At 33.0% G+C, this 72,089-nt stretch overlaps 1 protein-coding gene across 1 annotated transcript; it reads left to right on the forward strand.

Annotated features, from left to right (window-relative positions):
* Window positions 1–13,289: 13,289 nt before the first annotated feature.
* Window positions 13,290–55,942, forward strand: LOC148253316 (uncharacterized). Its single transcript, XM_088223325.1, has 6 exons — window positions 13,290–13,651; window positions 13,745–13,853; window positions 14,039–14,244; window positions 15,120–15,195; window positions 15,307–15,703; window positions 55,545–55,942. The coding sequence occupies exons 1-6, from the start codon at window positions 13,290–13,292 to the stop codon at window positions 55,940–55,942; spliced, it is 1,548 nt and encodes a 515-aa protein (XP_088079451.1).
* Window positions 55,943–72,089: the final 16,147 nt, after the last annotated feature.

The following is a 72,089-nucleotide window of genomic DNA, read 5'->3' on the forward strand; positions in this document are numbered from 1 at the left end:
CCATATAAGTAGAGGGATAAATGGGCTATTTGAGTGAGAGAGTGATGACAAAGAGTAAAGAGACTATTGGGACAAGTTAGGGAAGTGCATAACTAGCTATTTGTACCTATGAGTTTTAGGGAAAATCTAAGATATCTAGAATTTTCCTTTAAAGGGAAAAAGGGAACTGTCTGGAGTGAGAGAGAAAGTTGAGGGCGACTCCACTTTAGGAATTTTATTGATTTCAATACATTATTTAAATTTAAATATGACTTCATGGGCATGGGTAGGCTCATTTCTATTTATTACAGATGGAGTGAAGCAGGAATCAAGATAAGATTCACCACTAGTGGAATCAAATACATAAGGGATACAAGAAGAGAATAAACGAGATTTACACCATTATACTCATATGAACATAATAGCTAAAATTAACACACATATATAAGAATATTTTTTGTCATTCACTGTGGTATAGCGTATGTTGATAGGAAGCTAAGGAACATTTTGACTGTGTTGAATTAGATGATGAATTTGAGAAGTATGTATTACTGGTAATTTAAAATAGGATGCCTCAACTATTATAGGTTGTGGGGCATTATAGGATAAGAGAAAATTATAGGTAAGTGATTTGAGTTTAGGATAACACCCACCAGGGTGAATGAGTTACAGCACTGTAATGCAGATTCTGATTGCTTGAGGTGCTGATCTGGGTTTACTGAGAGATTTATGATCATCCTGTTATTTAATGTTGTTTTTCCAAATCAAATAAAATAGGAGGGTGGTCCCGATACAGTCAACCTAGTTCTTGAAGCATGGAAGAAATAAGAAAAGGGAAAACTCAAGCTATATAGGAGTGAGATTAAATAGAGGTTCATACAGCAAATAGGAATACAAGAACAATGCTTATGAAAAAAAGAAGAAAAAAAAATAACAAGAGGCAGTTGGATAGATAAAGAAAATTTATACATTCAGTTGGTAGGATTTTGGAACTATATGAATGTATGAACACATATTTTATCTGATATATATTTTCTTGATATGGAAGTTTATGAGCACTTGTATATGGGTTTTCGGGCTGGGTCATTACATTGTGCGAAGTGATGCATGATTTTAAAATATCGTTTTATTTTTAAATTTGTGTAAATTTAAATTCACAAAATTATATATTAGTTAATAATAAAAAGAAGTTATAAAAAAATAATAAAAAGATATAGTGAAATTAGTTATTTCAGAAATTATTTTGTTTTGAAAAATATTTTGCTTTTTATGAAAAAGAAAATTATTTTTTTTGACTTTGTTTATTTCATAATATATAAACTTTATAATAGAAACATGTATATACATCAATACATTTGCTTATTTCATAAATATATAAGTTTTATAAGAGAAACACGAATACACATCAATACATTTTATAAATAAAAATTATAAAATTGGTTTTTTGTTTGCTATTTGATTAGGTTACTAGAAAGATATTGGTGGTCTTTCTATTTGGTAACATCCTAGATATTAAAATTCTAAAGAATATCAAAATATTTATTAAATTGAATAATATAATATTTTGACGAATTAACTAATTATTAACAAAGATTAATTAGTTTTTTTATTATTAAAAAATAAAATAATACTTAACAACTTATTATTAAAAATCAGCAACAAGAAGCAAAAAAATTAAGTTGTACAGAAAAATAATAATATGCAGAAAATTGAAGAAGACAAAAAAAAAGAAATAAAACAAGTTTGTAATTGTAAGAGGAGCGCTTGCCTAGTTGCACTTTCGAATGCAGTAAAAGAAAAGAACAAGAAGAATAAGAAGAACAAGAACAAGAAGAATGAGTGGTAGTAGTTTGAGTAGTAGTAGCAGCAGCAGTAGTAGCAATATTTGTAATAGTTGCACTAATAGCAGCAGCAGCAATATTAATAGTAGTAGCAATAATAGTAGTAGGAGTTGTAACAGTAGTAGCAGTTGTAGTAGTTGTACCAGTAGTAACAATAACAACAGTAGTAGCAGAGTAACAGTAACAGTAATAGTCTCAGTAGTAGCAACAATATAAGTAACAATAGTAGCAATAGTAATAATATTAATAATAGTAGTAGTATTAGTAGTAGTAGTAGAAGGAGTAATAGTAACTATAAATACCCATGTACTTGATGGCTTTTAGCATCCACCATAAATGAAAACTTGTGTTTCTCAGTTAGTATATCTTACTTTTTTCTCTTATATCTCAACAAATTATTATATTCTGCTAGCCTATCTATTCATTTTTTTTCTAACAAATTGATCATTTTGTCATTTGTAGGTTGATTTGTACATTAAAATTCTTCTTTGATTAAATTAACATGACAAAAAAAAAAATTTCTTATTTAAATTAATTGATTAATTCAAGTAAGAAAATATGAAAAAATGTTGAATAGTTAATAATACTATTAAAATAAACTAGATTTGTTATGATATTACATATAATATAGTAGAACAGTGCTAGCAGTAGTAGTAGCAGTAGTATAAATAGTAACAGTAGCAGCAATAGAAGTAGTGGCGGCTGTAGGTATAGTATCTGTTGTAGGAGTAGTAGCAACAATTGAAGTAACATTAGTAGTAGTATCAGCAGTATTAGTAGTAGTAGCATTGCTAGTAGTCGTAGTAGTAGTAGTAGTACTAGTACCTATAAATACCCATGTACTTGAAAGCTTTTAGTATCAATCACAAATCAAAATTTGAGTGTCTTAATTAGTCTTTCTTATTTCTTCCTCTCATACTTCAACAAACTATTATATTTAGCTAGTCTATCTCTTCGTTTTTTCTAACAAAAACAAATCATACCTAATTGATAATTTTGCCATTTGTAGGTTGATTTATACATTCAAATTCTTCTTCAATTAAATTAATATGGCAACAAATTTTTTTTTTCATTTAAATTAATTGTAGATTGATTTATACATTCAAATTTTTCTTCAATTGAATTAATATGGCAACAAATTTTTTTTTTTCATTTAAGTAAATTAATTAGTTCATGTAACGACCCCGAAAATTTAAAAGGAAAATGTATATAAAGAATATAAGTGCGGAAGCTAAATAAAAGGTTCTGTTTCATATCCCTTACACAATAACTTAAACGTACTAACAATATCAAAAATAAGCCCTCTAAAGGAAAATATTGCAAATGAAAGACTATAAAAGAAATTTATAAACATCTAGGTAACTACTCGCTGTCTTCCTGTAGATCGGGCTCGGGAACCAAGTCCTCCGGATCTGAAATGGTTAAGTAAGGACTGAGCTACACTAGCCCAGTAAAGACATCACACTATATCACTGTCAGGGAAATAAAGGTTGGTAGAAAACCAAAAACATCCAATGGAGCACAAGTTTCAAGTAAATTTATTTATCAATAATCAAACCATTTACCGTCCACTTACCTCAGTGGGATTTATAAAAATGACATATGGAAACAATAACATCATAGATATCATAAGTTCATACATAATCTGTAACATAGTACATGTCATACTTTTATATTTCAATCATCAAACAATAGTTATCCTTTTTTATCAACCTACTAATATCCATGGGGATCCATAGGGGTCCCCACTACCCGTGAACTATTCCCTTAACAAACTTAATTTCTAGGGCCGTCCCCATACCCCGTCCGGTATGGGCGCCAAACAATAAACTTCAATACCCTGTCCGGTATGAGGGTGAAGTGGGCTGTCCCCATACCCCGTCCGGTATGAGCGCCAAAACATTTAAATTCTCCATACTCAGTCCGGTATGAGACAACATTTCCGATAGGGTTCCCTATGGACCTGGTCCGTCCACCATCTCCCAGGATATCTAGTGAGGCTATCAACTTATCCATTTATCAATTCACATACCTTTTCTATTTTTTTCTTAGTTTTCTGTTTCCCACATAAACATGAATACTTAAACAATTAACGAGCACCCAACAAGGCAAGAATATTATTAGATTCATGAAATCAGGCAGAAATAAAGTAAGTAGTGATTCATATATTCAAAACCCTAGAATGAATAAAGCAGATACCATACTGCATTTAAATCTGTAAAATAAACCAAATAGGAACTGACAGAGAAATACGTCCGGTTCGGCCTCCATTAGCAACCGTAATAAATTACGTGTATCTATATAATTCATATTAGACTTTAATCCCGCGATAGAAAATAGGGTGAGGGATCCTTACTTGATTCGAAGTCTAAAACCAGTTTTTCACTGCGCTTACGGGCAGTCCCTAGATTCCCTGAATTTTTTTTTGGGAAATAAAACACACTTACGGTACCTGCACATGTCCCCAAATAACTCAAAATAAGACTGAGGGCTTACTCGGCCAATTTTGAAATTCCAGCACGGCGGCTCTGCCGTGTTCCGGCGACGGCATCGCCGCTTGCGGCAGTGATCCATCTCGGGTTGGCCGTTTTAGCCAAACTTACATTGGTTCCTGTGATAAAACACCCCTAGGGCCATCGGTGGGCTGAAAAAACACCGAAAATCAAAACTTATCAGCCGCGGGGCTCTCCGGTGTGGCGACTCCTTCAGCTCGAGTCGCGATTTGGTGTTTTGCTCTGGTCAACCTGTAGAGGAAGGAACGGTGGTCACAGTGGCGTAAAAATTACATCAAACGGGAATCGAGAAGGGCCGCATCGGAGGCAAAAACTAAGAAAACCCGCAGCGGCGTCGCTGGGCTTTGACAGTATTTTTCGACCAATTGCCAGTGTTTTGGCTCCATTTTGGCCACAAGTGCGTTTAGAATCGAAATCCGAGCCAAGGAGAGAATTTTTACCTCCTTTGGCGGCTGAAAAGTGCTCCGTTGCGGTGGCGGGTTGCGGCGGTCAGTTCTCCAGTGGCTGGGCTGTCTTCTCCGGTGAGGGCTCTAGCGGCTAGGGTTAGGGTTTGGGTGTGGATGAGATTATTTATAACCTTCTGCTTTTAATCTGAGCCGTCCATCGCGATTTAATCTGGACTGTCTGATCGCGATTAAATAAGAAATGAATCTGGGTCGTTTATCGTGATGCAATCTGGGCCGTCCGTACGCATGCAATCTGGACCGTCCGTACGCACTTTTGATCTGGGTCGTCCGTGCGCACGGGAATGGATCTCAACCATTCGATCACGTGCACACGGATAGCCTATGTGGCTCCCTTCCGCGTGGCCTCCCGCGTTAGCGTCTCTGCCACGCGACGTGTCCTAGTTGGCCGGGGCTGCTGACTGGGCTGCTGAAGTGGCGCAATTTTTTTAAATTATATTTTGACCCCCAGTTTTCGATTTTCTTTTCAAAAACACCCTCAGAACCCAAATTTTCACTGTTTTTTCTCAAAATTGTTTTCAATTAAATCCCAAAAATAATTTTATCCCTTTTTATTATTATTATTATTTTTATTTCTATTTAATTAAATCAAACTAATTTAAAAACATATATTATTACATAATAAATTACAATAAAATTTAAAATACAATAAAATAATATATAAAATAATAATAATAATTTTGGGTATTACAACTAAGTAAGAAAATCTGAAAAAAAATAATAGATACTTAATAATACAAATAAAATAAACTAGATTTTTTGTGGTGTTATATATAATGCAATAGTAATAGCAATAGTAGTAGCAGCAGTAAAAGCAGTAGTAGTAGTAACAACAACAGTATTGCCAATAGTAGTAGTAACAGTGGTAGTAACAGTAGTAAAAATAGTAATAGTAGTAGCAATAGTAGTTGCAGTAGCAGTAATAGCAGTAGTAGTAGAAGTATCAATAACAGTATTAGAAGTAGTTGTAGTAACAGTGGTAGTAGTAGTAGCAGTAGCAGTACCAATAACAGTATTAGCAGCAGCAACAGTAGAAATAATAGCAGTAGCAGTAGTACCTACTGTAGTAGTAATAGCAGTGATAACAATAGTAAAAGTAATAGTAGTAATAACAGTAGTAGTAGTATTCATAGTAGTAGTAGCATTAATAATATTAGTAGTAGTACTAGTACTTATAAATACTCGTGTACTTGAAGGCTTTTAGCATCAACCACCAATCAAAACTTGAGTTTGTTAATTAGTCTCTCTTACTTCTTCTTATAATATTTCATCAAATTATTATATTAACCTAGCATATCTCTTCATTTTTTCTAACAAAAATAAATGAAGATTAATTGATCATTTTTCTATTTATAGGTTAATTTATACATTCAAAATCTTCTTCAATTGAATTAATGTGACAACAAAATTTTTGTTTTACCCATTTAAATTAATTAATTAATTGAAGTAAAAAAATCTGAAAAAAAAAATGCTGGATAGTTAATAATACTATTAAATTAAACTAGATTTTTTTATAGTGTGACATATAATATAGTAGTAGTGACACTAGTAGTAGCAACAGCAGTAGCAGTATCAGTATTAACTGCAGTAGTAGTAGCAGTAATATAAATAGTAGAAATAGTAACAATAGTAGCACTAGGAGCAGTAGTGGCTGTATCAGAAGCAACTGCTGTAGCAGTAGTAGCAACAATAGAAGTAACAGTATTAGCAGTAGTAGTAGTATTAGTAGTAGTAGTAGTATTAGTATTAGTAGTATTAATAGAAGGAGTACTAGTACCTATAAATACCCATGTACTTGAAGACTTTTAGTATCTACCACAAATCAAAACTTGAGTTTATCAATTAGTCTCTCTTACTTCTTCCTCTCATATTTCAGCAAATTATTATATTCAGTTAGCCTATCTCTTGATTTTTTCTAACAAAAACAAATTAAGCCTAATTGATCATTTTGCCATTTATTGGTTGATTTATACATTTAAAATCTTTTTCAATTGAATTAATATGATAACAAAACTTTTTTCCTCGTTTAAATTAATTAATTTATTCAAGTAAATTTAAAAACAATGTTGGATAGTTAATAATGCTATTAAAATAAAATATATTTTTTATGTTATTACACATAATGCAGTAGTAGTAACAGTAGTAGTAGCAATAGTAATAGCGGTAGTAACAGCAATAGAAGTAACAGTAGTAGTAGTACAAGTAGTATTAGTAGTAGAAATAGCATTTGTAGTAGTAGTAGTACCTATAAATACCCATGTACTTGAAGACTTTTAGTATCAACCACAAATCAAAACTTAAGTTTCTCAATTAGTCTGTCTTACTTCTTGCTCTCATATTTCAACAAATTATTTTATTTAGCTAACTTATCTCTTTATTTTTTCTAATAAAAATAAATCAAACCTAATTGATAATTTTACTATTTGTAGGTTGATTTTTACATTCAAATTCTTCTTCAATTGAATTAATATGACAATAAAACTTTTTTTTCTTCATTTAAATTAATTAATTATACCTAGCATATTAATTCATTTTTTCTAACAAAAACCAATGAAGATTAATTGATCAAGTTTCTATTTATAGGTTAATTTATACATTTAAAATCTTCTTCAATTGAATTAATGTGACAACAAAACTTTTTTTTCCTTATTTAAATTAATTAATTAATTAAAGTAAGAAAATCTGGAAAAAAATGCCGGATAGTTAATAATACTATTAAAATAAACTAATTTTTTTATGTTATTACATATAATGCAGTGGTAATGACAGTAATAGTAGTAGGAGTAGCAGCAGTAGTAATAATAATATTAGCAGCAGCAGTAGCAACAATAGTAGTAGCAGTAGTAGTAGCAGAAATAGCAGAAGTGGTGGCTGTAGCAGTAGAACCTAATGTAGTAGTAGTAACAGTAGTAGTTACAATAGAAGTAACAGTAGCAGCAGTAGCAGAAATAGTAACAGTAATAGCAATAGCAGCAGTGGTAGCTATAGCAATAGTATATGTTGTAGAAATAGTAGCAATAGTAGCTGCAATAGAAGTAATAGTAGTATCAGTAGTAGAAATAGTAATAGTAGTAGCAATAGCAGCAGTGGCAGCTATAGCAGTAGTACCTGTTGTAGCAGTAGTAGCAGTAGTAGTAGTATTAGGAATAATACTAGTAATAGTAGTACTACCTCTAAATACCCATGTACTTCAAAGTTTTTAGCATCAGTGACAAATCAAAACTTGAGTTTTTCAATTAGTCTCTCTTATTTCTTACTCTCATATTTAATCAAATTATTATATTCAACTAGCCTATCTCTTCATTTTTTCTAACAAAAATAAATGAATCCTAATTGATCATTTTTCTATTTGTAGGTTGATTAATACATTCAAAATCTTCTTCAATTGAATTAATGTGACAACGAACCTTTTTTTTCCTTACTTAAATTAATTAATTCAAGTAAGAAAATCTAAAAAAAAAATGTTGGATATTTAATAATGCTATTAAAATAAACTTGATTTTTTGTGTTATTACATATAATGCAGTAGTAATAACAGTAGAATTAGTAGCAATAGCTGTAGCAGTATTAGTAGTAGTAGTAGTAGTAGTGGTAATAGTAGTACTAACAGTATTAGCAGCAGTAGTAGTAATGACTTTAACAGTAGTAGCAGTAGTAGCAACAATAGAAACAACAGTAGCAGTAGAAGTAGCAGAAGTATTACTAGTAGTAGTACCATTAGTAGTAGTAGTAGTAGTATTAATAATAGTAGTAGTAGTAGTAGTAGTAGTAGTAGTACCTATAGATACCCATGTACTTGAAGGCTTTTAGTATCAACCACAAATCAAAACTTGAGTCTTTCAATTCGTCTTTCAATTCGTCTCTCTTACTTCTTCCTCTCATATTAACAAATTATTATATTCAGCTCGCCAATTTATTCATTTTTTTAATAAAAATAAATAAATTCTAATTGATCATTTTGCCATTTGTAGGTTAATTTGTAATTCAAATTCTTCTTCAATTGAATTAATATGGTAATGAAACTTTTTTCTCATTTAAATTAATTAATTAATTTCAAGTAAAGAGATCTAAAAAAAAGAAAGAAAGAAAGAGGGGGGGAAACGACGCTGTTTTGAAGAGGGGAAAAAGATGTTTTTTTGAAGAGGGGAAAAACGACGTCGTTTTGAAAGGGGAAAAACGACGTCGTTTTGAGGAAACTGGTGGGATATAAATAGGGGACGGGGAAGGAAAGAAAAAGGAAAGAAAAGAAAAAAAATAAAAGAGAAAAAAAAAATAAAGAAAGAAAAGAGCGAGAAGGAGAAAGAAGAAAGGAAGGAAGGTTCCAGAAAGAGAGAGAAGCGAGACGGGAGAGAAAAGGAGACCGCAGACGGTGATAGCGTGATCGGCAGGAGGAAGGATGATGGAAATGGGAGGTACGGTAAAAATTCAATTTCCTGTGTAGATTTAGGATTTAAAATGTGGATGAGAAATTTGGAGGTGTGGTGTGGATTGGTGTATGCTCATGGAGGTGGCGGTGTATGGAGGAGGCCGTGTAGGGTGTGTGTGTGCGTTGAGTGAGGTAGGTGGAAGGAAGTTAGCCACGTGAGTACCGCAGGATGAGAGAGAAGGAGGATGGTGGTGTGAGTGAGGTCCGAGAGAGAGGTAGGGGTGCAGAGTGAGTGGAGGCCGGGAGAGAGAAGGATTTGTGGTGTTAGTGAGATGTGTGAGAGGGAGCTGGCCTGCGTGAGCATTGCGGGAGGAGAGAGAAAGAGTAGTGGTGTGAGTGAGGCATGAGAGGGAGCTGGCCTGCGTGAGCATCGCGGGAAAAGAGAGAAAGATTTGATAGTGGTGAGAGTGAAGTTCGAGAGAGAGGTAGGGAGGCAGAGTGAGTGAAGGTCGGGAGAGAAAAGGATTCGCGGCGTGAGTGAGGTCTATGAGGGAGTGGAGTGTGATTGCTGGAGCCTTGGGAGAGAGTAGGACCGGGTGAGCAGCAAGGGGGAAAGAGAGGAGGAGTAGGCAGCATGAGTGGAGTTTGTGACGGAGGGGGAAGGCGGTGTGAGTGGGAACACTTAGAGTATGCCACAGATAGAGGGGGAAACGAGGAACAGTGGGAGGTTGGGATTAATGCAAGCATAGGAAAGGAAAACGGGGTTGGGAGTAGAGTTATGCTGGGACATTTGAGAGTAGGAAAGGGAGACTTGTGGAGCGTGCATGGTGGAAAATTACACGTAGGTGGCCGTGCCTTGATGGTTGGCAACAGGAATTTGCGGTTGTGCGCAGGTTAAGTATTACTGGATACACTATAGAGGGAAACACCGACCTTGGTGGTTACGAGTAGAGAGAGTAGGTTGGCCACCGATGATGGTATTAGTCGGGAGATTCCGATGGACAGGGGGCTAGGTCGCCAATATTGGTGATGGGAAAGAATGGTAACTGTGTGCGTGTATGGCCCATTAGTGGTCGAGAGCTGGCTAAGGGTCACCGATGTTGGTGACATTAGAGAATGATAACTGTGTGCGTGTGTGGCCCATTAGTGATCGAGATGTGGCTAATGGTCGCCGATGTTGGTGACGGGAGAAAATGATAACTGTGTGCGTGTATGGCCCATTAGTGGTCGAGAGGTGGTTAATGGTTGTCGATGTTGGTGATGGGAGAGAATGATCAATGTGTGTCTGTGTGGCCCGATAGGGGTCGGTAGGTGGATGATGGTCACCGATGTTGGTGACGAGAGTGAATGATAATGGTGTGCGTGCGTGGCCTAGTAGGGGTCGAGAGGCGAACGGTGGTGGACAATTTTTGGTGGTGGGTGACGATGCTGGCACGCCTAGGGTGGCGTTGGGGGACGGTAACCCTAGATAGGTATGATCGTTGGGATACAGGGGTGAGCTTTAGCCCTGAGTAGCCTCATAGTGATAGTAAGGGGGGGCTTGGGTTAAGTAATGAAATATTAGTAGAAGTATGGGGTTTTATATTGTTGCATCTCACATGTAATTTGATTTTTACTGTACTGAGTTATATGGACTCACTCTTTACTCTTTACAGATGATGAAGGAACGGAGTCTGGATCGAAGTTGCTGACGTCCAAACCTAGTGTATAGAGCAACAGGATAAAGATTTTCTTTTCTTTTGACAGTGTGTGTAAAAGTGATGGTAGTGTAGATAGCGAGTATGGTTGTATTGTATGCGATGTCTCATGCATGATTGTAGGTTTATCTTGACCATTGAATATTAGATCGTGATAGCGTTTCTATGTGCATGACTGATTTGATTATGGAATTGGTTGTTTTTAATTACGCCCTAGACGTGAGAAGAGGAAAAAGGAAAAAAGAAAAAAACGGGCCATTATAGTTGGTATTAGAGCAAATTAAGAATACTACTAATGGGTGCCACTATCTTACAGGTGAGTCGAGGGAGGTGACGAAGAAGGGAAGGGGCAGACCCCGTCGTGAGTCTACTCCAGGGGCCCCACGACGAGCACCGGGGTTTCACAATGTAGCACTTGCTGCATTTCAAGGGTCGTCCCCGTGCCACGCTGTACCCCCTCCCGCGCAGCCAAGACACGCTACCAGCCCATCGGCAACCCATGTAGAGTAGTCCGGCGTGCAACAAAAGGACTTTAATCGGCTGTGCAGAGTGGTTGAGAGCCTAGCTACCATGATCAGGGATAGAGAAATGAAGTCGGAGGTAGCATCGGTGCCACAACAAGGGGTTCACATAGGGGTAGTGGATACAAGCATAATTGAGAAATACCGAAGGCTGAACCCTCCTGCCTTTAATGGGGGTTCTAACCCATTGGTGGCGGAGGATTGGATAAAAAAAATAGAAAAATTATTGGAAGTGATGACTGTGACCACGGAACAGAGGGTACAGCTGGCTACATTCATGTTAAGAGGGTCCACCGAGTGTTGATGGAAATTGAAAGGAGGAGCTCTGGTCTCCCCAATCACTTGGGAGGTGTTCCTAGAAGCTTTCAATGCAGAGTACTTTCCAGATTTTCTGAGACAGCGAAAGGAAAGAGAGTTTACCGAACTTAGACAAGGGAGATTGTCTGTGGTGGAATATGCCGAGAAATATATAGATTTGGGCCGGTTTGGGCTCGAGGTCATGATGAATGAAACCAATAAGGCCAAAAGATTCGAGAAGGGGTTGCGATTGGAATTGTATCATCAGGTGGCTATGTTTGCATTACCTACATATCAGATGGTATTGGAAAAGGCACAGTTAATAGAGGCATTGTATAAGGAACATGCTGATAATAATAAAGGACCTTCCAGTTATAGACGACCACCACCATCATCCGGTCAAACAGAGAAGAGGTAGAGAATGGTTCAAGAGGCAGCCCCGGGACATCAGATGGCCCTGAGCAACTCGATGTGCCCACGGTGTGGTAAAAACCATGGAGATCAGCCATGTATGAGTGGCGGTCGAGGCGGCTATCGGTGTGGGAGCACACAACACTTCATACGGGATTGTCCACTGCCGAGAGAGTCTGGTCGACCGTTGGTTCAAGGGTGGGTATTTGTCATGACCGTTCCGGAGGCGACCGCTACTTTAGGAGTAATACAAGGTATACTTTACATTTCAAATATTCCTGCTAAAGTACTAATTTACCCTGGTGCCACACATTCATTTGTATCGCCTAGGTTTACATCTAGAATAGGGATAGAACCTCGGGTGTTAGATCGGGTATTAGTAATATCTACGCCAACTAATGGCGCTTTATGTACTGATGCAATGTTTGACGCCTATAGGGTAGAGATAGAGGGGAGAAAGTTAAAGATAGATTTAATTTTACTAGACATAAAAGATTTTGATGTAATACTAGGAATGGATTGGCTTGCTGCCCAACACGCCCATGTAGACTGTTTCTGCAAGAGGGTAGTGTTTAAATTGCCTAATGAAGAACCTTTTTCTGTATGGAGAAAATCAATGAATAAATGAATTTTACGTTGAAATAATGTATTAGCATAAATATATGCACGAATTACAGTTTATCTATGTCCTTGATAGGGAACGAGGGAAAGAGACTTACACTCCAGGAGATACTAGTGGTAAGGGATTTCCCAGACATATTTTCGGACGACCTTCCTGGACTGCCACCCAATAGAGAGGTCGAATTCATGATAGAACTTCAGCCCGGCACCCAGCCCATCTTCAAGGTTCCCTATAGGATGGCGAGGTCAGAACTAATAGAGTTAAGTAAACAGTTACAAGAGTTACTGGATAAGAAATTTATTCGGCCTAGCGTGTCACCGTGGGGAGCCTCGGTATTGTTTGTTAAGAAAAAGGATGGGACTATGAGAATGTGCATTGATTATAGAGAACTAAACCAAGTGACAATAAAGAATAAGTATATGTTACCCAGGATCGAAGATTTATTTGATTAGTTACAAGGGGCACAAGTATTTTCAAAAATAGATCTGTGTTTGGGGTATCATCAGCTATGGGTAAGAGCCGAAGACATTGCTAAGACGGCATTCCGCACTAGGTATGGACATTATGAATTTCTGGTGATGCCTTTTGGACTAACAAATGCTCCTGCGGTGTTTATGGATCTTATGAATCGGGTGTTTAGACCCCTACTGGATTGCTATGTCATTGTCTTTATAGATGACATATTGATTTATTCGAAGGATTCGGGAGAACAGGCGAAACATCTAACAACTATGCTAGGGATGCTCCAGAAAGCTAAACTGTATGCAAAGTTTAGTAAATGTGAGTTCTGGTTGGATCATATAGCATTCTTGGGCCATATCGTGTTAAGAGATGAGTTATCAGTGGACCCAGTGAAAATAGAAGCAGTGGTGAAGTGGGAAAGGCCAAAGACTGTGACAGAGATCAGAAGTTTTTTGGGGTTGGCGGGAAATTACTATCGGTTTGTGTGAGGGTTATCGAGTATTTCGCCACCTCTTACCAAGTTAACAAAAAAGAATGTGAAGTTTGAATGGGATGAGAAGTGTGAGAGCAGTTTTCAAGAGTTGAGACACAGATTGACTACTACCCCAATATTGGCCATTCCGTCGGAAGAAGGTGATTTTACAGCGTATAGCAATGCATCTCATGTGGGGTTGGGTTGTGTATTAATGTAAAGGGGGAAGGTTATGGCATATGGGTCCCGACAGTTAAGGACACACAAAAAGAATTATCCAACACATGATTTAGAGTTGGCTGCAGTAGTCTATGCTTTAAAACTGTGGCGACATTACTTATATGGGAAAACATTTGAAATTTATATAGATCATAAAAATTTATGTTCATGCAGTGGGAATTGAATATGCTACAGAGGAGATGGATGGATTTGTTGAAAGATTTCGATTGTAGGGTCAAGTATCACCCCGGATGGGGAAATGTGGTGGCGAATGCTCTTACTTGTAAGAGTACCGGGGTGCTAGCCCATTTGATGGTGTATGAGTGGTGTTTGCGGGAAGCCATGCAACACCTATGTATTCAAGATGGGGACAATGGAAGGTATGTGGCTAGTTTGAGGGCACAACCAACCTTGGTTCAGAAAATAAGAGAGGGACAATTGGTGGACACCGAGATACAGAGGATCCGAAAGGGGGTAGAACAGGGGATAGTAAGAGATTTTGGAGTGAAGGATGATGGAATACTCAGATTTTAAACCAGAATGTGCATTCCCAAAGATCGTGCGATACGAGAAGAGATACTCAGTGAGGCATATGACACCAAGTTTTCCATACACCCGGGAAGTACTAAGATGTATAAAACCTACAGAAAAGTTTCTGGTGAAGGGGCATGAAGAGAGATGTGGTCGAGTATGTGTCAAGGTGCTTGATATGCTAGCAAGTGAAGGCAGAGCATAAGAGGCCTAGGGGTTTGTTACAGCCATTACCCATACCCGAGTGGAAGTGGGAACATGTATCTATGGATTTTATGACCGAGTTGCCAAGTAATCGTAAGAGACATGATAGTATTTGGGTAGTGGTTGATCGTCTAACTAAATCTTCTCATTTTTTAGCAATGAAAGTGACTGATTCAGTGGAGCAGTTGGCCAAACTGTATGTTATAGAGGTGGTAAGGTTACACGACATTCCTATATCGATTGTTTCCGATCGGGATTTTCGATTCACCTCCAAATTTTGGAGAGGGTTGCAATAGGCTTTGGGTACTAAATTGAGTTTTAGCACAGCTTTTCACCCACAAACGGATGGGGAGATGGAGAGAACGATACAAGTATTGGAAGATATGTTGAGAGCCTGTGTTATTAATGTGGGGGGAGATTGGGAGGACATGTTACCCTTAATAGAATTTACATACAATAATAGTTATCATGCCAGCATCGGAATGACTCCTTATGAAGCTCTGTATGGTCGACCCTGTAGGTCACCGGTGTGTTGGAGTGAAGTGGGAGAAAGACAGTTGTTGGGACCAAAAATGGTAGAGGAAACTACAGCTAAGGTGCTGGTGATACGATAGAATTTACAAGCGGCTCAGAGTAGACAGAAGGGTTACACAGACAATCGCAGGAGAGATTTGAGCTTTGAAGTAGGGGATCATGTATTCCTAAAGGTATCTCCCGTGAAGGTTTTATTGAGGTTTGGGAAGAAAGGGAAGTTAAGTCCCTGTTTCATAGGGCCATTTGAGATTTTGGAGAAGGTGGGGGTGGTTGCGTACAGGGTAGCGCTCCTTCCTCAGTATAGTGGGGTTCACAAAGTGTTTCACATATCCCTACTACGAAAATATCACCCGAATCCGAATCATATTTTAAGGTGGGAATCGTTACCATTGGAGAGTGACTGGTCTTATGAAGAGGAGCCAATCCGGGTTCTCAAACGACAAGAAAGGAAGTTGAGAAGCAGGGTGATACTTATGGTGAAGATACAATGGAGGCATCATGCGACGGAGGAGGAGGCAACATGGGAACAGGAGGACGAGATGAGACAAAATTATCCAAGATTGTTCGGAGGTAAGATAACAAAATTTGAGGGACCAAAATTTTTTTTAAGGGGGAGTATATGTAATAACTGGAAAAAAAAGAAAGAAAAGAAAGAAAGAAAGAGGGGGGAAACGACGCCGTTTTGAAAAGGAAAAAACAACGTCATTTTGAAGAGGGGAAAAACGATGTCATTTTGAGGAAACTGGTGGGATATAAATAGGGGATAAGGAAGAAAGAAAAAGGAAAGAAAAAAAAAGAAAAGAGAAAAAAAATAGAGAAAGAAAAGAGCAGGAAGGAGAAAGAAGAGAGGAATGAAGGTTCTAGAAAGAGAGAGAAGGGAAGCAGAGCAGAGAGGAGCGAGACGGGAGAGAAAAGGAGACTGCGGATGGTGATAGTGCGATCGACAGGAGGAAGGAAGATGGAAATGGGAGGTATGGTAAAAATTCAATTTCATGTGTAGATTTAGGATTTGAAATGCGGATGAAAAATTTGGAGGTGTGGTGTGGATTGGTGTATGCTCATGGAGGTGGCGGTGTACGGAGGAGGCCGTGTAGGGTGTGTGTGTGTGGTGAGTGAGGTTGAATGTGCCTACCTGGAATCCCTTCTCCAACTCTTGGTCACTACCTATCTTTTCCTCAACGACTCTTGTGTACTTCCAGAATTTTCTTTTCCTCTTATTTTTTCTTCTTTTTTTCCTTTCCTGAACCATTACTTGATGAAATTAACCTCATTATCTTAGCCATATCTAACCAGATTTATGCATGAAATACTTGAACCACCAACACATGTGAGTCCTCTTTTTCAAACACTAAATGCCCATATTTAACATTTATTTCAAAAATAAGGAAACACACATGTATGTACGCCCATTTGTAAATTCATATGACGCTATACCTTACTCTGTTTTCCATATTTCCATTCTAAATTTTCCTCATGCAATTTAATAAACTAACATGCACTTTAAACTCAAATTTGAATTGAAAAGTGCTGAATCTTACCTCTTGCTCCCAACAACAATGTTGATCTGGTAGTTATTTCCCTCGTTCGTTCTTCTTTCTCTTTGCCTTCCTCGCCATCCGTCGACAACCTCACTCTTTCTCTTACATCCTGTTTGGATAAATTTTAGTGATGGTTAATTAATGTCAGTGATTGGATGCCACTGACAGAGGATGAGAATGATAAAAAAAATTTATGTTAGGATGATTGTATATTAATGTATGTAACACCCAACATTTAATTTTTTATTTTTTTTATATATATAATTATTTATTAATTGAATTGAATTTAATTTAATTTAATGAAAATAATAATAATAATAATAATAATAAAAAGGGTGAAAAAAATTAGTTAAGGATTAAATTGAAAATAATTTTGGAAAAAATGGGTGAAAATTTGGGTTCTGGAGAAATTTTTGAAAGAAAAATCAGAAACTAGGGATTAAAATGCAATTTAAAAAAATTGCACCATGTCAGATGCTCAGTCAGCAGCCCTGACCAACCAGGATGCGCCTGGTGGCAGAGGTGCTGACGCGGGAGGCCACGCGGGGGGGAGCCACGTGGGCGATCCACGTGTGCACAATCAAATGGCTGATGTCCGTTCCTGCGTGCACGGACGACCCATATTTAATCGTGCACGAATGGCCAAGATTGAATCGCGCATGGACGACCCAGATTGAATTGCGATGAACGGCCCAGATTCACTCCCTATTTAATCGCGATAGGACGGTCCAGATTAAAAGTGATGGACGACCCATATCAAAAGTGGATGGGTATAAATAACCCCATCCCCACCCAAACGCTAACCCTAGCCACCAGAACCGCTCGTCGGAGAAGATAGTCTAGCCACCAGGGAGCCGACCGCCGCCACCCACCGCCGCACCAGAACTTTTTCTGACCGCTAAAAGAGGTAAAAATTTCTCCTCTCGTATGAAATTCAATTTTAAACCCACCCATGGCCAAATCAAAGTGAAAGAATCGGTCAATTGGCCGGAAAACACCGCCGAAGCCCGGTTGCGCCGCCACAGAAAATTTCACAAACCACCTCCGATGAGGCTCTCCCCGATTCCCGTTTTCGTTCCCTGGGACTGATTTTGGTTTATTTGGGACATTTGTAGGTACTGTAAGCGCGTTTTAGTTCCCGAAGAAAAATTTAGAGAACCTAGGGATCGCCCGTAGGCATAGTAAACTATTTAGCTTTTCGGCATCAAATCAAGTAAGGACCCCTCACCCTATTCCCTATCATAGAATTGAAGTTTAAATAAATAATAATATGGTCTTTTGTAAAAATTAAATAGATGTGTTTAATTAATTACGGATTGTTAATGGAGCCCAAATCAGATACTGTTTTATGTTGATTTCTGTTGATTTATTGTATAGTCTAAAAGCATGATGGTATCCAGTTTATATATTATATGGTTTAAATGTATGTATTACTGCCTTACTTGACCACTGTTTGATTTTGGGATCTAAGATATGATTGCATTGTTGGATGTATGTTTACTTGTTTATGTATTTATGTTTGATTTGGTAACGGCGACTAAGGAAAAATTTGAAAGGGGTATGAGCTAATAAATAGATAAGATGACAGCCTCACTAGATATCCTGCAAGATGGTGGACGGACTGGATTCATAGGAAACCCTACCATGAACGTTGTCTCATACCGGACAGGGTATGGAGACTTGGTAATTTGGCGCTCATACCGGACAGGGTATGGGGACGGCCCACTTCACCCTTATACCGGACGGGGTATTGAAGTTTAATGTCTTGGCACTCATACCGAATGGGGTAGGGGGTCGACTATGTAATTAAGACTGTTAAGGAAAAGGGTTCACGTGTAGCGGGGACACCCCCTATGGATCTCCATGGATACTAGTGAGCTGGTGAAATGACAAACAGTTATGATTTAGTTATTGTTAATGAATATGAATTTATGATATGTTCTATGTTATGGATTGTGCATGAAGTTATGATCTGTATGATGTTATTGTCTTTATAGGTTGTTTCCATAAATTCCACAATGGTAAGTGAACTGTAAATGATTTTACGATTGATAAACGAATATGCTAAATTTAGTGCTCCATTAGTTATTTTGATTTTCTACCAACCTTTGCTTCTGTGCTGGTGTTATAATGTGATATCCTTACTGGGCTAGTGTAGCTCACCCCTTATTTAACCATTTTAGATCAAGAGGACTTGGTTCCCGAGCCCAATCCGCAAGAAGATTACGAGTAGATGCTAGATACTTTATATTTTTTTTTACTTTTCTCATTTCTCGTGTTTCTTTCAGAGGATTCATTCTGTGATGTTTATTTAGTATTTTTAAGTTATTGTGTAAGGGATGTAAAGCTTAACCTTTTATTTTGCTTTCGCACTTAATTATTATATATTTTCTTTTGAATTTTTGGGGTCGTTTAGTAGCATATTTTTGTTTGGATGATAGGATAGTATGGTTGTATTTTCAGTCAAATTACTATTTTACCCATACTTATTATATGTAATAGTAAATGGTATATAAGTATCTAATGAAAAAAATAAATCGTTTACCAATATAATTACATTTGTATTTAAATAAATAATTATTACACATAATTAAATTAAATTTTTTTATTTAATAAAATAAATAATAATTTATGAGGATAAAAATAGAATTAAGTATATTATATGTGGGTATAAGGGAAAAAAAAGTAACATACCGGTCACATACTACTGATTCGTTAGTTTTAAAATTTATTCCAAATTTGTCAGTCAGATACCGTTTGCTACCAGTGGAAGTTGAAATAAAGATGATTTTTTCACACCTATGGAGTAGCATACATTAAAATTCTATGATTCACCACGATCCAAACTGGGTGGTAGGGTTTCTTCCTTTTTTTGTGTAGAAACAATGCCTTTTATATAGTAGCTAAAATTAAATTGCAGCCTTCCATTACATAATGAGATCTGGATCGTTGATCTCTTATTTCCTTATAAAATTTTTAAGTTTCTTCCTCCTTTTTTTTTATTGGGATGATACACACATACTTGGATTTGAGATGGAATATTTTTTGTAAACCGTTGAACTTTGTTGGGTTTTTTTTTTTCTCTCTTTTTTTTATGTGTTTCTGAAAAGCTAATTTAAGCTTGACCCAAACATTTGCTTCAATTTGGCCCCTAACAGAAAAGCTCAATACAGGTGGGTCATATTTTGTGCACTATCTATATAAATTTTTTTATATAGTGATATAATATTATTTATGAATCACACAATAAATATTTTAATAAATAAATTATATTATTTTTATAAATTTTAAATTTAATTATTTATATAAATTTTTAATTGTAATACGAATTTTAATTAAACAATTAATTTACTTAAATATTAAAATGTTCCTGTAGTTACAAAATTAATAGAAATCTTCTATATAATTCTAAATCTCCCAATGTATGTCATATATCTTCTTTTTATTTTAAATATATTATCTTCAAAAATAAATGAATTTCTTTTGCATATTCAAATTTATTTGAAACCTTTCTTTACATTTATTGATATTTAAATATTTTTTATTTTTTATTTAAATTACTTTAAATCTTTATATCTATCTATTTTTAGCAGTTTTAATCATTTAAAAAAATTAAAAAATTTTAATAAAATACAAAATTACAAGTACAACAAAAAATAGATCAAAATTTGAATAGTAAAAATATTATTTTGTCCTTAATATAATTTTTACATTGTGAAAAAGACCAATATAACCTTAATTATCAACCACATAATAAAATTGAAATAATATAATTAACCCAAAAAAATTCCAAATACAGTATCTTCAAGAAACATAAAAAAATAAATTTTATTTATAAATACATGATAATATACATGATTAATTGATAAAGCAATGAAGAAAAAAGAGACAAAAGACAAGTTAGCAAATGATCCTTCAAAATTATAATTAGCAACTCATTGAACAATATTTATAATTGTAATATTGGGTATTTTCCTTTTCAATTGCATTATTAATTTTTTCCGGTGCTTTTGTTTCCTTGCAATATTATTTAACACTTTACATAATATTTTTAAAATAAATTTAAATTTAAATATTTCAGTAATTAATTTTTTTAAAATAAATTTAAATTTAAATATTTCAGTAATTAACTGCTAATTCTAATTATATATAATTTTATAAATATAATTAAATAATTATTCAAATAATAGCTTGGAGGGGCCTTTAACTACTTCAATAAGATCCAAACTTAAATTTTTATTGTAACATTTTATTGAGAATTTTTTTTTCAGTTACAAAAAAAAATTTAAATAATAAAAATTAATAAGAAGTTATTAATAATATATAATGTTAAATCTTTTAATGTTTGTAAAATTTAGATTAATTTTCTCAAAAAAATATGTTACCTATATTAATTTTCTGTCTCTTCTTCAATTTTTTGCTTTAAATTCTGTAATTATTTCATTGCTTCTTTAGATATTATTCTATTTTAGAGAATATTTTCAATTACATTTTTAAGGAATTCTATTCGTAAAGGTACTTTGGCAACTCCAAGCCACTGAGTAATTCATCTGGAAACAAGAAGAAGAAATGAAACCTAAGAACCTTCATTTGTTTGTACTACCTGATAAGTTCAATTTAGAGGACCAAATTCCTTTTCAAGGAGGGGAGAATGTAATAGCTTAGATTTTTTGAATTTTAGTTTCTCGCATTTGGTATGGTTGATTAAGTGTTTATATGTATCTAGAAAGATGTAGTACGGATAAGAACTGGGTTTAATTATAAATAGGAAGGAAATAGTAAAATTAGGTTAAGGGAAATCCCTTAATAGTGAGAATATTCCCTCAAAGGGAAAATCATTCGGCAAAAAAATATTTCTCATGGCTAAAACATCTTAAGAAGATGCAAAGCATTCCTAGACTATGAGAAAATTGTTTGAAGTGAAAGTCAAAAGAGAACGGGAAGCTAGGTTATGTATGAAAACCTTAATTCCTGAATAATGGGAGAGAATGACATTTATGATTGAAACGTCTCCCGAGACAAAAATACATAGAATTTGAAGCCTAAATTTGGTAGAAGGTAAGCTAAAACATGAAAGAAGAGAGATGTTAAAAAAAATATTTTTGTAGAAGAAAATTTGGGATAAAATTAAGGAAAACTGATAGACATATAGAGAAGTTTATAACAGCTTGCTATTTAGGCCTTATGGGCTTAGGTGGGCCTAAAGAGTCTAATGAACTCTATTTCAGCTCTATTTTGGAGTTAAACGGAAAAAAGGATGGATAAGGACGAGGAAGCAAATGGAAGATTATGGAAGAATCTAGAATAAGAATGAAATAACATGACGAAAGATGACAACTTTTTAGATGAAATGACATTATGAATAGTGATAACTTTTAGATAAAGTGACATAACGTAATGTGACAACCTTTTGATGAAGTTACATGGTGGAAAGGTGGGAACTTTTCTCTCGTGGCTCCTCAGTCCTATAAATAGGAGATGAGGGAATGGAGGAAGAGACACTATGGATGAAAGAAAAATAGTGAGCAGCATAGAGACGAAGGAAGAAGAAAGAGTATGAAAGGTATGATTTTTTTAGAGTATTGTGAGTATTATAGATAAAAACCTTAGAGAAACACACCATGCATGCTCTAATTATAAAAAACCAAGTGAAGAAAAAACCAAAAATTAAGTGCTAATGGTTTATTTATACATATATATAGTAATAATATATTCAACAGATCAAACGTATAAAAGCAAAAATGAGATAGTGTTGCTACACATTGGAGCTTTTAGTGAAAATTTAGTAAAAAAGGTTACTGTTGTTTCTATACTAAGAAATTTTGATGTAAACCATGTTTAACTTTGTAATGAAGCTATATTTTAGAGAATGATGAGATATTTATTATTGATAGTTTACAATGGTTTATTGGGTCTCTTGGGGTAAGTCCTTTCCATAATTTTTATCATGACGATCTCTTTTTTACAAATCAAAATTTTTTGAATAAGAGCTACAAAATGACATATAGAATGAGAAGATACCCTAAAGTGATACCCTCTTAAATAATAAGTTTAAAATTATCAATGGTCTCTTCATCCAAAAGTACTAATGAACCATCAAGAGAGGAACAAACTAAAGAGAGAATCGTGAAAAGCTACTTATGAAGTTTTAATTTGTAGGTTCAACCAAAATTTGTGGTTAAATTATTTCCTTGTAAACCATATATCTGTGAAGCACTTATAAGAAAGGAACTTATGAGCCTAGTTGGAATAAGTTTAGAGATTGTATTTAAAATATTAAAAAAGTGTTATTCCGAGTTTGATGAGAGCCTTACTTAAGGGAAATTGTTCTATCTAAGCTAATGAAAATATAGTAGTAGTTTTTATACAAGCAATTGAAAATGTAATTTTTTTACTTTTATCTTAGCAATTGAAAAAGTGATAAAAGAACATTTTCAAGAAAGAAAGTAAATATAATATAACTCGGCAATGGTATCAATAATTACCTTATGTTTGAGACATAATAGGGTATTTCTTGACCATTAATGATACCAAAAGTTCTAGAAAATTCATAAAACTAATTTTATATATATTCATAAAATGTCGCTCTCTCTCATCTCTTTCGCTTGATTCCTCTCAAATGAGAGGACTTGGGTTCATGATTTATTTATATATCTTAAACATAAGTCGTACAATCGGTTTCAATGAGGATCGGACCTTGGATTGATTGGGGCCATTTTCGTCTTTGTATGTGCAAAAATAACCCTTAACCATTCAGTTTTGCCCCTTTCAACTGTGACCGTCGAACCTACAATTTCATTAAAGGCTTTTTGGTCTTTTTACATTTCCTTAAATTTTGGTTGTTAGATCATTTTAGGCAGGATGCAATCTGGACCGTCCATTTGACTTTTAGTCATGAAAGGATTTGGGTCGTTCAATTAGACAATATGTGCACAAAAGGGTTTCAGTCGTTCGATCTAGCCCATAAAAGACAGGGGTGAACTTTTCTTTAGACGCTACTTATTTTTTCTTCCTTGAAGAGGGCTCTGATGTTTTTCCCCATAAATAGTCTTTTCCAACTGTAGTAATTTTTCTGTAACAGGGACCTGAATCACATTAGGAAAATAGCCCCAAAAAATGATATAACCATAAAAGAGCTTCAGTAAAATAGTTATTAAACCACTATTATGACAACTCTATCCACGGTAGGTAAGAACCTTGCCACTACAGACTCATATTTTTCCTATTTCTAGTGATTATCATGTATATATGTATACATATATAGACACACACACACATGCCAGGCAGTCTTTATTATGTAGTATATATGTGCTTCTGTGTATGTGTGTGTGCATGCACATATAAATATGACCATGTATATTTATGGACTTAGAATTTTCAGACCCAGTATTGGATGCCATCCCGAGATATCCTTATACTAAAAGACATGGTAATAGAGATAAATGTGTTATATGTTGTGACGACTTTACACTTGGAGAAATTTTGCAAAGATTTCCTATTTGTTACCATACTTATCATTCTAGATGCAGTAGTATATGGTTCTCAACTGGCATATACTCATGTCCAGTTTCTAGGGAAGACTATACTAATTGCAGTACATAATTATCTATAGATGAGGTTTTATAGATATAGGAACTACTTGGTGTATATATATAGTGAAAGTAAAGTTGATAACTCAACAAATGATGTACTGCATCTTAAAATATTTAGCCCACTCTAATATATTGTGTGTGTGATATATAAATGTATAATTATAAACCAAGCTTTCTTTTTATTATGTACAAAATCAAATAGGTCCTGATTTTTTAATTAACTCAAACACATTAAAAATGTTTAGTCCATTCTTATGTATTGTGGGTGTGATATATAATATATAAATGTATAATTATAAACATAGTTTTCTTTTTATTATGTTCAAAATCAAATAAGGTCCAGAATTTATTTAGCTCATATTTTTTTTTTACTTATAAACACAACCTCAACTTAGTTAAACTAAGGGGCATCCATTTTGTTGTCTTTATATTTGCTCCATTAAGTTAGAGAAAAAAAAAGTCACAGACAATAGTTTTTTGGAGAATGGAGAGAGAGAGAGGGAAGGACGAACAGGGAGAGACAGAGTTGCAACAGCAAGAAGAAAGAGAGTGTGAGATTACAACTGGAGAGACATCATGCTAATCCAGACTTAAATTACTTCAAACTCTTATATATACTTTTAACTATTTTAGTCATTTAAAAGAATTTAAAAATCTGGGACTATTTTTTTAATAAAATACACAATTACATTTACAAAAAAAAAGATCAAAATTTGAACAGTAAACTAATGTTTTGTCCTTAATATAATTCTTATAGTATGAAACGAGCAGATTTACTATGATTCATATTATTATTTTTAGTTTTTTATTTATTATACATTTTGTAATTATAATCATACTAAAACTAATTAATTAATTTTTTTATCAAATTTCAAAAAAAGTTATATTAACTTAGAAAATTGAAAATATAATTTCTATTAAAATTAAATTTCAAAATTATTTAAAATATTAAATAAAATTATATATGACACAATACAAAAATCTAGTTTATTTTAATAGTACTATTAATTATAAATTAGGCATTTTGTAATTATAATCATACTAAAACTAGTTAATTAATTTTTTTATCAAATTTCAAATAAAGTTATATTAACTTAGAAAATTAAAACTATAATTTCTATTAAAATTAAATTTCAAAATTATTTAAAATATTAAATAAAATTGTATATAACACAATACAAAAATCTAGTTTATTTTAATAGTACTATTAATTATAAATTAGGCATGTTCAGCTACAAAGAAACTATAACCTTATTGTTACAACACAAGAGGGGAATTTGGTGGCATTAACGTCAACCAAGAAAACAAACCGTCTACACCTACAACAAACGTTTGAATATTGAAAGTAAAACTAACTCAAAAAATTTTACATGACAGATAATAAATAATGAGAAAGAGTTACCAAGGTAAAAGCAACATTTTGATTGAAAAGAAAACTTATTGGTTCTATGATATTAGAAAACTTATGTTAGATTCAAATCAAGAAAAACTTTTAGCTATTAAAGAAACATTCTTTATTATTGTTAATAGTCTATTTGAAGGCCCTGGACTTTTTATGGTGGATGGTGCCTTTTGGGTTGCTGATGATGCATTTTTATGGAAGATCAATTCACCTAATAATAAAATTTAGTTAAGGACACTGGGAAATATAAATTTTATGAAAGGATAAAAGTCAATAGTGTATAATGTTATAGAAGATGAGCATGTAAAGATAAAAGTCAATATAGTTTTGAATTTATGTATCTAGATATGATTATCTTATTTATTTTATTTCATCTCATCTTTTCAGCACAAAAATTTTATAAACGATACTCACTTGTAACATCATGATGTTTATATGAATAAATTTTTAATAAAATTTTATTTATGCATTTGGGGCATTTTAGAAATAAAAGGAAAGCCCATGTAAATTTAAACAATTAAGAAAAACCCTGATATTTTATTAATTGTATTCATAAGAATATAATTGAAAAAAAGTTATATTAGAAAGGAGCAAAACTATAATTAGCTAGGAAACCCAGATGAAAGAAAATTAAGCAGAAGGGGGAATAACATAACTCTAGAAAGGTAATACACCTCAGCAGATGAGACTGACCAATAACGCCCCACCACATGGACAACCACGCTAGCTAATCTGCACGTGTGGTTAGTTGCGCAAGCCGGAGGGTGTGCATATCAGACTGCTAGGATTTTAGATGTCGAACGAATGATTAAGGGGTAATTCAAAAATGAACGGTTCAGACTAAAAGCCAGGAAGATTGAATGGCCAAGAGAACCGACAATCCCGATTTGTGGAGTAGAGAGATCCAACGGTCCAGATTTCACTAGGATAAAAAAGTATGAAATTACCGTTAGTGAGGCTTGATCCTATGGTCCTTCCGTTGCCACGCACGTAAAGATTAAACGACTATGAAATTTAGGGGCAAGTATGGATAGAGTGGTCCGCTACCCCCTATCGAGTAGAAGCATGAGAACAAAGGTGCTAGGTTACCGAAGAAAGAAGCCGACACAGGTGAGCTTTTCACTTATCCTTCCTTTGCTATTTTGATTTAATTCCTCATTCACACCATGCATGAGTTTACATGTAGATTTAGAAAAGGTTTAAAGCTGAAAGAGAGGGAAACTTAAATGCCGAGATGAGCTTTGACCCCCTTTTTCGTTTAAATTAAGGTGAAGGTGCAACTTGTTATTAGAAGTCCTTAAAAATTAAATCTAACTAGTGGATTTTTTTATAAGAAATTTTATACAGGATTCAACACGACAGAGACTATTCACTTTTTTTTATTTTTCTTTTATATTCTATTTTTCTAGCTTCAAATTTATTTTATGTTGATGGATGAAAAAAGAGAAGCGAGGTGAGGGTACATGTAAGGAAAGGTTTGAAGCTGAAAACAAATATTTACATATATGCTATATATATATCTATCTTTGCATGTCAGTACATGTATACTGTGTATGCGCGCGTGTGCTTTATATATATATATACACATATACGCATGCGTGAGTATATGTATACATTCTATATGTGTGCATTTTTTGTGTATATATATATATTGAGTGTGTGTTGGTTCATAAATATACATATAATTGATACATATATATATAGCTATATAAGTGTGTGTGCGTGACTGTATGCATGAAAATATGTATGCGTACAAATACCTATGTACGTAAATGGACTAAAACCTAGAATAGAAAATGGGTCGAACTAAAAAAAACACTCCAAAATTACTAGTGGGAAAAAACTAAAGTATGTAACTTATGAAATTAAATAAAAGAAAAAAATGTACATAATAATAATATTAAAGAAAAAGGTATGTTTAACAGGGAGTTTGTGCTACCAGCCCAGTTAAAGGATGAGCTGGGTGGTTAGGAAGTTGCAATGGGTCAAATAAAAAAGCACGGGTGGGTTTGGGCTTGTGGTGCAGGGGAACACTACATTTAATTATGAAGTTTGTTAATGGAGTGAATATAAAAATCTATAAAGGGCTTTATAAGGGTATTAATACACGAAGGAAATAAAAAGGGAAAAAATGTTATAAATACTTATAATCAAATAAAAAAATAGACCCCGTATGTCTAATAAAAATTAGTTAGAGTGATTTTATAAATTTAAATTGGATTACACTGTAAAAATTACAAAGAAAATACATAACTATTAGACAAAGTAAAGGAAGTTTACAATGCTTAAGGAGAATACATGGGAAAAACTTAATTGAGAATACAGAGATCTAGACTTTTCGTGATTTAGAGAAAAAATTACTAAAATTCAAATAAAATAAGATTAAGAAGATACATTCACAAAGTCAAATAATAGTAGTAAACTTCAGAGAAATTCAATAAAGACTATTGAGTGAAAATTTGGGTCAATATAAGGAAAATTTTAAGTAGTACGAAACTGTGTGATACATCTAACTGTTTAGTTAAACATCAAGTGTGTGAGGGTGTGTATATGATTAAAATCTCATCTATCTAAGTGATAGTGAACCCTATTACATGGACGATAAAGTTATTGTACACTTTTTCTCTTGTATGATTATTGTATATGAGAATAATGTTATTGCGCATTGTAGCTGCAATGTGATCTTATACAAATGTGATGTTGTTATTGTGTATTGTATCTGCTGTGTGATTTTGTACAAATATGATGCTATTATTGTGAATTATACTTGTTATGTGTTCTAGTACATATGTGATTAATGTTATTATGCATTGTATATGTTGTGTGATCTAGTACAAATATAATTATTTTTACTATGCATTGTATTTATTGTGTGATCAGGTAATGTGATCATTGTTACCGTAATTGTATCTGCGTTGATAGTGGTGTCTCGATAACTCTTCTTGACAGTAAACTATAGTGTTACTACTGCTACTGCTGTTGCTGTTGTTGCTACTATTGTTGCTGCTGCTATTGCTGCTGTTGCTGCTGCTGCTACTGCTACTGCTATTACAGTTACTACTTCTATTACTACTACTGCTACTATTACTACTACTACTGCTGCTATTACTATTACTACTTCTTCTTTTTCATATTCTTGTTATTTTTATTCTTCTTCTTCTTCTTCTTCTTTTTGGTACATTCTGGGGCACAACCAGCTGAGTGCTCCTCTTACAACTACAAGCCAGGTCCATTTCTTTTTTTTTAATTCTTCAATTTTTCTGCATATTATTATTTTCCTGCACAGCTTAATTTTTTTGCTTCTTTTTGCTGATTTTTAATAATAACTTGTTGAATATTATTTTATTTTTTAATAATAATAAAATTAATTTGTAACGACCCCGGAAATATTAAAATGAAATGAGTATTTAAATATATCAAATGCGGAAGCGAGATCAAAATTTCAGTTAACATCCCTTACACGAAAACCAAAAACGTACTTAAAATATAAAAGATTAAACTAACTAAAAGAGAAACTCGAAAATAAAGCTATGAGTATGACTACAGAGTCTCTAGGCATCCCTTTCGTCGTCCTCCTGCGGAACGGGCTCGGGAACCATGTCTTCCTGATCTGAAATGGTTAAATAAGGAGTGAGCTACACTAGCCCAGTAAGAACATCGCGATATCTCACCGTCACGGAGGTAAAGGTGGGTAGAAAACACAAAAAAACCAATGGAGCATAATTCACAATAAACTCATTTATCAGTAATAAAACCCTTTACCATCCACTTACCTCGGTGGAATTTATGAAACAATATAAGAAAAACAATAACATTATCATAATCATGGAATAATATAAGCTGTAAAACATAACACTTATCACGCCTCTTGTAATTCAATCATTATACAACATATCTTTTTCTCATTTACCAGCCTACTAGTATCCGTGGGGTTCCATAGGGGTCCCGCTACCCGTTAACCTTTAACATTCATAATCAGTTTCCAGGACCGTCCCCATACCCCGTCCGGTATGGGCGCCAAAACCATAAACCTCAATACCCCGTCCGGTATGAGGGTGAAACGGGCCGTCCCCATACCCCGTCCGGTATGGGCGCCAAAACCATAAACCTCAATACCCCGTCCGATATGAGGGTGAAACGGGCCGTCTCCATACCCCGTCCGGTATGGGCGCCAAAACCATAAGATCTCCATACCCCGTCCGGTATGTGAGACCACAATCCCGGTAGGGTTCCCTACGGACCCGGTCCGTCCACCATCTCCCAGGATATCTAGTCAGGCTGGTAAATGAGAAAAAGATATGTTGTATAATGATTGAATTACAAGAGGCGTGATAAGTGTTATGTTTTACAGCTTATATTATTCCATGATTATGATAATGTTATTGTTTTTCTTATATTGTTTCATAAATTCCACCGAGGTAAGTGGATGGTAAAAGGTTTTATTTCTGATAAATGAGTTTATTGTGAATTATGCTCCATTGGTTTTTTTGTGTTTTCTACCCACCTTTACCTCCGTGACGGTGAGATATCGTGATGTTCTTACTGGGCTAGTGTAGCTCACTCCTTATTTAACCATTTCAGATCAGGAAGACATGGTTCCCGAGCCCGTTCCGCAGGAGGACGACGAAAGGGATGCCTAGAGACTCTGTAGTCATACTCATAGCTTTATTTTCGAGTTTCTCTTTTAGTTAGTTTAATCTTTTATATTTTAAGTACGTTTTTGGTTTTCGTGTAAGGGATGTTAACTGAAATTTTGATCTCGCTTCCGTATTTGATATATTTAAATACTCATTTCATTTTAATATTTCCGGGGTCGTTACATAATTAATCTTTGTTAATAATCAGTTAATTCGTAAAAATATTAGATTATTCAATTTAATAAATATTTTGATATTATTTAGAATTATAATATTTAGGATGGTACAAAATAGAAAGACCACCAATGTCTTTCTAGTAACCTAATCAAATAGCAAACCAAAAGGTAGTTTTATAACTTTTATTTTTAAAATATATTGATGTGTATATGTGTTTATATTATAAAGTTTATATATTTATGAAATAAGCAAATATATTGATATGTATACGTGTTTCTATTATAAAGTTTATATATTTATGAAATAAGCAAAGTAAAATAAAATAATTGTCTTTCTCATAAAAGTCAAAATATTTTCCAAAACAAAATAATTTCATAATAATTAATTTCTCTATATATTTTTATTATTATTTTTTAAAGTTATATCTTTTTATTATTAACTAATATATAATTTTGTGAATTTAAATATACATAAATTTAAAAATAAAAAGAATATTTTGAAACCATGCATCTCTTCACACAGTGTAATGACCCAACTTAGAAACCCGCATACAAGTGCTCATACACTTACATATCAAGAAAAAAAAAAATATATATATATATATCAGATAAACAAAAGATCATATGACTTACTTTCCAACTGGCTTCTATGTATTCATCGTTATTTTGGATGTGAATTTGACTTAAGTAAATTTGAATGATCCAATGATAAGATTATATGCACAATCAAATATTTCAGCTCAATTATACTTCTTACTGTTTTTTGTCTAAGTAACAACATATTATGCAAATATTTTTGTCTAAGTGACAACATATTCTTATTATTTTTAGCTTTAAAAGAATTCTTATATTTACTTTTAACTATTTGAGTCATTTAAAAAAAATTAAAAACTTGAAACTATTTTTTTAATAAAATACACAATTATAATTACAAAAGAAAATGGATCAAAATTTGAACTGTAAAATAATGCTTTGTCGTTAATATAATTCTTACATTGTGAAATGAACACATTTATTATGATTCTTATAATTATTTTTTAGTTTATTTATTTATTATGTATTTTTTAATTATAATCATACTAAAATTAATTAATTAATTTCTTTTTCAAAATCTTCAAATAAAACTATATTAATCTTAGACAGTAAGAACTATAATTTCTGTTAAAATTAGATTATAAAATTATTTAAAGCTTTTAATAAAATTATATCTAATACAATATAAAAAGTCTAGTTTATTTTAATAGTATTATTAACTATCCAGAATTATTATTTTTTTCATATTTCTTTGAATTAATTTAAATGAGAAAAAAAAGTTTCGTTATCATATTAATTCAATTGAAGAAGTATTTGAATGTATAAATCAACCTACAATCACAAAATAAACAATTAGCATTCATTTGTTTTTGTTAGAAAAAAATAAAGAGATATACTAGCTGAATATAATAATTTGTTGAAATATGAGAGGGAGAAGTAAGAGAGACTAATTGAGAAACTCAAGTTTTGATTTGTGGTTAATTTTAAAAGCCTTCAAGTGCATGGGTATTTATAGGTACTAGTACTGATACTACTACTACTATTAATGCTATTATTACTACTAATATTACTACTATTGCTAGTACTACTGTTACTGCTATTACTACTACTACTGCTGTAACTGTTACTACTGCCACTATTACTACTATTTTTACTACCGTTACTACCACTGCTAGTGCTACTATTGCTAATACTACTACTACTACTGCTACTACTGCTGTTATTGCTATTACTACTGCATTATTATAACACCACAATAAATCTTATTTTAATAGTATTATTAACTATCCAATTTTTTTTTTAGATTTCCTTACTTGAATTAATCAATTAATTTAAATGAAAAAAAAATTTGTTATCATTTTAATTCAATTGAAGAAGAATTTGAATGTACAAATCAACCAACAAATGGCAAAATGATCAATTAGTCTTAATTTATTTTTGTTAGAAAAAAATGAAGAGATAGGCTAGTTGAATATAATAATTTGTTGAAATATGAGAGGAAGAAAGTAAAAGAGATGAATTGAGAAACTCAAGTTTTGATTTGTGGTTGATGCTAAAAGCTTTCAAGTACATGGGTATTTATAGGTACTACTACTACTACTACTACTAATGCTACTACCACTACTAATACTATTGCTACTGCTACTACTTTTACTTATATTATTGCTATTACTGCTACTGCTGTTATAATAAATACTACAACTACAGTTGCCACTATTACTATTACTACTACTGTTATTATTTTTACTATTGTTATTACTGCTACTAGCACTGTTAGTAGTACTACTACTAATAATGTTATTGCTTCTGCTGCTATTGCTGTTACTGCTGCTACTACTACTGTTACTACTACTGCATTATATGTAACATCACAATAAAATTAGTTTATTTTAATAGTATTATTAACTATCCAGTATTTTTTTTCCAGATTTTCTTACTTGAATTAATCAATTAATTTAAATGAAAAAAAAAATTATGGTCATATTAATTCAATTGAAAAAGAATTTGAATGTACAAATCAACCTACAAATGAAAAAATGATGAATTAACCTTGATTTATTTTTGTTAGAAAAAAAAATGAAAAGATAGGCTAGCTAAATATAAAAATTTATTGAGATATAAGAGGAAGAAGTAAGAGATACTAATCGAGAAACACAAGTTTTCATTTATGGTTGATACTAAAAGCCTTCAAGTATATGGGTATTTACAAGTACTAGTACTCCTGCTACTACTATTAATAATACTACTACTAATAATACTACCGCTACTACTACTACTGTTACTACTATTATTGTTACTACTGCTACAGCAGATACTACTGATGTAGCCGCTACTGCTGCTATTGCTAGTATTTTTATTATTTCTACTACTGCTGCTGCTGCTACTATGACTGTTACTACTACTACTGGTAATACTACTGCTGCTACTACTACTGCCATTACTATTGTATTATATGTAACACCACAAAAAATATAGTTTATTTTAATAGCATTATTAACTATCCAATATTTTTTTATATTTTTTTACTTAAAATTAATTAATTAATTTAAATAAGAAAAAAATTACCATATTAATTCAATTGAAGAAGAATTTAAATATATAAATTAATCTACAAATGGCAAAATGATCAATTAGGCTTGATTTATTTTTGTTAGAGAAAATTAAGAGATAGGCTACCTGAATATAATCCTTTGTTGAAATATGAGAGGAAGAAGTAAGAGAGACTAATTGAGAAATTCAATCTTTGATTTGTGGTTGATGTAAAAGCCTTCAAGTACATTAGTATTTATTGGTACTACTACTACTACTAATGCTACTATTTCTACTAGTGCTACTGCTACTACTAATACTACTGCGACTGCTAATACTGTTATTTCTACTACTGGTACTACTACTACAGCCATCACTATTGCTATTGCTACTACTGTTACTATTTCTACTACTGCTATTACTACTATTATTACTACTACTGCTAATATTGCAATTACTACTGCTAATACTATTACTTCTACTACTACTACATTATATGTAATACAAAAAAATTAGTTTATTTTAATAGTGTTATTAACTATCTAGCAATTTTTTTCAGATTTCTTTACTTTAATTAATTAATTAATTTAAATAAAAAAATTTTCGTTGTCATATTAATTCAATTGAAGAATATTTTGAATGCATAAATCAACCCACAAATGGCAAAATGATCAATTAGTGGTTTTAGCAGTAGTAGCAGCAACAGCAGTAGTAATAATAATAGTGGTGGTGGTGGTAGTAGTAGTAGTAGTAGTACCTAGAAATACTCATGTACTTGAAAGCTTTATGCATTAACCACAAATCAAAATTTGAGTTTCTCAATTCGCCTCTCTTACTTCTTCATCTTATATTTCAATAAATTATTATATTGAGCTAGCCAATCTTTTCATTTTTTCTAACAAAAAAAATCAAGCCTAATTGATCATTTTGCCAATTAGAAGTTAATTTGTACATTCAAATTCTTCTCCAATTGGATTAATATGGTAATTTTTTCTTATTTAAATTAATTAATTAATTTCAAGTAAATAAATCTGAAAAAAATGCTGAATAGTTAATAATACTATTAAAATAAACTAAATTTTTTGTGGTGTTACATATAATACAATAGTAGTGGCAGTAGTAGTAGCAGTAGTAGTAGCAGCAACAGTAGTAGTAACAGTCGTAGTAGCAGTAGTAGCAGTAATAGAAATAATAACAATAATAGTAATAGCAGCAGTAACAGCTGTATCAGTAGTACCTACTGTAGCAGTAGTAGCAACAATAGAAGTAACAATAGTAGCAGTAACAGTAGTATTAGTAGTAGTAATAGCATTAGTAGTAATAGTAGAAGGAGTACTAGTATCTATATATACCCATGTACTTGAAGGCTTTTAGTATCAACCATAAATAAAAACTTGTGTTTCTCAATTAGTATCTCTTACTTCTTCCTCTCAAATCCCAACAAATTATTATATTCAGCTAGCCCATCTCTTCATTTTTTTTCTAACAAAAACAAATCAATGTTAATTCATCATTTTGCCATTTGTAGGTTGATTTGTACATTCAAATTCTTTTTCAATTGAATTAATATGAAAACAATTTTTTTCCTCATTTAAATTAATTAATTAATTCAAGTAAGAAAATTTGAAAAAAAAATGCTGGTACTATTAAAATAAACTAGTTTTTTTTGTGATTTTACATATATTGCAGTAGTAGTAGCAATAGTAGTAGCAATAGCAGCATAAGTAATAGCAGTATTAGTAGTAGTAGTATTAACAGTGCTAGTAGCAGTAGTAGCAATAGTAGATAATAATAGTAGTAGCAATAGCAGTAGTGGTGGCTATAGCTGCAGTATTTGTTATAACAGTAGTAGTAGTAGTTACAACAATAGAAGTAAGAGTAGTAGGTGTAGCAATAGTATTAGCAGTGGTAGTAACATTAGTAGTAGTAGAACTAGTACCTATAAATAGCCATGTACTTGAAAGCTTTTAGCATCAATCACAAATCAAAAGTTTCTCAATTAGTCTCTCTTATTTCTTTCGCTCATATTTCAACAAATTATTATATTTAGCTAGCCTATCTATTCATTTTTTCTAACAAAAAAAATCAAACTTAATTGATGATCTTGCCATTTGTAGGTTGATTTGTACATTTAAAATCTTCTTCAATTGAATTAATATAGAAACGAAACTTTTTCTTTCATTTAAATTAATTAATTAATTGAAGTAAGTAAATCTGAAAAAAAAAACATTTTGGATAGTTAATAATATTATTAAAATAAATTATATTTTTTGTGGTGTTACATATAATGCAGTAGTAGTAGCAGTAGTAGGAGCAATAGTAGCAGTATTAGCAAAAGTAGTAGTAACAGTAGTAGTAGCAGTAGTAGCAGTAGTAGCAATAGTAGTAGGAGTAGCAGTAGCAGTAATAGCAATAGCAATAATAGTATTAGTAATAGTAATAGTAACAGTGGTACTAGTAGTAGCGTAGCAATAGTAGCAGTAGCAGTATTAACAGTAATAAAAATAATAGCAATTACAGTAGTACCTGCTGTATTTGTAGTAGCAGTAAATGTAATAGTAGTAATAGTAGTGGCAGTAGTATTAGTAGTAGTAGTAGTATCATTAATAGTAGTAGTAGTAGTACCACTAATAGTAGTAGTAGTAGTACCATTAATAGTAGTAGTAGTAGTACTAGTACCTACAAATACTCATGTACTTGAAAGCAGGCTTTTAGCATCAACCATAAATCAAAACTTGAGTTTCTCAATTAGTCTCTCTTACTTCTTCCTCTCATATTTCAACAAATTATTATATTCAGCTAGCATATCTCTTCATTTTTTTCTAACAAAAATAAATCAAGCCTAATTGATCATTTTGTCATTTGTAGGTTGATCTATACAGTTAAAATCTTCTTCAATTAAATTAATATGACAACAATTTTTTTTTTCTCATTTAAATTAATTAATTAATTCAAATAAGGAAATTTGAACCAAATGCGGGATAGTTAATAATGGTATTAAAATAAACTTAATTTTTTAAGTTATTACATATAATGCAATAGTAGTATCAGTAGTAGTAGTAGTATAGTTGTAGCAGTATAGTAGTAGTACTAATGCTAATAGAAGTAGTAGCAATATAAAAATAATAGCAGTAGTAGTAGTAGCAGCAGTAGCAGCTTTAGCAGTAGTAGCAACAATAGAAGTAATTATAGAAATAGAAGTAGCAGAAGTAATAGTAGTAGTAGGATTAGTAGTAGTAGTACTTATAAATACCCATGTACTTGAAAGCTTTTAGCATCAACCACAAGTCAAAACTTGAGTTTATTAATTCATCTCTCTTACTTCTTCCTCTCATATTTTAACAAATTATTCTATTCAACTAGTTTATCTTTTCATTTTTTCTAACAAAAATAAATGAAGCCCAATTGATCATTTTTCTATTTTTAGGTTGATTTATACATTTAAATCTTGTTCAATTAAATTAATATAACAAAAAACTTTTTTTTCTCATTTAAATTAATTAATTAATTTAAGTAAAGAAATCTGAAAAAAATTTTGGGATAGTTAATAATATTTTTAAAATAAACTTAATTTTTTGTGTTATTACATATAATGCAATAGTAATAGCAGTATTAGTAGTAACAATAGTTGTAGTAGTATAGTAGTAGTAGTGGTAATAGTAGTAGTAACAATAGTAAAAATAGTAGCAGTAGTAGCAGCAATAGAAGTAACAGTAGCAGTAGAAGTAGCAGAAGTATTAGTAATAGTAGCAGCATTAGTAGTAGTAGTAGTAGTAGTATTAGTAGTAGCAGTAGTAGTAGTACCTATAAATACTCGTGTACTTGAAAGCTTTTAGCATCAACCACAAATCAAAGCTTCAGTTTCTCAATTCGTCTCTCTTACTTCTTCCTCTCATATTTTAACAAATTATTATATTCAGCTAGCCTATCTTTTCATTTTTTCTAACAAAAACAAATAAAGCCTAATTAATCATTTTGCCATTTGTTGGTTAATTCTTACATTCAAATTCTTCTTCAATTGAATTAATATGGCAATGAAACTTTTTTTTCATTTAAATTAATTAATTAATTTCAAGTAAAGAAATCTTAAAAAAAATATTAGATAGTTAATAATACTATTAAAATAAAATAGATTTTTATGGTGTTACATATAATACAATAGTAGTGACAGTAGTAGTAGTAATAGTAGCAATAGTTGTATTAGCAGCAGCAGTAGTAGCAGTAATAGAAATAGTAAAAACAGTAGCAATAGCAGCAGTAGTGGCTGTATCAGTAGTATCTGCTGTAGTAGTTGTAGCGGTACTAGTAATAATAAAAGTAATAGTAATAGGAGTAGCAGTAGTATTAGTAGTAGTAGTAGTATTAGTAGTAGTAGTAGTAGTAGTAGTAGGAGTACTAGTACGTATAAATACCCATGTATTTGAAGGCTTTTAGCATCAACCACAAATGAAAACTTGTGTTTCCCATTTAGTATCTCTTACTTTTTCCTCTCATGTTTCAACAAATTATTATATTCAACTAACCCATCTTTTCATTTTTTTCTAATAAAAACAAATCAAGACTAATTAATCATTTCACCATTTGTTGGTTGATTTATATATTCAAATTCTTCTTCAATTGAATTAATATGACAACAAATTTTTTTTCTCATTTAAATTAATTGATTAATTCAAGTAGAAATAATTTTTTTGGATAGTTAATAATACTATTAAAATAAACTAGATTTTTTATTGTATTATATATAGTGCAGTAGTAGTAGAAGTAATAGTTGCAATAGTTGTAGTTGTAATAATAGCAATTTTAGCAGTAGTATTAGTAGTAGTAGTATTGATAGTAGCAGTAATAGCAGTAGTAGTCGTAGCAGCTGTAGCAGTAGTTGTAACAGTAGAAGTAACAGTAATAGTAGCAGTAGCAGTAATATTAATAATAGTAGTAACATTAGTAATAATAGTAGTAGTAGTATTAGTATCTATAAATATCTATGTACTTGAAGGTTTTGATGCTTAGTATTAGTATCTGTAAATATCTATGTACTTGACGGTTTTTAGCATCAAACACAAATCAAAACTTGAGTTTCTCAATTAGTCTCTTTTAATTTTTCCTATCATATTTCAACAAATTATTTTATTTATCTAGCCTATCTATTTATTTTTTCTAACAAAAATAAATCAAGCTTAATTTATTATTTTGCCATTTGTAGGTTGATTTGTACATTCAAATTCTTCTTTAATTGAATTAATAGGACAACAAAATTTTTTTTTCTTTATTTAAATTAATTAATTAATTTAAGTAAGAAAATCTGAAAAAAAAAATGTTGGATAGTTAATAATATTATTAAAATAAGATTTTTTGTGGTGCTATATATAATGCAGTAGTAGTGGCAGTAATAGTAACAGTAATAGCAACAATAGCAGTAGCCGTATTAGTAATAGTAGTAGTAGCAGTGGCAATAGTAGTAATCGAGGTAATAGTAATGATAACAGTAGGAGCAGTAGTTGCAGTAGAAATAGTAGGAGTAGTAACAGTGGTAAAAGTAATAGTAGTATTAACAATCGCAATAGTATTAATAGTAGTAGTAGTACTACTACTACCTATATAAACTATGTACTTGAAGGCTTTTAAAATCAATCATAAATCAAAACTTGAGTTTCTCAATTAGTCTGTCTTCTTCCTCTCATATTTCAACAAATTATTATATTCAACTAGCTTGTCTTTTTATTTTTTTTTTTAAGAAAACAAATTAATTAATCATTTTGCCATTTGTAGGTTGATTTGTTTATTTAAATTCTTCTTCAATTGAATTTATATGACAATAAAACTTTTTTTTCTTTATTTAAATTAATTAATTAATTCAAGTAAGAAAATTAAAAAAAAAATGTTAGATAGTTAATAATACTATTAAAATAAGATTTTTTGTGGTGTCATATATGATGCAGTAGTAATAGCAGTAGTGCAGTAGTAGTAGCAGTAGCAATACTAGCAATAGTAGCACTAGTAGTAGTAGTAAAAGTAGTAAAATACTAATAATAATAGCAGTAGTAACAGTAATAGCAGTAGCAGTTGTAACAGTAGTAATAGTGATAGCAGCAGTAGAAGTAATAGTAATACTAGCAGTAGTAGTAATATTAGTAGTAATAGTAGCATTAGTAGTAACAGTAGTAGTATTAGTACAAGTACCTATAAATACCCATGTACTTGAAAACTTTTAACATTAACAACAAATCAAAACTTGAGTTTCTCAATTAGTCTCTCTTACTTCTTCCTCTCATATTTCAACAAACTATTATATTTAGTTAGCCTCTCTTTGTTTTTTCTAACAAAAATAAATCAAGTCTAATTGTTTATTTTATCATTTGTAGGTTGATTCGTACATTCAAATTCTTCTTCAATTGAATCAATATGATAACAAAGTTTTTTTTCCTCATTTAAATTGATTCAAGTAAGGAAATTTGAAAAAAAAATTCTAGAAAGTTAATAATACTATTAAAATAAACTAAATTTTTTATATTATGTTAGATATAATTTTATTAAAAATTTTAAATAATTTTGTAATCTAGTTTTAATAGAAATTATAATTCTAACTGTCTAAGTTTAATATAATTTTATTTGAAGATTTATGAAAAAAATTAATTAATTAATTTTAGTATGATTACAATTAAAATATATATAATAATAAATAAACTAAAAAATAATTATATGAATCATAGTAAATCTGCTCATTTCATAATGTAAGAATTATATTGAGGACAAAACATTATTTTACTGTTGAAATTTTGATCCATTTTCTTTTGTAATTATAATTATGTGTTTTATTAAAAAAATAGTCTCAAGTTTTTAAATTTTTTTAAATGACTAAAAAAGTTAAAAGTAAATATAAACATTTTTTTAAAGCTAGAAATAATAAGAATATGTTGTCACTTAGATAAAAATGTCTGCATAATATGTTGTCACTCAAATAAAAAATAGTAAGAAGTATAATTGAGCTAAAATGTTTGATTGTGCATATAATCTTATTGTTGGATCATCCAAATTTACTTAAGTCAAATTCACATCCAAAATAACGATGAATACATAGAAGCTGGTTGGAAAGTAAGTCATATGATCTTTTTTTTACCTGATATATTATATATAAATATATTTTCTTGATATGTAAGTTTATAAGCACTTGTATGCGGGTTTCTGAGCTGGGTCATTACACTCACACTGTCACACTCCCCACACTCACCCCTCTCACCGGACACTCACCGAATTCGTTCCTCCTGCTCATTCTGCTCACGACTCTCTCCGCACCCCCGCTCCTGTGCACGACTCCCTTCGTCATCTCGAATTTCCCCACACATGCCAAACTGCTCACTCCCTCTTCCTCTCAGTGACCTTCCTTCGGTGCTCATACTCACCGCACACAACCTTCTCTCTCTCTCTCATAGATCTCCCGTACGCCCCAACGACGCCATCCTCTCCTTCTCACAGCCTCCTCCGCGAACGTCTCCGCCATTCCGTCCTACACTCCACCTCTCAGCTCCGCCCAGCTACCTACGGACTCCCTGGCCTCGGCAACCTACAAATAGCATAACAACTCACCCAATACCTACACAACCAAAGTTTTTACCGTACCTTCCATTTCCACTTTCCTTCCTCTTGCCAATCGCACCATTCGTCGTCTGCGGCTCTCTTCTCTCTCCCTTCTCGCTCCTCTCTGCTCCGACTCCCCTCTCTCTCTTCTGGAACCTTCTTCCCTCTCTCCCTTCCTCCTTCCCGCTCTCTTCCTTAAAATATTCTTTTTATTTTTAAATTTGTATATATTTAAATTCATAAAATTATATAGTTAATAATAAAAAGATATAACTTTAAAAAATAATAATAATAATATATAGTGAAATTAATTATTTTTAAAATTATTTTGTTTTGGAAAATATTTTGCCTTTTATGAAAAAGACAATTATTTTATTTTACCTTTCTTATTTCATAAATATATAAACTTTATAACAAAAACACGTATACACATCAATACATTTGCTTATTCCATAAATATATAAACTTTATAATAGAAACACATACACACATCAATACATTTTAAAAATAAAAGTTATAAAACTACCTTTTGGTTTGCTATTTGATTAGGTTACTAGAAAGACATTGGTGGTCTTTCTATTTGGTACCATCCTAAATATTATAATTCTAAATAATATTAAAATATTTATTAAATTGAATAATATAATATTTTTACGAATTAACTAATTATTAACAAAGAATAATTAGTTTTATTATTATTAAAAAATAAAATAATATTCAACAACTTATTATTAAAAATCAACCAGAAAAAGCAAAAAAATTAAGCTGTGCAGGAAAATAATAATATGCAAAAAATTGAAGAATAAAAAAAAATTAACCTGGCTTGTAGTTGTAAGAGGAGTACTCCCCTGGTTGCGCTCCAAAATGTAACAACAGTAGCAGTAGCAGCAATAGCAGCAACATCAGTAGCAGTAATAGCAGTAGCAGCAGTAGTAACAGCATCAACAGTAGTAGTAGTAGTAATAACAGCAGCAGTAGTAGTAATAACAGTAGTAGTAGTAGTAGCAGCAGTACTAGCAATAATAACAATAGCAACAGTAATAATAGCAACAGTAGTAGCAACAACAGTAATAGTAGTTGTAGTAGTAGTAGTGGTAGTAATAGTATCTATAAATACCCGTGTACTTGAAGGCTTTTAGCATCAACCATAAATCAAAGCTTGAATTTCTCAATAAGTCTCTCTTACTCCTTCCTCCCATTATTCAACAAAGTATTATATCCAGGTAATATATCTCTTCATTTTCTCTAACAAAAACAAATCAGGGCTAATTGATCATTTTGTCATTTGTAGGTTTATTTGTACATTCAAAATTATACATCAATTGAATTAATATAACAACAAAACTTTTTTTCCTCATTTAAATTTATTAATTAATTCAAATAAGAAAATCTGAAATTTTTTTTTGATAATTATTAATACTATTAAAATAAACTAGTACCTATAAATATCCATGTACTTGAAAGCTTTTAGCATCAACCACAAATCAAAGCTTGAGTTTCTCAATTACTCTCTCTTATTTCTTCCTCTCATATTTTAACAAATTATTATATTCAGCTAGCCTATCTGAAAAAAAAAACTATTGGATAGTTAATAATACTATAAAAATAAGCTAAATTTTTTGTGTTGTATTACATATAATTTTATTAACAATTTTAAATAATTTTGTAATTTAATTTTAATCATAATTATAGTTCCAATTGTCTAAATTTAACATAATTTTATTTGAAAATTAATGAAAAAAATTAATTAATTTTAGTATGATTAAAATAAATAAATAAACTAAAAAATAATTATATGAATCATAGTAAATCTGCTCATTTCATAATGATGTTAAACCAAAAACCTTCCTAAGGAAACATGGGGTCGTTGTTTCTAGTCTATGGATCAACTTTGTGTGGGTGTGTCGCCAGCTGGTGGCCAGAAAGTGTGTGAAAATGGTGTACCTTATCTACTGTATTATTAACAATTGTGTATTGCATTGTAAGTTGTATGTTGTGTTAATAGTTATGTTTGTATGAGTGGCCAAATATGGGTTGGATTTTACATCATTTGCTTGTCACATTATCTACTGATTTTCTTTACTATTTAATGCATTAACCTACTGTACATTATTAAATGTGTTGTGTAAGTGGATGGCCAACTTGTTGCCGAAATGGGTGTGACACTGGGATATTGAATATGTTACTGTTTATTTATTAAACTGGACAAACCATCTACAAAACTAAATGTTGTGATGGGTTGTGTGAGTGGCCGGACAACGATTGTCTAAATATGTGTTTGACATTCAATATAAAATGGTGAAAAACACCAAAGGATTGCAGGTATGTAAACCTAGAATGTGCGTGGAGTGGTTGTTGATATTATCGTTTTGGCTACTATGTGGGCATGCAGATTGGAGGTAGATTGGTATGGAATTATCGAGGAGAATAAAATGAGCACTTAAGGACTATGAGTGGAAACAATTAAGTTGAACATAGGTTGAAGAGTGAGGAAAAATACCCTAAAATAGGTAAACCATAATGTGAAATATGGAACTGCAAATGGTAAGGTTAATAATCGAGGATATGTAACAGATGGTTATTGTGTTGGGAGGGTGTTTTAACCTTCAAATGAGTGGTTGAAAGGGGTGGCTAGGTAGACTAAGGATGAGGTAACATATGGGTTATGAAATAAGAGCTGCCATGGTAATTACGTTGAAATTCAAGGGAAATTTAGGCAGTAGTGTGCTGGGAACCATATAAGTAGAGGGATAAATGGGCTATTTGAGTGAGAGAGTGATGACAAAGAGTAAAGAGACTATTGGGACAAGTTAGGGAAGTGCATAACTAGCTATTTGTACCTATGAGTTTTAGGGAAAATCTAAGATATCTAGAATTTTCCTTTAAAGGGAAAAAGGGAACTGTCTGGAGTGAGAGAGAAAGTTGAGGGCGACTCCACTTTAGGAATTTTATTGATTTCAATACATTATTTAAATTTAAATATGACTTCATGGGCATGGGTAGGCTCATTTCTATTTATTACAGATGGAGTGAAGCAGGAATCAAGATAAGATTCACCACTAGTGGAATCAAATACATAAGGGATACAAGAAGAGAATAAACGAGATTTACACCATTATACTCATATGAACATAATAGCTAAAATTAACACACATATATAAGAATATTTTTTGTCATTCACTGTGGTATAGCGTATGTTGATAGGAAGCTAAGGAACATTTTGACTGTGTTGAATTAGATGATGAATTTGAGAAGTATGTATTACTGGTAATTTAAAATAGGATGCCTCAACTATTATAGGTTGTGGGGCATTATAGGATAAGAGAAAATTATAGGTAAGTGATTTGAGTTTAGGATAACACCCACCAGGGTGAATGAGTTACAGCACTGTAATGCAGATTCTGATTGCTTGAGGTGCTGATCTGGGTTTACTGAGAGATTTATGATCATCCTGTTATTTAATGTTGTTTTTCCAAATCAAATAAAATAGGAGGGTGGTCCCGATACAGTCAACCTAGTTCTTGAAGCATGGAAGAAATAAGAAAAGGGAAAACTCAAGCTATATAGGAGTGAGATTAAATAGAGGTTCATACAGCAAATAGGAATACAAGAACAATGCTTATGAAAAAAAGAAGAAAAAAAAATAACAAGAGGCAGTTGGATAGATAAAGAAAATTTATACATTCAGTTGGTAGGATTTTGGAACTATATGAATGTATGAACACATATTTTATCTGATATATATTTTCTTGATATGGAAGTTTATGAGCACTTGTATATGGGTTTTCGGGCTGGGTCATTACATTGTGCGAAGTGATGCATGATTTTAAAATATCGTTTTATTTTTAAATTTGTGTAAATTTAAATTCACAAAATTATATATTAGTTAATAATAAAAAGAAGTTATAAAAAAATAATAAAAAGATATAGTGAAATTAGTTATTTCAGAAATTATTTTGTTTTGAAAAATATTTTGCTTTTTATGAAAAAGAAAATTATTTTTTTTGACTTTGTTTATTTCATAATATATAAACTTTATAATAGAAACATGTATATACATCAATACATTTGCTTATTTCATAAATATATAAGTTTTATAAGAGAAACACGAATACACATCAATACATTTTATAAATAAAAATTATAAAATTGGTTTTTTGTTTGCTATTTGATTAGGTTACTAGAAAGATATTGGTGGTCTTTCTATTTGGTAACATCCTAGATATTAAAATTCTAAAGAATATCAAAATATTTATTAAATTGAATAATATAATATTTTGACGAATTAACTAATTATTAACAAAGATTAATTAGTTTTTTTATTATTAAAAAATAAAATAATACTTAACAACTTATTATTAAAAATCAGCAACAAGAAGCAAAAAAATTAAGTTGTACAGAAAAATAATAATATGCAGAAAATTGAAGAAGACAAAAAAAAAGAAATAAAACAAGTTTGTAATTGTAAGAGGAGCGCTTGCCTAGTTGCACTTTCGAATGCAGTAAAAGAAAAGAACAAGAAGAATAAGAAGAACAAGAAAAAGAAGAATGAGTGGTAGTAGTTTGAGTAGTAGTAGCAGCAGCAGTAGTAGCAATATTTGTAATAGTTGCACTAATAGCAGCAGCAGCAATATTAATAGTAGTAGCAATAATAGTAGTAGGAGTTGTAACAGTAGTAGCAGTTGTAGTAGTTGTACCAGTAGTAACAATAACAACAGTAGTAGCAGAGTAACAGTAACAGTAATAGTCTCAGTAGTAGCAACAATATAAGTAACAATAGTAGCAATAGTAATAATATTAATAATAGTAGTAGTATTAGTAGTAGTAGTAGAAGGAGTAATAGTAACTATAAATACCCATGTACTTGATGGCTTTTAGCATCCACCATAAATGAAAACTTGTGTTTCTCAGTTAGTATATCTTACTTTTTTCTCTTATATCTCAACAAATTATTATATTCTGCTAGCCTATCTATTCATTTTTTTTCTAACAAATTGATCATTTTGTCATTTGTAGGTTGATTTGTACATTAAAATTCTTCTTTGATTAAATTAATATGACAAAAAAAAAAAATTTCTTATTTAAATTAATTGATTAATTCAAGTAAGAAAATATGAAAAAATGTTGAATAGTTAATAATACTATTAAAATAAACTAGATTTGTTATGATATTACATATAATATAGTAGAACAGTGCTAGCAGTAGTAGTAGCAGTAGTATAAATAGTAACAGTAGCAGCAATAGAAGTAGTGGCGGCTGTAGGTATAGTATCTGTTGTAGGAGTAGTAGCAACAATTGAAGTAACATTAGTAGTAGTATCAGCAGTATTAGTAGTAGTAGCATTGCTAGTAGTCGTAGTAGTAGTAGTAGTACTAGTACCTATAAATACCCATGTACTTGAAAGCTTTTAGTATCAATCACAAATCAAAATTTGAGTGTCTTAATTAGTCTTTCTTATTTCTTCCTCTCATACTTCAACAAACTATTATATTTAGCTAGTCTATCTCTTCGTTTTTTCTAACAAAAACAAATCATACCTAATTGATAATTTTGCCATTTGTAGGTTGATTTATACATTCAAATTCTTCTTCAATTAAATTAATATGGCAACAAATTTTTTTTTTCATTTAAATTAATTGTAGATTGATTTATACATTCAAATTTTCTTCAATTGAATTAATATGGCAACAAATTTTTTTTTTTCATTTAAGTAAATTAATTAGTTCATGTAACGACCCCGAAAATTTAAAAGGAAAATGTATATAAAGAATATAAGTGCGGAAGCTAAATAAAAGGTTCTGTTTCATATCCCTTACACAATAACTTAAACGTACTAACAATATCAAAAATAAGCCCTCTAAAGGAAAATATTGCAAATGAAAGACTATAAAAGAAATTTATAAACATCTAGGTAACTACTCGCTGTCTTCCTGTAGATCGGGCTCGGGAACCAAGTCCTCCGGATCTGAAATGGTTAAGTAAGGACTGAGCTACACTAGCCCAGTAAAGACATCACACTATATCACTGTCAGGGAAATAAAGGTTGGTAGAAAACCAAAAACATCCAATGGAGCACAAGTTTCAAGTAAATTTATTTATCAATAATCAAACCATTTACCGTCCACTTACCTCAGTGGGATTTATAAAAATGACATATGGAAACAATAACATCATAGATATCATAAGTTCATACATAATCTGTAACATAGTACATGTCATACTTTTATATTTCAATCATCAAACAATAGTTATCCTTTTTTATCAACCTACTAATATCCATGGGGATCCATAGGGGTCCCCACTACCCGTGAACTATTCCCTTAACAAACTTAATTTCTAGGGCCGTCCCCATACCCCGTCCGGTATGGGCGCCAAACAATAAACTTCAATACCCTGTCCGGTATGAGGGTGAAGTGGGCTGTCCCCATACCCCGTCCGGTATGAGCGCCAAAACATTTAAATTCTCCATACTCAGTCCGGTATGAGACAACATTTCCGATAGGGTTCCCTATGGACCTGGTCCGTCCACCATCTCCCAGGATATCTAGTGAGGCTATCAACTTATCCATTTATCAATTCACATACCTTTTCTATTTTTTTCTTAGTTTTCTGTTTCCCACATAAACATGAATACTTAAACAATTAACGAGCACCCAACAAGGCAAGAATATTATTAGATTCATGAAATCAGGCAGAAATAAAGTAAGTAGTGATTCATATATTCAAAACCCTAGAATGAATAAAGCAGATACCATACTGCATTTAAATCTGTAAAATAAACCAAATAGGAACTGACAGAGAAATACGTCCGGTTCGGCCTCCATTAGCAACCGTAATAAATTACGTGTATCTATATAATTCATATTAGACTTTAATCCCGCGATAGAAAATAGGGTGAGGGATCCTTACTTGATTCGAAGTCTAAAACCAGTTTTTCACTGCGCTTACGGGCAGTCCCTAGATTCCCTGAATTTTTTTTTGGGAAATAAAACACACTTACGGTACCTGCACATGTCCCCAAATAACTCAAAATAAGACTGAGGGCTTACTCGGCCAATTTTGAAATTCCAGCACGGCGGCTCTGCCGTGTTCCGGCGACGGCATCGCCGCTTGCGGCAGTGATCCATCTCGGGTTGGCCGTTTTAGCCAAACTTACATTGGTTCCTGTGATAAAACACCCCTAGGGCCATCGGTGGGCTGAAAAAACACCGAAAATCAAAACTTATCAGCCGCGGGGCTCTCCGGTGTGGCGACTCCTTCAGCTCGAGTCGCGATTTGGTGTTTTGCTCTGGTCAACCTGTAGAGGAAGGAACGGTGGTCACAGTGGCGTAAAAATTACATCAAACGGGAATCGAGAAGGGCCGCATCGGAGGCAAAAACTAAGAAAACCCGCAGCGGCGTCGCTGGGCTTTGACAGTATTTTTCGACCAATTGCCAGTGTTTTGGCTCCATTTTGGCCACAAGTGCGTTTAGAATCGAAATCCGAGCCAAGGAGAGAATTTTTACCTCCTTTGGCGGCTGAAAAGTGCTCCGTTGCGGTGGCGGGTTGCGGCGGTCAGTTCTCCAGTGGCTGGGCTGTCTTCTCCGGTGAGGGCTCTAGCGGCTAGGGTTAGGGTTTGGGTGTGGATGAGATTATTTATAACCTTCTGCTTTTAATCTGAGCCGTCCATCGCGATTTAATCTGGACTGTCTGATCGCGATTAAATAAGAAATGAATCTGGGTCGTTTATCGTGATGCAATCTGGGCCGTCCGTACGCATGCAATCTGGACCGTCCGTACGCACTTTTGATCTGGGTCGTCCGTGCGCACGGGAATGGATCTCAACCATTCGATCACGTGCACACGGATAGCCTATGTGGCTCCCTTCCGCGTGGCCTCCCGCGTTAGCGTCTCTGCCACGCGACGTGTCCTAGTTGGCCGGGGCTGCTGACTGGGCTGCTGAAGTGGCGCAATTTTTTTAAATTATATTTTGACCCCCAGTTTTCGATTTTCTTTTCAAAAACACCCTCAGAACCCAAATTTTCACTGTTTTTTCTCAAAATTGTTTTCAATTAAATCCCAAAAATAATTTTATCCCTTTTTATTATTATTATTATTTTTATTTCTATTTAATTAAATCAAACTAATTTAAAAACATATATTATTACATAATAAATTACAATAAAATTTAAAATACAATAAAATAATATATAAAATAATAATAATAATTTTGGGTATTACAACTAAGTAAGAAAATCTGAAAAAAAATAATAGATACTTAATAATACAAATAAAATAAACTAGATTTTTTGTGGTGTTATATATAATGCAATAGTAATAGCAATAGTAGTAGCAGCAGTAAAAGCAGTAGTAGTAGTAACAACAACAGTATTGCCAATAGTAGTAGTAACAGTGGTAGTAACAGTAGTAAAAATAGTAATAGTAGTAGCAATAGTAGTTGCAGTAGCAGTAATAGCAGTAGTAGTAGAAGTATCAATAACAGTATTAGAAGTAGTTGTAGTAACAGTGGTAGTAGTAGTAGCAGTAGCAGTACCAATAACAGTATTAGCAGCAGCAACAGTAGAAATAATAGCAGTAGCAGTAGTACCTACTGTAGTAGTAATAGCAGTGATAACAATAGTAAAAGTAATAGTAGTAATAACAGTAGTAGTAGTATTCATAGTAGTAGTAGCATTAATAATATTAGTAGTAGTACTAGTACTTATAAATACTCGTGTACTTGAAGGCTTTTAGCATCAACCACCAATCAAAACTTGAGTTTGTTAATTAGTCTCTCTTACTTCTTCTTATAATATTTCATCAAATTATTATATTAACCTAGCATATCTCTTCATTTTTTCTAACAAAAATAAATGAAGATTAATTGATCATTTTTCTATTTATAGGTTAATTTATACATTCAAAATCTTCTTCAATTGAATTAATGTGACAACAAAATTTTTGTTTTACCCATTTAAATTAATTAATTAATTGAAGTAAAAAAATCTGAAAAAAAAATGCTGGATAGTTAATAATACTATTAAATTAAACTAGATTTTTTTATAGTGTGACATATAATATAGTAGTAGTGACACTAGTAGTAGCAACAGCAGTAGCAGTATCAGTATTAACTGCAGTAGTAGTAGCAGTAATATAAATAGTAGAAATAGTAACAATAGTAGCACTAGGAGCAGTAGTGGCTGTATCAGAAGCAACTGCTGTAGCAGTAGTAGCAACAATAGAAGTAACAGTATTAGCAGTAGTAGTAGTATTAGTAGTAGTAGTAGTATTAGTATTAGTAGTATTAATAGAAGGAGTACTAGTACCTATAAATACCCATGTACTTGAAGACTTTTAGTATCTACCACAAATCAAAACTTGAGTTTATCAATTAGTCTCTCTTACTTCTTCCTCTCATATTTCAGCAAATTATTATATTCAGTTAGCCTATCTCTTGATTTTTTCTAACAAAAACAAATTAAGCCTAATTGATCATTTTGCCATTTATTGGTTGATTTATACATTTAAAATCTTTTTCAATTGAATTAATATGATAACAAAACTTTTTTCCTCGTTTAAATTAATTAATTTATTCAAGTAAATTTAAAAACAATGTTGGATAGTTAATAATGCTATTAAAATAAAATATATTTTTTATGTTATTACACATAATGCAGTAGTAGTAACAGTAGTAGTAGCAATAGTAATAGCGGTAGTAACAGCAATAGAAGTAACAGTAGTAGTAGTACAAGTAGTATTAGTAGTAGAAATAGCATTTGTAGTAGTAGTAGTACCTATAAATACCCATGTACTTGAAGACTTTTAGTATCAACCACAAATCAAAACTTAAGTTTCTCAATTAGTCTGTCTTACTTCTTGCTCTCATATTTCAACAAATTATTTTATTTAGCTAACTTATCTCTTTATTTTTTCTAATAAAAATAAATCAAACCTAATTGATAATTTTACTATTTGTAGGTTGATTTTTACATTCAAATTCTTCTTCAATTGAATTAATATGACAATAAAACTTTTTTTTCTTCATTTAAATTAATTAATTATACCTAGCATATTAATTCATTTTTTCTAACAAAAACCAATGAAGATTAATTGATCAAGTTTCTATTTATAGGTTAATTTATACATTTAAAATCTTCTTCAATTGAATTAATGTGACAACAAAACTTTTTTTTCCTTATTTAAATTAATTAATTAATTAAAGTAAGAAAATCTGGAAAAAAATGCCGGATAGTTAATAATACTATTAAAATAAACTAATTTTTTTATGTTATTACATATAATGCAGTGGTAATGACAGTAATAGTAGTAGGAGTAGCAGCAGTAGTAATAATAATATTAGCAGCAGCAGTAGCAACAATAGTAGTAGCAGTAGTAGTAGCAGAAATAGCAGAAGTGGTGGCTGTAGCAGTAGAACCTAATGTAGTAGTAGTAACAGTAGTAGTTACAATAGAAGTAACAGTAGCAGCAGTAGCAGAAATAGTAACAGTAATAGCAATAGCAGCAGTGGTAGCTATAGCAATAGTATATGTTGTAGAAATAGTAGCAATAGTAGCTGCAATAGAAGTAATAGTAGTATCAGTAGTAGAAATAGTAATAGTAGTAGCAATAGCAGCAGTGGCAGCTATAGCAGTAGTACCTGTTGTAGCAGTAGTAGCAGTAGTAGTAGTATTAGGAATAATACTAGTAATAGTAGTACTACCTCTAAATACCCATGTACTTCAAAGTTTTTAGCATCAGTGACAAATCAAAACTTGAGTTTTTCAATTAGTCTCTCTTATTTCTTACTCTCATATTTAATCAAATTATTATATTCAACTAGCCTATCTCTTCATTTTTTCTAACAAAAATAAATGAATCCTAATTGATCATTTTTCTATTTGTAGGTTGATTAATACATTCAAAATCTTCTTCAATTGAATTAATGTGACAACGAACCTTTTTTTTCCTTACTTAAATTAATTAATTCAAGTAAGAAAATCTAAAAAAAAAATGTTGGATATTTAATAATGCTATTAAAATAAACTTGATTTTTTGTGTTATTACATATAATGCAGTAGTAATAACAGTAGAATTAGTAGCAATAGCTGTAGCAGTATTAGTAGTAGTAGTAGTAGTAGTGGTAATAGTAGTACTAACAGTATTAGCAGCAGTAGTAGTAATGACTTTAACAGTAGTAGCAGTAGTAGCAACAATAGAAACAACAGTAGCAGTAGAAGTAGCAGAAGTATTACTAGTAGTAGTACCATTAGTAGTAGTAGTAGTAGTATTAATAATAGTAGTAGTAGTAGTAGTAGTAGTAGTAGTACCTATAGATACCCATGTACTTGAAGGCTTTTAGTATCAACCACAAATCAAAACTTGAGTCTTTCAATTCGTCTTTCAATTCGTCTCTCTTACTTCTTCCTCTCATATTAACAAATTATTATATTCAGCTCGCCAATTTATTCATTTTTTTAATAAAAATAAATAAATTCTAATTGATCATTTTGCCATTTGTAGGTTAATTTGTAATTCAAATTCTTCTTCAATTGAATTAATATGGTAATGAAACTTTTTTCTCATTTAAATTAATTAATTAATTTCAAGTAAAGAGATCTAAAAAAAAGAAAGAAAGAAAGAGGGGGGGAAACGACGCTGTTTTGAAGAGGGGAAAAAGATGTTTTTTTGAAGAGGGGAAAAACGACGTCGTTTTGAAAGGGGAAAAACGACGTCGTTTTGAGGAAACTGGTGGGATATAAATAGGGGACGGGGAAGGAAAGAAAAAGGAAAGAAAAGAAAAAAAATAAAAGAGAAAAAAAAAATAAAGAAAGAAAAGAGCGAGAAGGAGAAAGAAGAAAGGAAGGAAGGTTCCAGAAAGAGAGAGAAGCGAGACGGGAGAGAAAAGGAGACCGCAGACGGTGATAGCGTGATCGGCAGGAGGAAGGATGATGGAAATGGGAGGTACGGTAAAAATTCAATTTCCTGTGTAGATTTAGGATTTAAAATGTGGATGAGAAATTTGGAGGTGTGGTGTGGATTGGTGTATGCTCATGGAGGTGGCGGTGTATGGAGGAGGCCGTGTAGGGTGTGTGTGTGCGTTGAGTGAGGTAGGTGGAAGGAAGTTAGCCACGTGAGTACCGCAGGATGAGAGAGAAGGAGGATGGTGGTGTGAGTGAGGTCCGAGAGAGAGGTAGGGGTGCAGAGTGAGTGGAGGCCGGGAGAGAGAAGGATTTGTGGTGTTAGTGAGATGTGTGAGAGGGAGCTGGCCTGCGTGAGCATTGCGGGAGGAGAGAGAAAGAGTAGTGGTGTGAGTGAGGCATGAGAGGGAGCTGGCCTGCGTGAGCATCGCGGGAAAAGAGAGAAAGATTTGATAGTGGTGAGAGTGAAGTTCGAGAGAGAGGTAGGGAGGCAGAGTGAGTGAAGGTCGGGAGAGAAAAGGATTCGCGGCGTGAGTGAGGTCTATGAGGGAGTGGAGTGTGATTGCTGGAGCCTTGGGAGAGAGTAGGACCGGGTGAGCAGCAAGGGGGAAAGAGAGGAGGAGTAGGCAGCATGAGTGGAGTTTGTGACGGAGGGGGAAGGCGGTGTGAGTGGGAACACTTAGAGTATGCCACAGATAGAGGGGGAAACGAGGAACAGTGGGAGGTTGGGATTAATGCAAGCATAGGAAAGGAAAACGGGGTTGGGAGTAGAGTTATGCTGGGACATTTGAGAGTAGGAAAGGGAGACTTGTGGAGCGTGCATGGTGGAAAATTACACGTAGGTGGCCGTGCCTTGATGGTTGGCAACAGGAATTTGCGGTTGTGCGCAGGTTAAGTATTACTGGATACACTATAGAGGGAAACACCGACCTTGGTGGTTACGAGTAGAGAGAGTAGGTTGGCCACCGATGATGGTATTAGTCGGGAGATTCCGATGGACAGGGGGCTAGGTCGCCAATATTGGTGATGGGAAAGAATGGTAACTGTGTGCGTGTATGGCCCATTAGTGGTCGAGAGCTGGCTAAGGGTCACCGATGTTGGTGACATTAGAGAATGATAACTGTGTGCGTGTGTGGCCCATTAGTGATCGAGATGTGGCTAATGGTCGCCGATGTTGGTGACGGGAGAAAATGATAACTGTGTGCGTGTATGGCCCATTAGTGGTCGAGAGGTGGTTAATGGTTGTCGATGTTGGTGATGGGAGAGAATGATCAATGTGTGTCTGTGTGGCCCGATAGGGGTCGGTAGGTGGATGATGGTCACCGATGTTGGTGACGAGAGTGAATGATAATGGTGTGCGTGCGTGGCCTAGTAGGGGTCGAGAGGCGAACGGTGGTGGACAATTTTTGGTGGTGGGTGACGATGCTGGCACGCCTAGGGTGGCGTTGGGGGACGGTAACCCTAGATAGGTATGATCGTTGGGATACAGGGGTGAGCTTTAGCCCTGAGTAGCCTCATAGTGATAGTAAGGGGGGGCTTGGGTTAAGTAATGAAATATTAGTAGAAGTATGGGGTTTTATATTGTTGCATCTCACATGTAATTTGATTTTTACTGTACTGAGTTATATGGACTCACTCTTTACTCTTTACAGATGATGAAGGAACGGAGTCTGGATCGAAGTTGCTGACGTCCAAACCTAGTGTATAGAGCAACAGGATAAAGATTTTCTTTTCTTTTGACAGTGTGTGTAAAAGTGATGGTAGTGTAGATAGCGAGTATGGTTGTATTGTATGCGATGTCTCATGCATGATTGTAGGTTTATCTTGACCATTGAATATTAGATCGTGATAGCGTTTCTATGTGCATGACTGATTTGATTATGGAATTGGTTGTTTTTAATTACGCCCTAGACGTGAGAAGAGGAAAAAGGAAAAAAGAAAAAAACGGGCCATTATAGTTGGTATTAGAGCAAATTAAGAATACTACTAATGGGTGCCACTATCTTACAGGTGAGTCGAGGGAGGTGACGAAGAAGGGAAGGGGCAGACCCCGTCGTGAGTCTACTCCAGGGGCCCCACGACGAGCACCGGGGTTTCACAATGTAGCACTTGCTGCATTTCAAGGGTCGTCCCCGTGCCACGCTGTACCCCCTCCCGCGCAGCCAAGACACGCTACCAGCCCATCGGCAACCCATGTAGAGTAGTCCGGCGTGCAACAAAAGGACTTTAATCGGCTGTGCAGAGTGGTTGAGAGCCTAGCTACCATGATCAGGGATAGAGAAATGAAGTCGGAGGTAGCATCGGTGCCACAACAAGGGGTTCACATAGGGGTAGTGGATACAAGCATAATTGAGAAATACCGAAGGCTGAACCCTCCTGCCTTTAATGGGGGTTCTAACCCATTGGTGGCGGAGGATTGGATAAAAAAAATAGAAAAATTATTGGAAGTGATGACTGTGACCACGGAACAGAGGGTACAGCTGGCTACATTCATGTTAAGAGGGTCCACCGAGTGTTGATGGAAATTGAAAGGAGGAGCTCTGGTCTCCCCAATCACTTGGGAGGTGTTCCTAGAAGCTTTCAATGCAGAGTACTTTCCAGATTTTCTGAGACAGCGAAAGGAAAGAGAGTTTACCGAACTTAGACAAGGGAGATTGTCTGTGGTGGAATATGCCGAGAAATATATAGATTTGGGCCGGTTTGGGCTCGAGGTCATGATGAATGAAACCAATAAGGCCAGAAGATTCGAGAAGGGGTTGCGATTGGAATTGTATCATCAGGTGGCTATGTTTGCATTACCTACATATCAGATGGTATTGGAAAAGGCACAGTTAATAGAGGCATTGTACAAGGAACATGCTGATAATAATAAAGGACCTTCCAGTTATAGACGACCACCACCATCATCCGGTCAAACAGAGAAGAGGTAGAGAATGGTTCAAGAGGCAGCCCCGGGACATCAGATGGCCCTGAGCAACTCGATGTGCCCACGGTGTGGTAAAAACCATGGAGATCAGCCATGTATGAGTGGCGGTCGAGGCGGCTATCGGTGTGGGAGCACACAACACTTCATACGGGATTGTCCACTGCCGAGAGAGTCTGGTCGACCGTTGGTTCAAGGGTGGGTATTTGTCATGACCGTTCCGGAGGCGACCGCTACTTTAGGAGTAATACAAGGTATACTTTACATTTCAAATATTCCTGCTAAAGTACTAATTTACCCTGGTGCCACACATTCATTTGTATCGCCTAGGTTTACATCTAGAATAGGGATAGAACCTCGGGTGTTAGATCGGGTATTAGTAATATCTACGCCAACTAATGGCGCTTTATGTACTGATGCAATGTTTGACGCCTATAGGGTAGAGATAGAGGGGAGAAAGTTAAAGATAGATTTAATTTTACTAGACATAAAAGATTTTGATGTAATACTAGGAATGGATTGGCTTGCTGCCCAACACGCCCATGTAGACTGTTTCCGCAAGAGGGTAGTGTTTAAATTGCCTAATGAAGAACCTTTTTCTGTATGGAGAAAATCAATGAATAAATGAATTTTACGTTGAAATAATGTATTAGCATAAATATATGCACGAATTACAGTTTATCTATGTCCTTGATAGGGAACGAGGGAAAGAGACTTACACTCCAGGAGATACTAGTGGTAAGGGATTTCCCAGACATATTTTCGGACGACCTTCCTGGACTGCCACCCAATAGAAAGGTCGAATTCATGATAGAACTTCAGCCCGGCACCCAGCCCATCTTCAAGGTTCCCTATAGGATGGCGAGGTCAGAACTAATAGAGTTAAGTAAACAGTTACAAGAGTTACTGGATAAGAAATTTATTCGGCCTAGCGTGTCACCGTGGGGAGCCTCGGTATTGTTTGTTAAGAAAAAGGATGGGACTATGAGAATGTGCATTGATTATAGAGAACTAAACCAAGTGACAATAAAGAATAAGTATATGTTACCCAGGATCGAAGATTTATTTGATTAGTTACAAGGGGCACAAGTATTTTCAAAAATAGATCTGTGTTTGGGGTATCATCAGCTATGGGTAAGAGCCGAAGACATTGCTAAGACGGCATTCCGCACTAGGTATGGACATTATGAATTTCTGGTGATGCCTTTTGGACTAACAAATGCTCCTGCGGTGTTTATGGATCTTATGAATCGGGTGTTTAGACCCCTACTGGATTGCTATGTCATTGTCTTTATAGATGACATATTGATTTATTCGAAGGATTCGGGAGAACAGGCGAAACATCTAACAACTATGCTAGGGATGCTCCAGAAAGCTAAACTGTATGCAAAGTTTAGTAAATGTGAGTTCTGGTTGGATCATATAGCATTCTTGGGCCATATCGTGTTAAGAGATGAGTTATCAGTGGACCCAGTGAAAATAGAAGCAGTGGTGAAGTGGGAAAGGCCAAAGACTGTGACAGAGATCAGAAGTTTTTTGGGGTTGGCGGGAAATTACTATCGGTTTGTGTGAGGGTTATCGAGTATTTCGCCACCTCTTACCAAGTTAACAAAAAAAAATGTGAAGTTTGAATGGGATGAGAAGTGTGAGAGCAGTTTTCAAGAGTTGAGACACAGATTGACTACTACCCCAATATTGGCCATTCCGTCGGAAGAAGGTGATTTTACAGCGTATAGCAATGCATCTCATGTGGGGTTGGGTTGTGTATTAATGTAAAGGGGGAAGGTTATGGCATATGGGTCCCGACAGTTAAGGACACACAAAAAGAATTATCCAACACATGATTTAGAGTTGGCTGCAGTAGTCTATGCTTTAAAACTGTGGCGACATTACTTATATGGGAAAACATTTGAAATTTATATAGATCATAAAAATTTATGTTCATGCAGTGGGAATTGAATATGCTACAGAGGAGATGGATGGATTTGTTGAAAGATTTCGATTGTAGGGTCAAGTATCACCCCGGATGGGGAAATGTGGTGGCGAATGCTCTTACTTGTAAGAGTACCGGGGTGCTAGCCCATTTGATGGTGTATGAGTGGTGTTTGCGGGAAGCCATGCAACACCTATGTATTCAAGATGGGGACAATGGAAGGTATGTGGCTAGTTTGAGGGCACAACCAACCTTGGTTCAGAAAATAAGAGAGGGACAATTGGTGGACACCGAGATACAGAGGATCCGAAAGGGGGTAGAACAGGGGATAGTAAGAGATTTTGGAGTGAAGGATGATGGAATACTCAGATTTTAAACCAGAATGTGCATTCCCAAAGATCGTGCGATACGAGAAGAGATACTCAGTGAGGCATATGACACCAAGTTTTCCATACACCCGGGAAGTACTAAGATGTATAAAACCTACAGAAAAGTTTCTGGTGAAGGGGCATGAAGAGAGATGTGGTCGAGTATGTGTCAAGGTGCTTGATATGCTAGCAAGTGAAGGCAGAGCATAAGAGGCCTAGGGGTTTGTTACAGCCATTACCCATACCCGAGTGGAAGTGGGAACATGTATCTATGGATTTTATGACCGAGTTGCCAAGTAATCGTAAGAGACATGATAGTATTTGGGTAGTGGTTGATCGTCTAACTAAATCTTCTCATTTTTTAGCAATGAAAGTGACTGATTCAGTGGAGCAGTTGGCCAAACTGTATGTTATAGAGGTGGTAAGGTTACACGACATTCCTATATCGATTGTTTCCGATCGGGATTTTCGATTCACCTCCAAATTTTGGAGAGGGTTGCAATAGGCTTTGGGTACTAAATTGAGTTTTAGCACAGCTTTTCACCCACAAACAGATGGGGAGATGGAGAGAACGATACAAGTATTGGAAGATATGTTGAGAGCCTGTGTTATTGATGTGGGGGGAGATTGGGAGGACATGTTACCCTTAATAGAATTTACATACAATAATAGTTATCATGCCAGCATCGGAATGACTCCTTATGAAGCTCTGTATGGTCGACCCTGTAGGTCACCGGTGTGTTGGAGTGAAGTGGGAGAAAGACAGTTGTTGGGACCAAAAATGGTAGAGGAAACTACAGCTAAGGTGCTGGTGATACGATAGAATTTACAAGCGGCTCAGAGTAGACAGAAGGGTTACACAGACAATCGCAGGAGAGATTTGAGCTTTGAAGTAGGGGATCATGTATTCCTAAAGGTATCTCCCGTGAAGGTTTTATTGAGGTTTGGGAAGAAAGGGAAGTTAAGTCCCTGTTTCATAGGGCCATTTGAGATTTTGGAGAAGGTGGGGGTGGTTGCGTACAGGGTAGCGCTCCTTCCTCAGTATAGTGGGGTTCACAAAGTGTTTCACATATCCCTACTACGAAAATATCACCCGAATCCGAATCATATTTTAAGGTGGGAATCGTTACCATTGGAGAGTGACTGGTCTTATGAAGAGGAGCCAATCCGGGTTCTCGAACGACAAGAAAGGAAGTTGAGAAGCAGGGTGATACTTATGGTGAAGATACAATGGAGGCATCATGCGACGGAGGAGGAGGCAACATGGGAACAGGAGGACGAGATGAGACAAAATTATCCAAGATTGTTCGGAGGTAAGATAACAAAATTTGAGGGACCAAAATTTTTTTTAAGGGGGAGTATATGTAATAACTGGAAAAAAAAGAAAGAAAAGAAAGAAAGAAAGAGGGGGGAAACGACGCCGTTTTGAAAAGGAAAAAACAACGTCATTTTGAAGAGGGGAAAAACGATGTCATTTTGAGGAAACTGGTGGGATATAAATAGGGGATAAGGAAGAAAGAAAAAGGAAAGAAAAAAAAAAGAAAAGAGAAAAAAAATAGAGAAAGAAAAGAGCAGGAAGGAGAAAGAAGAGAGGAATGAAGGTTCTAGAAAGAGAGAGAAGGGAAGCAGAGCAGAGAGGAGCGAGACGGGAGAGAAAAGGAGACTGCGGATGGTGATAGTGCGATCGACAGGAGGAAGGAAGATGGAAATGGGAGGTATGGTAAAAATTCAATTTCATGTGTAGATTTAGGATTTGAAATGCGGATGAAAAATTTGGAGGTGTGGTGTGGATTGGTGTATGCTCATGGAGGTGGCGGTGTACGGAGGAGGCCGTGTAGGGTGTGTGTGTGTGGTGAGTGAGGTTGAATGTGCCTACCTGGAATCCCTTCTCCAACTCTTGGTCACTACCTATCTTTTCCTCAACGACTCTTGTGTACTTCCAGAATTTTCTTTTCCTCTTATTTTTTCTTCTTTTTTTCCTTTCCTGAACCATTACTTGATGAAATTAACCTCATTATCTTAGCCATATCTAACCAGATTTATGCATGAAATACTTGAACCACCAACACATGTGAGTCCTCTTTTTCAAACACTAAATGCCCATATTTAACATTTATTTCAAAAATAAGGAAACACACATGTATGTACGCCCATTTGTAAATTCATATGACGCTATACCTTACTCTGTTTTCCATATTTCCATTCTAAATTTTCCTCATGCAATTTAATAAACTAACATGCACTTTAAACTCAAATTTGAATTGAAAAGTGCTGAATCTTACCTCTTGCTCCCAACAACAATGTTGATCTGGTAGTTATTTCCCTCGTTCGTTCTTCTTTCTCTTTGCCTTCCTCGCCATCCGTCGACAACCTCACTCTTTCTCTTACATCCTGTTTGGATAAATTTTAGTGATGGTTAATTAATGTCAGTGATTGGATGCCACTGACAGAGGATGAGAATGATAAAAAAAATTTATGTTAGGATGATTGTATATTAATGTATGTAACACCCAACATTTAATTTTTTATTTTTTTTATATATATAATTATTTATTAATTGAATTGAATTTAATTTAATTTAATGAAAATAATAATAATAATAATAATAATAAAAAGGGTGAAAAAAATTAGTTAAGGATTAAATTGAAAATAATTTTGGAAAAAATGGGTGAAAATTTGGGTTCTGGAGAAATTTTTGAAAGAAAAATCAGAAACTAGGGATTAAAATGCAATTTAAAAAAATTGCACCATGTCAGATGCTCAGTCAGCAGCCCCGACCAACCAGGATGCGCCTGGTGGCAGAGGTGCTGACGCGGGAGGCCACGCGGGGGGGAGCCACGTGGGCGATCCACGTGTGCACAATCAAATGGCTGATGTCCGTTCCTGCGTGCACGGACGACCCAGATTTAATCGTGCACGAATGGCCAAGATTGAATCGCGCATGGACGACCCAGATTGAATTGCGATGAACGGCCCAGATTCACTCCCTATTTAATCGCGATAGGACGGTCCAGATTAAAAGTGATGGACGACCCATATCAAAAGTGGATGGGTATAAATAACCCCATCCGCACCCAAACGCTAACCCTAGCCACCAGAACCGCTCGTCGGAGAAGATAGTCTAGCCACCAGGGAGCCGACCGCCGCCACCCACCGCCGCACCAGAACTTTTTCTGACCGCTAAAAGAGGTAAAAATTTCTCCTCTCGTATGAAATTCAATTTTAAACCCACCCATGGCCAAATCAAAGTGAAAGAATCGGTCAATTGGCCGGAAAACACCGCCGAAGCCCGGTTGCGCCGCCACAGAAAATTTCACAAACCACCTCCGATGAGGCTCTCCCCGATTCCCGTTTTCGTTCCCTGGGACTGATTTTGGTTTATTTGGGACATTTGTAGGTACTGTAAGCGCGTTTTAGTTCCCGAAGAAAAATTTAGAGAACCTAGGGATCGCCCGTAGGCATAGTAAACTATTTAGCTTTTCGGCATCAAATCAAGTAAGGACCCCTCACCCTATTCCCTATCATAGAATTGAAGTTTAAATAAATAATAATATGGTCTTTTGTAAAAATTAAATAGATGTGTTTAATTAATTACGGATTGTTAATGGAGCCCAAATCAGATACTGTTTTATGTTGATTTCTGTTGATTTATTGTATAGTCTAAAAGCATGATGGTATCCAGTTTATATATTATATGGTTTAAATGTATGTATTACTGCCTTACTTGACCACTGTTTGATTTTGGGATCTAAGATATGATTGCATTGTTGGATGTATGTTTACTTGTTTATGTATTTATGTTTGATTTGGTAACGGCGACTAAGGAAAAATTTGAAAGGGGTATGAGCTAATAAATAGATAAGATGACAGCCTCACTAGATATCCTGCAAGATGGTGGACGGACTGGATTCATAGGAAACCCTACCATGAACGTTGTCTCATACCGGACAGGGTATGGAGACTTGGTAATTTGGCGCTCATACCGGACAGGGTATGGGGACGGCCCACTTCACCCTTATACCGGACGGGGTATTGAAGTTTAATGTCTTGACACTCATACCGAATGGGGTAGGGGGTCGACTATGTAATTAAGACTGTTAAGGAAAAGGGTTCACGTGTAGCGGGGACACCCCCTATGGATCTCCATGGATACTAGTGAGCTGGTGAAATGAGAAACAGTTATGATTTAGTTATTGTTAATGAATATGAATTTATGATATGTTCTATGTTATGGATTGTGCATGAAGTTATGATCTGTATGATGTTATTGTCTTTATAGGTTGTTTCCATAAATTCCACAATGGTAAGTGAACTGTAAATGATTTTACGATTGATAAACGAATATGCTAAATTTAGTGCTCCATTAGTTATTTTGATTTTCTACCAACCTTTGCTTCTGTGCTGGTGTTATAATGTGATATCCTTACTGGGCTAGTGTAGCTCACCCCTTATTTAACCATTTTAGATCAAGAGGACTTGGTTCCCGAGCCCAATCCGCAAGAAGATTACGAGTAGATGCTAGATACTTTATATTTTTTTTTACTTTTCTCATTTCTCGTGTTTCTTTCAGAGGATTCATTCTGTGATGTTTATTTAGTATTTTTAAGTTATTGTGTAAGGGATGTAAAGCTTAACCTTTTATTTTGCTTTCGCACTTAATTATTATATATTTTCTTTTGAATTTTTGGGGTCGTTTAGTAGCATATTTTTGTTTGGATGATAGGATAGTATGGTTGTATTTTCAGTCAAATTACTATTTTACCCATACTTATTATATGTAATAGTAAATGGTATATAAGTATCTAATGAAAAAAATAAATCGTTTACCAATATAATTACATTTGTATTTAAATAAATAATTATTACACATAATTAAATTAAATTTTTTTATTTAATAAAATAAATAATAATTTATGAGGATAAAAATAGAATTAAGTATATTATATGTGGGTATAAGGGAAAAAAAAGTAACATACCGGTCACATACTACTGATTCGTTAGTTTTAAAATTTATTCCAAATTTGTCAGTCAGATACCGTTTGCTACCAGTGGAAGTTGAAATAAAGATGATTTTTTCACACCTATGGAGTAGCATACATTAAAATTCTATGATTCACCACGATCCAAACTGGGTGGTAGGGTTTCTTCCTTTTTTTGTGTAGAAACAATGCCTTTTATATAGTAGCTAAAATTAAATTGCAGCCTTCCATTACATAATGAGATCTGGATCGTTGATCTCTTATTTCCTTATAAAATTTTTAAGTTTCTTCCTCCTTTTTTTTTATTGGGATGATACACACATACTTGGATTTGAGATGGAATATTTTTTGTAAACCGTTGAACTTTGTTGGGTTTTTTTTTTTCTCTCTTTTTTTTATGTGTTTCTGAAAAGCTAATTTAAGCTTGACCCAAACATTTGCTTCAATTTGGCCCCTAACAGAAAAGCTCAATACAGGTGGGTCATATTTTGTGCACTATCTATATAAATTTTTTTATATAGTGATATAATATTATTTATGAATCACACAATAAATATTTTAATAAATAAATTATATTATTTTTATAAATTTTAAATTTAATTATTTATATAAATTTTTAATTGTAATACGAATTTTAATTAAACAATTAATTTACTTAAATATTAAAATGTTCCTGTAGTTACAAAATTAATAGAAATCTTCTATATAATTCTAAATCTCCCAATGTATGTCATATATCTTCTTTTTATTTTAAATATATTATCTTCAAAAATAAATGAATTTCTTTTGCATATTCAAATTTATTTGAAACCTTTCTTTACATTTATTGATATTTAAATATTTTTTATTTTTTATTTAAATTACTTTAAATCTTTATATCTATCTATTTTTAGCAGTTTTAATCATTTAAAAAAATTAAAAAATTTTAATAAAATACAAAATTACAAGTACAACAAAAAATAGATCAAAATTTGAATAGTAAAAATATTATTTTGTCCTTAATATAATTTTTACATTGTGAAAAAGACCAATATAACCTTAATTATCAACCACATAATAAAATTGAAATAATATAATTAACCCAAAAAAATTCCAAATACAGTATCTTCAAGAAACATAAAAAAATAAATTTTATTTATAAATACATGATAATATACATGATTAATTGATAAAGCAATGAAGAAAAAAGAGACAAAAGACAAGTTAGCAAATGATCCTTCAAAATTATAATTAGCAACTCATTGAACAATATTTATAATTGTAATATTGGGTATTTTCCTTTTCAATTGCATTATTAATTTTTTCCGGTGCTTTTGTTTCCTTGCAATATTATTTAACACTTTACATAATATTTTTAAAATAAATTTAAATTTAAATATTTCAGTAATTAATTTTTTTAAAATAAATTTAAATTTAAATATTTCAGTAATTAACTGCTAATTCTAATTATATATAATTTTATAAATATAATTAAATAATTATTCAAATAATAGCTTGGAGGGGCCTTTAACTACTTCAATAAGATCCAAACTTAAATTTTTATTGTAACATTTTATTGAGAATTTTTTTTTCAGTTACAAAAAAAAATTTAAATAATAAAAATTAATAAGAAGTTATTAATAATATATAATGTTAAATCTTTTAATGTTTGTAAAATTTAGATTAATTTTCTCAAAAAAATATGTTACCTATATTAATTTTCTGTCTCTTCTTCAATTTTTTGCTTTAAATTCTGTAATTATTTCATTGCTTCTTTAGATATTATTCTATTTTAGAGAATATTTTCAATTACATTTTTAAGGAATTCTATTCGTAAAGGTACTTTGGCAACTCCAAGCCACTGAGTAATTCATCTGGAAACAAGAAGAAGAAATGAAACCTAAGAACCTTCATTTGTTTGTACTACCTGATAAGTTCAATTTAGAGGACCAAATTCCTTTTCAAGGAGGGGAGAATGTAATAGCTTAGATTTTTTGAATTTTAGTTTCTCGCATTTGGTATGGTTGATTAAGTGTTTATATGTATCTAGAAAGATGTAGTACGGATAAGAACTGGGTTTAATTATAAATAGGAAGGAAATAGTAAAATTAGGTTAAGGGAAATCCCTTAATAGTGAGAATATTCCCTCAAAGGGAAAATCATTCGGCAAAAAAATATTTCTCATGGCTAAAACATCTTAAGAAGATGCAAAGCATTCCTAGACTATGAGAAAATTGTTTGAAGTGAAAGTCAAAAGAGAACGGGAAGCTAGGTTATGTATGAAAACCTTAATTCCTGAATAATGGGAGAGAATGACATTTATGATTGAAACGTCTCCCGAGACAAAAATACATAGAATTTGAAGCCTAAATTTGGTAGAAGGTAAGCTAAAACATGAAAGAAGAGAGATGTTAAAAAAAATATTTTTGTAGAAGAAAATTTGGGATAAAATTAAGGAAAACTGATAGACATATAGAGAAGTTTATAACAGCTTGCTATTTAGGCCTTATGGGCTTAGGTGGGCCTAAAGAGTCTAATGAACTCTATTTCAGCTCTATTTTGGAGTTAAACGGAAAAAAGGATGGATAAGGACGAGGAAGCAAATGGAAGATTATGGAAGAATCTAGAATAAGAATGAAATAACATGACGAAAGATGACAACTTTTTAGATGAAATGACATTATGAATAGTGATAACTTTTAGATAAAGTGACATAACGTAATGTGACAACCTTTTGATGAAGTTACATGGTGGAAAGGTGGGAACTTTTCTCTCGTGGCTCCTCAGTCCTATAAATAGGAGATGAGGGAATGGAGGAAGAGACACTATGGATGAAAGAAAAATAGTGAGCAGCATAGAGACGAAGGAAGAAGAAAGAGTATGAAAGGTATGATTTTTTTAGAGTATTGTGAGTATTATAGATAAAAACCTTAGAGAAACACACCATGCATGCTCTAATTATAAAAAACCAAGTGAAGAAAAAACCAAAAATTAAGTGCTAATGGTTTATTTATACATATATATAGTAATAATATATTCAACAGATCAAACGTATAAAAGCAAAAATGAGATAGTGTTGCTACACATTGGAGCTTTTAGTGAAAATTTAGTAAAAAAGGTTACTGTTGTTTCTATACTAAGAAATTTTGATGTAAACCATGTTTAACTTTGTAATGAAGCTATATTTTAGAGAATGATGAGATATTTATTATTGATAGTTTACAATGGTTTATTGGGTCTCTTGGGGTAAGTCCTTTCCATAATTTTTATCATGACAATCTCTTTTTTACAAATCAAAATTTTTTGAATAAGAGCTACAAAATGACATATAGAATGAGAAGATACCCTAAAGTGATACCCTCTTAAATAATAAGTTTAAAATTATCAATGGTCTCTTCATCCGAAAGTACTAATGAACCATCAAGAGAGGAACAAACTAAAGAGAGAATCGTGAAAAGCTACTTATGAAGTTTTAATTTGTAGGTTCAACCAAAATTTGTGGTTAAATTATTTCCTTGTAAACCATATATCTGTGAAGCACTTATAAGAAAGGAACTTATGAGCCTAGTTGGAATAAGTTTAGAGATTGTATTTAAAATATTAAAAAAGTGTTATTCCGAGTTTGATGAGAGCCTTACTTAAGGGAAATTGTTCTATCTAAGCTAATGAAAATATAGTAGTAGTTTTTATACAAGCAATTGAAAATGTAATTTTTTTACTTTTATCTTAGCAATTGAAAAAGTGATAAAAGAACATTTTCAAGAAAGAAAGTAAATATAATATAACTCGGCAATGGTATCAATAATTACCTTATGTTTGAGACATAATAGGGTATTTCTTGACCATTAATGATACCAAAAGTTCTAGAAAATTCATAAAACTAATTTTATATATATTCATAAAATGTCGCTCTCTCTCATCTCTTTCGCTTGATTCCTCTCAAATGAGAGGACTTGGGTTCATGATTTATTTATATATCTTAAACATAAGTCGTACAATCGGTTTCAATGAGGATCGGACCTTGGATTGATTGGGGCCATTTTCGTCTTTGTATGTGCAAAAATAACCCTTAACCATTCAGTTTTGCCCCTTTCAACTGTGACCGTCGAACCTACAATTTCATTAAAGGCTTTTTGGTCTTTTTACATTTCCTTAAATTTTGGTTGTTAGATCATTTTAGGCAGGATGCAATCTGGACCGTCCATTTGACTTTTAGTCATGAAAGGATTTGGGTCGTTCAATTAGACAATATGTGCACAAAAGGGTTTCAGTCGTTCGATCTAGCCCATAAAAGACAGGGGTGAACTTTTCTTTAGACGCTACTTATTTTTTCTTCCTTGAAGAGGGCTCTGATGTTTTTCCCCATAAATAGTCTTTTCCAACTGTAGTAATTTTTCTGTAACAGGGACCTAAATCACATTAGGAAAATAGCCCCAAAAAATGATATAACCATAAAAGAGCTTCAGTAAAATAGTTATTAAACCACTATTATGACAACTCTATCCACGGTAGGTAAGAACCTTGCCACTACAGACTCATATTTTTCCTATTTCTAGTGATTATCATGTATATATGTATACATATATAGACACACACACACATGCCAGGCAGTCTTTATTATGTAGTATATATGTGCTTCTGTGTATGTGTGTGTGCATGCACATATAAATATGACCATGTATATTTATGGACTTAGAATTTTCAGACCCAGTATTGGATGCCATCCCGAGATATCCTTATACTAAAAGACATGGTAATAGAGATAAATGTGTTATATGTTGTGACGACTTTACACTTGGAGAAATTTTGCAAAGATTTCCTATTTGTTACCATACTTATCATTCTAGATGCAGTAGTATATGGTTCTCAACTGGCATATACTCATGTCCAGTTTCTAGGGAAGACTATACTAATTGCAGTACATAATTATCTATAGATGAGGTTTTATAGATATAGGAACTACTTGGTGTATATATATAGTGAAAGTAAAGTTGATAACTCAACAAATGATGTACTGCATCTTAAAATATTTAGCCCACTCTAATATATTGTGTGTGTGATATATAAATGTATAATTATAAACCAAGCTTTCTTTTTATTATGTACAAAATCAAATAGGTCCTGATTTTTTAATTAACTCAAACACATTAAAAATGTTTAGTCCATTCTTATGTATTGTGGGTGTGATATATAATATATAAATGTATAATTATAAACATAGTTTTCTTTTTATTATGTTCAAAATCAAATAAGGTCCAGAATTTATTTAGCTCATATTTTTTTTTTACTTATAAACACAACCTCAACTTAGTTAAACTAAGGGGCATCCATTTTGTTGTCTTTATATTTGCTCCATTAAGTTAGAGAAAAAAAAAGTCACAGACAATAGTTTTTTGGAGAATGGAGAGAGAGAGAGGGAAGGACGAACAGGGAGAGACAGAGTTGCAACAGCAAGAAGAAAGAGAGTGTGAGATTACAACTGGAGAGACATCATGCTAATCCAGACTTAAATTACTTCAAACTCTTATATATACTTTTAACTATTTTAGTCATTTAAAAGAATTTAAAAATCTGGGACTATTTTTTTAATAAAATACACAATTACATTTACAAAAAAAAAGATCAAAATTTGAACAGTAAACTAATGTTTTGTCCTTAATATAATTCTTATAGTATGAAACGAGCAGATTTACTATGATTCATATTATTATTTTTAGTTTTTTATTTATTATACATTTTGTAATTATAATCATACTAAAACTAATTAATTAATTTTTTTATCAAATTTCAAAAAAAGTTATATTAACTTAGAAAATTGAAAATATAATTTCTATTAAAATTAAATTTCAAAATTATTTAAAATATTAAATAAAATTATATATGACACAATACAAAAATCTAGTTTATTTTAATAGTACTATTAATTATAAATTAGGCATTTTGTAATTATAATCATACTAAAACTAGTTAATTAATTTTTTTATCAAATTTCAAATAAAGTTATATTAACTTAGAAAATTAAAACTATAATTTCTATTAAAATTAAATTTCAAAATTATTTAAAATATTAAATAAAATTGTATATAACACAATACAAAAATCTAGTTTATTTTAATAGTACTATTAATTATAAATTAGGCATGTTCAGCTACAAAGAAACTATAACCTTATTGTTACAACACAAGAGGGGAATTTGGTGGCATTAACGTCAACCAAGAAAACAAACCGTCTACACCTACAACAAACGTTTGAATATTGAAAGTAAAACTAACTCAAAAAATTTTACATGACAGATAATAAATAATGAGAAAGAGTTACCAAGGTAAAAGCAACATTTTGATTGAAAAGAAAACTTATTGGTTCTATGATATTAGAAAACTTATGTTAGATTCAAATCAAGAAAAACTTTTAGCTATTAAAGAAACATTCTTTATTATTGTTAATAGTCTATTTGAAGGCCCTGGACTTTTTATGGTGGATGGTGCCTTTTGGGTTGCTGATGATGCATTTTTATGGAAGATCAATTCACCTAATAATAAAATTTAGTTAAGGACACTGGGAAATATAAATTTTATGAAAGGATAAAAGTCAATAGTGTATAATGTTATAGAAGATGAGCATGTAAAGATAAAAGTCAATATAGTTTTGAATTTATGTATCTAGATATGATTATCTTATTTATTTTATTTCATCTCATCTTTTCAGCACAAAAATTTTATAAACGATACTCACTTGTAACATCATGATGTTTATATGAATAAATTTTTAATAAAATTTTATTTATGCATTTGGGGCATTTTAGAAATAAAAGGAAAGCCCATGTAAATTTAAACAATTAAGAAAAACCCTGATATTTTATTAATTGTATTCATAAGAATATAATTGAAAAAAAGTTATATTAGAAAGGAGCAAAACTATAATTAGCTAGGAAACCCAGATGAAAGAAAATTAAGCAGAAGGGGGAATAACATAACTCTAGAAAGGTAATACACCTCAGCAGATGAGACTGACCAATAACGCCCCACCACATGGACAACCACGCTAGCTAATCTGCACGTGTGGTTAGTTGCGCAAGCTGGAGGGTGTGCATATCAGACTGCTAGGATTTTAGATGTCGAACGAATGATTAAGGGGTAATTCAAAAATGAACGGTTCAGACTAAAAGCCAGGAAGATTGAATGGCCAAGAGAACCGACAATCCCGATTTGTGGAGTAGAGAGATCCAACGGTCCAGATTTCACTAGGATAAAAAAGTATGAAATTACCGTTAGTGAGGCTTGATCCTATGGTCCTTCCGTTGCCACGCACGTAAAGATTAAACGACTATGAAATTTAGGGGCAAGTATGGATAGAGTGGTCCGCTACCCCCTATCGAGTAGAAGCATGAGAACAAAGGTGCTAGGTTACCGAAGAAAGAAGCCGACACAGGTGAGCTTTTCACTTATCCTTCCTTTGCTATTTTGATTTAATTCCTCATTCACACCATGCATGAGTTTACATGTAGATTTAGAAAAGGTTTAAAGCTGAAAGAGAGGGAAACTTAAATGCCGAGATGAGCTTTGACCCCCTTTTTCGTTTAAATTAAGGTGAAGGTGCAACTTGTTATTAGAAGTCCTTAAAAATTAAATCTAACTAGTGGATTTTTTTATAAGAAATTTTATACAGGATTCAACACGACAGAGACTATTCACTTTTTTTTATTTTTCTTTTATATTCTATTTTTCTAGCTTCAAATTTATTTTATGTTGATGGATGAAAAAAGAGAAGCGAGGTGAGGGTACATGTAAGGAAAGGTTTGAAGCTGAAAACAAATATTTACATATATGCTATATATATATCTATCTTTGCATGTCAGTACATGTATACTGTGTATGCGCGCGTGTGCTTTATATATATATATACACATATACGCATGCGTGAGTATATGTATACATTCTATATGTGTGCATTTTTTGTGTATATATATATATTGAGTGTGTGTTGGTTCATAAATATACATATAATTGATACATATATATATAGCTATATAAGTGTGTGTGCGTGACTGTATGCATGAAAATATGTATGCGTACAAATACCTATGTACGTAAATGGACTAAAACCTAGAATAGAAAATGGGTCGAACTAAAAAAAACACTCCAAAATTACTAGTGGGAAAAAACTAAAGTATGTAACTTATGAAATTAAATAAAAGAAAAAAATGTACATAATAATAATATTAAAGAAAAAGGTATGTTTAACAGGGAGTTTGTGCTACCAGCCCAGTTAAAGGATGAGCTGGGTGGTTAGGAAGTTGCAATGGGTCAAATAAAAAAGCACGGGTGGGTTTGGGCTTGTGGTGCAGGGGAACACTACATTTAATTATGAAGTTTGTTAATGGACTGAATATAAAAATCTATAAAGGGCTTTATAAGGGTATTAATACACGAAGGAAATAAAAAGGGAAAAATGTTATAAATACTTATAATCAAATAAAAAAATAGACCCCGTATGTCTAATAAAAATTAGTTAGAGTGATTTTATAAATTTAAATTGGATTACACTGTAAAAATTACAAAGAAAATACATAACTATTAGACAAAGTAAAGGAAGTTTACAATGCTTAAGGAGAATACATGGGAAAAACTTAATTGAGAATACAGAGATCTAGACTTTTCGTGATTTAGAGAAAAAATTACTAAAATTCAAATAAAATAAGATTAAGAAGATACATTCACAAAGTCAAATAATAGTAGTAAACTTCAGAGAAATTCAATAAAGACTATTGAGTGAAAATTTGGGTCAATATAAGGAAAATTTTAAGTAGTACGAAACTGTGTGATACATCTAACTGTTTAGTTAAACATCAAGTGTGTGAGGGTGTGTATATGATTAAAATCTCATCTATCTAAGTGA

Source organism: Carica papaya, chromosome 6 (genome assembly GCF_054855325.1).
Source record: "Carica papaya isolate Zhongbai chromosome 6, ASM5485532v1, whole genome shotgun sequence".
In the NCBI taxonomy this organism is placed as follows: domain Eukaryota; kingdom Viridiplantae; phylum Streptophyta; class Magnoliopsida; order Brassicales; family Caricaceae; genus Carica; species Carica papaya.

Excerpts from the sequence above, each read along its gene's own strand:
- LOC148253316 (XM_088223325.1), top strand. The coding sequence starts at position 13,290 with ATGCCTTTTGGACTAACAAATGCTCCTGCGGTGTTTATGGATCTTATG. Across the intron at positions 13,652-13,744 it reads TTGGCGGGAAATTACTATCG|TTTTCAAGAGTTGAGACACA; the intron begins GTTTGTGTGAGG and ends GTGTGAGAGCAG. Across the intron at positions 15,196-15,306 it reads TAGAGGAAACTACAGCTAAG|GTATCTCCCGTGAAGGTTTT; the intron begins GTGCTGGTGATA and ends GTATTCCTAAAG.